This window comes from Hirundo rustica, chromosome 23, assembly GCF_015227805.2.
Source record: "Hirundo rustica isolate bHirRus1 chromosome 23, bHirRus1.pri.v3, whole genome shotgun sequence".
NCBI lineage: Eukaryota > Metazoa > Chordata > Aves > Passeriformes > Hirundinidae > Hirundo > Hirundo rustica.
In genome coordinates this window covers 4023786-4095537 of record NC_053472.1, presented here as the reverse complement: position 1 = coordinate 4095537, position 71752 = coordinate 4023786, and the positions used below count along the sequence as shown (strand labels likewise).

General features: G+C 47.2%; 1 long non-coding RNA gene across 2 annotated transcripts; it reads right to left on the bottom strand.

Annotated features, from left to right (window-relative positions):
- Nucleotides 1-18374: 18374 nt before the first annotated feature.
- Nucleotides 18375-57444, bottom strand: LOC120762645 (uncharacterized). Of its 2 annotated transcripts, XR_009208480.1 has the most exons (4): nucleotides 57352-57444; nucleotides 56808-56857; nucleotides 25652-25843; nucleotides 18375-20024 (listed from the first exon to the last, which is right to left on the bottom strand). It is a non-coding gene; the product is annotated as an uncharacterized LOC120762645 (long non-coding RNA). The 2 variants fall into 2 exon arrangements; XR_005703947.2 differs by lacking the exons at nucleotides 18375-20024; nucleotides 25652-25843 and adding an exon at nucleotides 41138-45319.
- Between the last annotated feature and the right edge of the window lie 14308 nt (nucleotides 57445-71752).

Here is a 71752-nt window from a genome sequence, read left to right as displayed (position 1 = left end):
AATCTGCCACCAGCACTCGGCTACATGGGAGAAAAGATTGAAATTAAATTAAATTAAATATTCTGTCTAGTTCGTTATTGACACATCATGAACTGTGCTGAACCTCTCACTTTGTGCCATAAGCCAGATTTTAGGGAGCCTAAAGAACTGGCAGCAGGCTCAGACCTGGGCCGAGCTCTGAATTAAACCCTAAGCCATAAAAACAGCGACCAAAAAAAAAAAAAAACCCCAAACCGTGTAAAAGTCACCCCAGCCCCAAACGCTCGTTGCAGGCTTTAAACGTGAGCGATGTGACAGATGGCTGCTCCTGCAGCACGAGCGATGCAGCACCTCTGTACAAATATTGTACTGTGCAAATACTCATCAGTTCCTTCCTGCCACAACCGTGTCAGGTAAGATCATTAACACCACCCCTAATTTCCCTGATGAGTAGGCTGAGACAGGAGGGTGGAGAGCATTGTCTGAACTCCAGCAGTGAGTAACAAAGGGAACTCTGAGCCATCCTCCCCTCTCAGGGTCCGTGCGGGGCTTTTTTTTTTTGGTGGTTGCTGTTGTTTTGTTTAATTCAAAAAATGAAATCTTTGGGGCAGTTTGACCCCGTGCCAGCTGAAGTTTGACGGCACAAGAAAAAGCAAACAAACAATGGATTTCAGCTCACACCAGAACTAATGAGGCATTGATGTTACACTGAAATGGGGCTTAGCTTAAGCATCCATTTTTAACTCTCAGCTGAAGTGAAAACATTAATTCATGCAAATCAATGTTCCCTAAACAATAATTTTCCTCTAGAACATTTCTTCTTTTTTAACGTAAACTCTTATCTAACAGAACCCATTTAAAGGATTATATCTGCAGAGTTCAGCAATTAGCTCAGTAAATTGTTTTCCTTGAGTGTGGGGAAGGTTCCATTACGCAGTGAAATATAAAGTGTACGCTACAGTCCATGAAAACCTCTCTTGGAACGATGACTATCCTTCAAAAAGCCTGGGATGAGGGCCAGATCACCAGAAATAACTCAAGTTCTATTTGTGCACCCAAAGTCCCCCTTTAGTTCATGCAAGTATCCACTTTCAGCCCATCTTCAGGGGTTTTGAAAGGCAGTTGTTTCTGTGGAACACCCACAGGCCGAGTTTTCCCTGAAACACAGCCCTAAAATTCCACTCTGAGGGATAAACAAGCAAATAGGAAAGGGATGCGCAGAAACAGGGGAAGGGATGTGCATCAAACAGCCAAAAAAAGGTGGGGGATGGCACTGAGGGCACTTCAGAAGCTGCTGGAAGTGAGGATGGAGAGGCTCATGCTCATCTGACTGTAAATCAAAAAAAAAATCCTCATCTAACTGTAAATCCAAAAAAAAAAAGGAGAGTCACAGAGGTTTGTAGAACAAAAGAGCAGAGGGTGTAAAAGATGGCTGGAAGTGACCTGAGCCATCACTCAGATCGTGGCTTAACTAAAAATGGAATCTGACAGTGTCCACACGAGCTCTGAAGATTCTTAGGATTAGAAATGCCACAGCCTCACTGAACTGCACCACTCTCCCAGCTCTGGGGTTCCTCCTCTCCTTAAATCCAAGCAGAATTTCTCCTGGAGTGACAGAAGGTTTTTTTTTTCCTGTGGTTTGAAGGCAGCTTCAGTTCAGTCAGGTCACTCGCAGGTGACACCACCACAAAACCCTGCTCTGCTCTGCTCCTGAGCCATGAGATCCTCCCTGGCACAAAACACCACCTCTGCTCCTTGTTTTCCATGGATGCCTTTGTCAAAGAGCTGTATCTGTCCATCCATCGATCCATCTGTGGATCCATCCATCCATCTCCATCCATCCTTCATCTATCACCACAGTCCAGACAAGTGAACATATTTCCAGCAAACCCTGATCAAAGTCCTTAATCCTGAAACACCAACGAAATCCAGCTCCTGGAACACACACAGGGTGCTGCCAGGCACACAAATTGCCCAGAAGAAAATACAGGAACCCCAAATTCCTCATCTTCTTTGTTACCTGTGAGACAAAACATCTTCTGGTGATGCCCCAGAGGACGAAGAGAGAAGCAATGCTCCTCATCCAGAGCAGTCCCACGGGGTCTCGGCTCAGCTGATCCAATTTGGTGACCCCCAGAGCTTCCACCATTTCCACCAGTGACTTTACATAGCGAAAACCAGCTCGGAGCAGCTACGAAATACAACCCTGGTTTATCCCCAAAACATTCTATTTAGCGCTGTCACTTCTCTTTTCCATGCCAACGTGCACACGCTCAGGAGACAGACACATTTCCACGCTCTCAGCTGGGAATCGTGTTCCTGCGAGGCTGGTGGATGATGCACAAACTGTCTCTATTTGTGTCCCCCCTTTCAGATGGCAGGGTGCCCACCAAACGAGCTGATTAGCACTTGCCCTGGGCTATCAAGGCAAGGCAATGGTATGTTTAGATCAGCAAACTGCATAACAATATAAATGTCATCTATTCCACGAGAAGCTTTGGCAGGATTTTGCATCTTGTTCCTCTTTGCGGGGATGTGCCAAAAAAGGAACGTGAAGACTTGCAGGAGGAAAGGAGGGCACGGGGTTTGCCACCCCTTCCTGGTTGCCAAAACATGTTGGGTGCCTCGTTATCATCCCCCAGGACCATCCCAAGGTGTCAGATTATCCATGAACAGCCCTGGTACGGATATAAATATACAGAGAGAGCTTTTTTTTGTTGTTCAGCCAGGCTCACATGCAGAAATGAGGCACAACCAGCGTGTCTGGCGCAGCTCAGGACATGATCTGTCCCCTTGCCCAGAAAGGATGGCACCAGCCCAAGGAGAACAGCCCCGGGTGGGCACTGCCTGGGCAACACCTCTGCTGCCAGGGCAAGGCTGCAGCAATGCCCAGGAGCTCCAGGGGGAATGGGCTCGGGACACTGGGATTGGGACACTGCATCCCAGATGGGCTCGGGACACTGGGATTGGGACTCTGCAGCCCAAATGGGCTCAGGACACTGGGATTGGGACTCTGCAGCCCAAATGGGCTCAGGACACTGGGATTGGGACTCGGCAGCCCAAATGGGCTCAGGACACTGGGATTGGGACTCGGCAGCCCAAATGGGCTCAGGACACTGGGATTGGGACACTGCAGCCCAGATGGGCTCGGGACACTGGGATTGGGACTCTGCAGCCCAAATGGGCTCGGGACACTGGGACTGGGACTCTGCAGCCCAGATGGGCTCGGGACACTGGGATTGGGACTCTGCAGCCCAAATGGGCTCGGGACACTGGGACTGGGACTCTGCAGCCCAGATGGGCTCGGGACACTGGGATTGGGACTCTGCAGCCCAAATGGGCTCAGGACACTGGGATTGGGACTCTGCAGCCCAAATGGGCTCGGGACACTGGGATTGGGACTCTGCAGCCCAAATGGGCTCGGGACACTGGGATTGGGACTCTGCAGCTGTCCTGGCACTTTTTAGGATCTGATTCCTACTGGAGCCCGGGGAATGAGGGGCTGGGGGCAGCCCCTGGTGAGGGAATGTCACCATTCTCACAGAGAACATCCAGCCCGGGGGGTTAGGGGAGGAGCTGAAGGGAAAAAAGGCTGATCCATGGCTCATTGCCAGCCAGGGGATTTCCAGGACATGGCTGGGGACAACCAGGAGGGTTCAGAAGTTTTGTGTGGACAAGTTGTACTCAATTCCTCAGCAGGAACCACAGAATGGCCTGGGTTGGAAGGGACCTTACCGGTGATCTTGTTCCACTCCCCTGCCAGGGACATCTCCCATAGCCCGGGGTGCTCAGAGCTCCACTCACCTGGCCTTGGACACTCCCAGGGATGGGGCAGAGAAAAAGCTCAGGAAAGATGCACCAAAGGAGAGAAAAAAGCAGGAGAGAGTAACCAGAAAACCATCCTGGCGTGGTGTGCTCAGGGGAGCAACAAACCCAGATCACAGACACAGAAAGAGCATTGAGTTCACACCTGAACAGGACGCTGTGACAAATTCCGGGAGTTTTTATGGATTTCACAGTTCTCTCCCTCCAGTTTATGTTTTGTTCCCACACCAGGAACCAAGAGCATGTTACAGGTAAACCCTCAAATTTCCTGTGCCAATTAACCCCAGAGGGTAAAGCAGAGCTCTCAGCATCTTCCATCACTTTCCTCCTAGAGCAAACCCAAGAGCTTTCAGCACAGTTTATAGAAATTCACAACAAAATCCTTTATCCTGGCTACATATTAATCACCATTATTTACTTGACTGGAGTTGGATTTTCACAGCAGACACTCAAACCCTTTGAATGAACTCTTCCAACCCATTTCTGAGCAAGGTTCCTTCTCTGAGACGCTCCCTCACTGCTCTGCACAACCCCACTGCATCTCAATTTCCAGATTCAAGTCTTGGGTCGATGCTGGAACCACATACAGAAAAACTCCAGAGGGCCTCTCCTAAGGAGATGATGAAAAATGTCACTTAGCATAAATTCCTATTTGAAATTGGATTTTTTTTTTTTTTTTTTTCATTCTTAGTTATGCTAATGGAAAATCAGAGAAGATATTTTGTATTTCTGATATTAAAAAGAAGCCCTGAACTTTTCCTTAGCCATGCCCTTCTGCTATTGCATATTCCTCATAAACTCATATTTACAATGCCTTCTGTTACCAATTTCTTTTATTTCTGAGAACAGAAATGGCCCTGAAATGCTTTTGTTTGCTAAGCAATATCCAGATGCATTAAACTTCTCTTACATAAGAGGATTTGTACTTTACATTGAAGTTTTCAGGGGAGAGATATTTAAAAGATTGTGAAATATGCTTGCAAAAAGAATAAAAAAAAAAAAAAAGAAAAGGAGACTGTTGGAACACATCCATCAATATTTCAGTATAAATTGTTCAAGCACCAGAATTACACGGTGCAATTATCTCGCAGAATGTATAGCTCCTAGCACTGATCTTTATGTTCAACAGAAAAAAAAAAAAAAAAGGAAAAAAAAAGTGGTTTAATAGATCACAAATGAATGTTCATTAAGTTGTTGGGGAGAATTCTGTCATAATTGAATAATGAAACGACTGCACCTCGAGCATCTGCTGAAAAACTCTGCTGCTCTGACTGGATCCAGCACAAGGGGTCTTTTATGGGACATTTCTGCCAACACCAAGCTTTGTATAAAGTCAGATCTTTTTTCTGATTTTTGACCACAGATCTGATTTGGACTCTCCCTGTGAGCAGTTCAGAATGTTGAACGAACCAGTGGCAATTTTGGTCCTTCCAACTCAGGATGTTCCAGGATACCTCAGGTGAGCTCGGACAACTGGCTCCAAGAAGATACCACGTAAAAAGACTTGGATTTCTCTCCAGTTTGGGGTTTTTTTAAAAGAAATTTCTGACAACTCTGTTAATATGCCACAGAGTCTATTTTCAGAGTATTATTGTTATTTTGATGATGATGATGATGAATATTATTATTATTTTCCCCTCCATTCTGCCTTTGCAGCGACAGCTCCTGTTGGATGGCAGAATGGAGGGGGAAATAATAGTAATATCATTATGATGAAGAATATTCTTTTATTATATTGATAATATTAATTGTTAATATTAATCATTCTATTAATAATATTATATTATTGTTTCATTGCTTTGCAGCAACAGCTCCCATCCGCTGTTGGATGGCAGAATATGAGGGAAAATAATAATATAGGGGAAAATACAGACTATAGAGGAAAATAATAATAATATTCATCATCATCATCATCATGCCCACTCCCCAAAGCCTTTGGTGGCTCAGCCTTGGCTGTGACCCCACCCCTGGGTCCGTTTTTGGGGGGTTTTTTTTGCCCCGTACATTTCAGCCGCCAAAGAGGGGCAGGTTTGGGGGTAACAAGGAGAGACCCCCTGGGCCGCTTTGGGCTCGGGGATGTGCGGCAGGGTCTGTTCCCCCGGCAGTAAATATGCAAAGTTCCCCCCCCGGCACACAAAGGGAGCAGTTTTCCGCTGCTGTAGATCCCGGGCCGTGGATAATCAGCCCGCTATTCACTTCCCCGGCGCTGCGGAAGCGCAATCAGGAAAGCATTATGAGCAAAAAACCTGCCCTGCAGGGATAGACTTGCTTTAATAATGTTTATGACTTGTCCATATTGTATTTATGTCTGGAAGTTGATTCCTTGGGTTTTCCCACCCTTCCCCCCCCGCCCTCAACTGCCAGCCCCCAAAAGATAATTTGCAAGCTGGATGCTCAACCAGGAGAAAAGGGGGAAGTGCTGGTGGACACTCTCCTCCCTCCAGGCTCAAGATCCCAGCCAGAAATAACACCTGATTTTATTTTTTTTTTAATTTTTTTCCCCTAACCTCGTCTTTTCCTGGAATGCCTGGTTCAAAACCAAGGCCACGTTTCACAAATTAGCAGGTTTGGCCTCAAAAAGTGCAACACTTTGGGCAGGTGCTGCCCTGCTGTCCTGAAAACCAACCAGGACTGACGCCACAAGCAGCAATAATGGGAGAAAATGATGGGAGATTTCCCCCAGAACCTCACAATTTTCACTGGGTTCTTTTAAAGCCATCCATCTCAAGTCACCCAAATCCATCCCAGGAAATAAATCCCAGAGAGGAGCCAATCTGCAGAGCAGCTGCAGGGACACAGGCTGGGAGAAAACCCAGGCAGAGATTTGCTTCATCTCCACGCTCCCAGACAGGTTCTGCAGCAGGAATCTGCTGGGTTTGCCCACCCTGGGTTATTCCACTTGGATTCCACCTCTCCCTCCTGTGAAATCTGCCCCAAACTTCCCAATCTTCCGCGGTTTTCAAGTCACCAAACGCCAAAGCTTTGGCTTGGTTGTGGCAGGTAAATGTGGGGGCAAAGGCACGCACAGAAATTGAATCTCCAGGGAGGAAGGTCCACAAGAATCGCTAAATTCCAGGGATTTCCTGGGTGTTTTGGTGCATTTCCCTGCTGTCCAAGTGCTCTCACACTGCTGGGAGGCAGGAGAATCCCCCAGGCACCTCTGACTTTGTGGGAGCCTGGATCCAGAGCTGGATCCAGGGATGGCTCAAATCTTTTGGCACAGAACATCCCCTGGCTGAGAGATCCCTGGCCTGGCCAACCATCCTCTCCTGAGAACAAAGCACAGCCCATTTGGGCACCAACAGCCCAAAATGAGGCAGGACCAGTGGGATGATTTTGGGAGCCCAGCAGAACGAGCTCCCCAAAGCCCAGCAGATCCCGCCCTGGAGCAGGGCTCGGTCCTACGGACGCACCGCAGAGAGCAGGCACAGCTGAGCCTGAGGGAGCTCTGGGGTCACCACCAAAAGGAGAAATACGGATTTTATCCCTGCCCTGGGGGCTCTCCATGGCTCCTGCAGGGAGCTGGAGCAGAGGAATCACTTCCAAAAGCTCTGCTGACCTCTCCCTGGCAGCCTGGGCACGGAGTGGGGGCAGGTGGAGGTGAGCATCTGTGGCTCCTGTGCCTCGCAGCTGCCCCGCACTCCGAGCTTTGTTCTGTTTTACAGCGCTAAAAGACAAAATAAACAAGCCAGTCATGATTTCACTCTCCTGTGAGCCCGTATTTGCCTACAAGAAAAGCCCCCGAAAGCCACAAGGTTCCCTTTTTATTTACCTCTTTTATCTTTGCTTATTTTCTCTGGTGAAAAGTAACCCAACCTTGGCTCGGTATAAACCCAGGCAGAAACAAAAAAAACCCTCTTGAATTCCTCTTCATTATAAATGGATTGTCAATGTGTTAAATAAATCAGTGAAAATGGAAATCCAAAAATAAATAGCCATCCTGCTGTTGCCATGACAACTCAAATTTTTTTTTTTACCTGGACAGAGATTTTTCTGTTTCACAGTTTGTAATCGCTGAAAAGGAGGGTCACTTTTTTTTTTTTTTTTTTTTTTAAATCTTGGCACTTTTCACCACCTACCCCCCAACATAAAAAAAAAAAAAAAAAAGAGGATTATTTTTGGTTACTTTTTAGTAAATGAGGGGAAGATCAAAGAGAGGAGCTATTTTTCACTGCAGACAGGAGAAAGGAGACACATTCCATTTACAACAACAGAGCTCAGAGCAGCGACTCAGCCCAGAAAGGACAGAGAGCACGAAAAATTTCAGGATTTCAAGGCAGGGCACATACAGAGCAAGATGAACATATCTTAAAAACATATTTCGGCTCGTTTATGAAGGCAGTTTCACCATGGGAATAAACAACATCACCTCAGAACATCGATGAGTATTTTGCAACTTGTGCCATTGTTGATGTCAGTGAAATGTGCGTTTAAATGACCCAGAATGCAAAACTAATGCACTTCCTGTTCCTTAAAATGGTGAAAATCAACCCAATTCCACCCAAATCCATGTGGGAAAGCTCAAAGCACTGACAAAAATCCCATTTTTCAGTGGAATTATCTCCAGATCTACCCCACGTGTGATGGCAAGGAACATTTTGGGGTGGGAAATTGAGGGGAATTCACCAAGAGCAACCTCAGGTGTCTCCTGGGACTCCCTGGCCAAGCTCAGCCAAGTCACATAAAGGTCTTTTATTCCATTTTACCTGCTTTAAATAATCTACTTGGTATCTGCCTGTCTGGAGCCTGGTGGGTGGATGATTCACAGATCAGAGAACACCTTCATCTCTTGGCTGGCAGACAGGCAAGAAGCTTTTCCTTCACCCCAAGAGGTAACAAAAAAGAAAAACCCAGCCAAAAAATACTTTTAAAGTTCAGGAATTCAAAAAGGCAGCTAAAAAAATTTAAAAAAAAAAAAATCACCTTGAAAACAGCGTCCCTTTGGTTTGTTTCCATTGGCCAATTTCTTTGTTAAATAAAATGAATTTAAAAAAATAATAATTAAAAAAAAAAGGAGTCTTGACCAAAATATTTTCTTCAGGTTGAAGGTTAGTGGCTTGGTAAAAAAAACAAACAAAATCCAAAAAAAAAAACCCCAAAACCCTCAAACAATCCCCAAAACATTCGGAGTTGGGGGTAGGTAGGAAGCAGCACAGAAGGAAAAGGCTCCCAGTGAAGAATCTCCACAAATCGACCTTCTCCACAAAAAAAACCCCTTTCGTCCCAAAATGTCTTGACTTGCATTCAATACAACGAATTAATCTTGGTCAAAATCCAACCTAATGGCAAGAAAATGCTAAATACACCCCAAAAAATCACACAGCCAAGGGAGAAACACCCATGGAACCGCAGCCAGGATAAAGAGCTTTTGCACTGAAACGTGGTTTTGTTATTAATGTACGTTCCTCCCGGTTGCTGGGATTTTTGGGGTTTTTTTTTAGGGCTCTCCACACACACATATGCACGCACACAGGGATTGGGAAAGTGCTCCAAACAAATCTGGGTGTTTGCATCCTGCCTTGCCCGAAAAGCAAAGCAAGGCTGTTCAAGCAGCAGCCGCTGAAAGCAAGCATTCAATTCTCCTCAGAGGCTCGTTTTCCTCTAAATGGGCCTCTCAGACTCGGTGACAACTCTTAGCTGCCTGAGAGGGGGGGGGAAAAAAAAAAAAAAGAGAGAGAGAGAGGGAAAAAAAAAAATGGAATAAGAAAAAAAAAAAAAAAAAAAGAACCTATTTTCCAGTGCAAAGTAATCCCTGCTCCATTGCCATGGCACCAGACATCCGTCTCTTTCTTTCATTGACCAGACGAGGTCCTCCTCAGCCTCTAGCTCCTTTTTTTTTTTTTTTTTTAAAAAAAAAAAGAAATAGATTTTTTTTTTTTTTTTCATGCGTGTTTGTGTGTGTGTGTGCGATCCTGAATTTGTTTCCTTGGTAGGAAAAGGAGACATTCAAAGCATCAGTTTGGGGCTGATCGATCCTTCGGGGAGAGGAGAGGGGTTCGTGGGGCTTGGTCACGGCCTCAAAACAGAGGTGCCAGGTGGAAATAAGGAAAGGAAGATGCAGCTCGGCCGTTTGGAAAGCCAAAGAGCCCCGTTTGCAGGCTGGGAGGTGAATCCTTTCCGAAAATACTCGGTGATTTCTTCAAGGTATTGTGAGCATCCGTGAAATGAAGGAGGAGGACAATGCGATCTCTTTTTTGCTTTTAACTCCAGAGCGGTTCACACGATTGTGCCGTGGCTGAGGAGCTGCCTGCAGACTGCAGCAAAATAGAAAAGGAGGAGAAAACCAAAACAGAAAAGCAGTAACTGTGACAGATGGAAATGAGGGAAAAAAAAGAGGGAAAAACAATTAAAAAATAGATATATACATACACATTCACCCAAAACCAAAGCAGAAAATCCTACACACGTTACCAAAACCACCTTAACTCTGCTCCTTTTTTTTTTTTTCTTTTTTTCCGTGCCCTCCTATCCTCTCCTGCTTCCCAGGTTAAGAAAATCCCACCCAATTCCAGTTTTGTTTGGGGTGAAGGCGGTGCTGCAGCAGTGCTGGGTGATGACTCAGCATCTGTTGCTCTCTTTTCTTTTTGCCTTGGGTGGGTTCTGAAGGCACCCCCGGCTCTGGGAAGCTGGAATTGTCCCCGGGTGGGATGAGGGATGCTGCAGGTGCCTGGGGGGGTTTTTTTGGGGAATGATTCAGCACCTCGGCAAGATGTGGCTCTTGGGTGGATGCAAAACCTGTGCACCTCTGATTTCTCCATCAGGGGAAGAGAACCTGATGGGTTTTGTAGGGAAAACAAAGGAAATGTTCCCTTCACGTAGAGGGAAACATCTTCAGTGTGTTTTCTGTGGGATTTTTTTTTTTTAAATAATGAACAACCCCAAACACCCACCCCATCCCTCCAACAGGAGCCCTGACAAGACAGATGGCTCCGAGCTGCCCAAAGCCACGCTCCACCTTTGGATTTCATCGAGAAAAATCAATTTCCAGTGGCATCCCCAGGCCGGGGCAGGAGGAGGGAGCAGGGACAGGGCACAGACGGACGCGCAGGGCACGGCCCGGGCAGCGCTGCCCACGGCGCACGCGCCTCCAGCCCCATTGATCCCCCTGGCTCCTGCAGTCTGATCAATTTGGCATTCAGAGCAGGGCCGGGGTGGATTTATTACTCCTCGGAAAGCTCCCGGCAGAAAGGGAGCTGGATCTACGGGGGCAGAGCCCAGGGCTGCGGCAGGTTCGGAGTCGCCCCTGCCCACGCTGCTTCCCCAGAAGGTGTCGGGCGCCTGATTCGGGAGCAGCGGCTCTGAGGGTGACACGAGTGCCCCTGCCATGCTGGCATCTCCCAGAGGCACCCTTTGGCCCAGATTTTGTTCTTTGGATTGCTGGGCACGGGAAGGGGAAGGGAGAGGGGGAAGCGGAGGGGAGAGGTGATTCCGAAGGCGCTCATGGCATCATCTCACCGCCCCGAGTCCAAACCATTTCTCAGCCTGGAGCTGATTCCTCCCAGCCGAGGCCAAGGCTTTTGCTGGGCACGAGGGACAAAGCTACCTCAGCTCTGGATGCTTTGGCACTCCCACAGCTCAAAACTCATCTCCTACTGCTTTAAGGAAAACGTGTCTCCCCCGGTTGGCACAAGTGTGACAGCAGCTCCTGTCTGCCGCCTCCCTGAGCGCCAGGAGCGCACACAGAGGCACAGGAGAAGCCTCTTTCCGTCCCCAGTTCAGGGTGAACAGGGGAGACTTTTCTATTCCAGCAGAATCTGGACTCCAGGGAGATCCCCTGGCTTTAGACTCCGCAGTGGGTCCGACAGCCACATCCAATCTCCAGCACCAGGAGCTGCAGTAACTTGAGCCCAAGGAGGACAAAAGGAGAGAGAAAACTCTTCAGCTCTCGGTTCTCCCTGGAAGGGATGGGTAGCAGGGAGGGAATGCTGCTTCCTTAAGCTGGGAAGGGAGGGAATGATGAGATCTCCTCCATCCAACCCCAGTCTGTAATTTAACACCTTCCCCGCAATATTTTCCTGCCTCCTCTAAAACATCTGGGTAGAGGTTATGAACTCCAGTGTGGTTCCTGCCACAAAAAGGGAAGGAATCCCATGGAGCAAGATGGCAAACGGTGGACAATTAGTCTGGAACACGTTTGTGCTTAATGACCTTTATGATCAGTCACCGTTTCTGGAAGATGGAGCTGGGACATGGATATAAATATGCCTTTAAAATCGCTTTGAAATAAAAGTCTCTGTTCCTACAGCCAGAAAAAATACTGCAATAATTCCAGCCCGGAGGTTCCAAACCTGTTGTCCCATCTCACTTCCTCGCCCCACATTCCATCATAGATTTGCTCTTTGCAACCAAGACCATCCACAGCACCTGAGGGGATTTTTTTTCTTGGCTTATTTTTCTACTCCTGCCTCACACAGCCCCTCCTGAGGGTATCCTGGGATTGGCACTAAACCCGTCTCCTTCCCACCAGGATTTTTATGCAGACAAATAAAATGTAAAGCACGACCAAACCACGCGGGCAGCACTTCACATTTCACACCTTGACCTCTCCCAGGCACAAACCAATCCCCCCACAAGCTGCAAGAGACACTGAAAATAAGAGTTCAGGTCAAATATAGCTGGGACCTTCACACAGAGCGCATCTCACGGCGGGCTGAATCCAAACCACAGCAAAATCCCATCCTGCTCCCTCATTCCAAGCAGCTCTTCCAACCGGCAAGATGGAAATGACCGGATTTGCCCGAATCCCATTGTCTGTGCTGGGCTCCACTTCCCTCCGTGTCCAATTCCGCAGACAACCAGAAGAGGGGGATCACATACAGGGCTGACCAAAAGGTGACTCCAGCTCCAGGAGCAGTTTTCCTTTCACAGACTTTCTTTTTTTTTTTTTTAATTCATTTAATTTTGCCCTTTCCCCACTCCGATTCCCTCTGGTGACATGGGGGAAAAAAAAAATTAAAAAAATTTTAAATCCCCTCCTCTCCAAGAGTCCCATGTGAACAAAGCTGCAGTCAGTGAGGCGAGGTGGTAACAGAGGAATTTATGGTGGTTTTAGGAGGAAAAGTGTGGGTTTAAGTGAAACCGCACTAAATTAAAAATAAAATCAAATCAAAAATATTTAGTTCCTGAGAAAAAGTCATACTGGAACAACAAGGAATAATAACGGGCCTCTGAGCAGCTCTTGTGGGCCTGATTCAGGTTCCACGAGTTCCAATAAAGCAGCAAAATGCTGACAAACAGCCTGGCTGGAGGGGGGCAGTGCAGAAATCACATCCGTTCTTCTTTTTCTGAATTTTGGAGAGAGAAACAACAGCGCAGCACTCCGAGGGAACGGGGCAGAAACTTCCCCAGCCTTTCCTCAATGGGGGAGAAGCCAACCCCTGGACCAGCCTGGATTTCACTTACCCCACAAGGAGCAAAATCTCGAATTATCCTGCCAAAATCTTGGGATTCAAGGGAAAACCTTGAACTCTGAAGTCATCAGGAGACAATTAAGAACTGATCGGCTTTCCCTGCCCCAGGCTGCAGCCTCCCAAGCCATCCTTCCCTCTCTGCTGCCCAGCACCTGCCCCTGCACCCCTTTTCCTCAGGCAGACATTCCAGGACACCCTGCAGCTGCCGCAGCCCTGCTCTTCCAGCATCCCCAAATTCTCACACCAGAGCGCCCCAAGGTCCCCCAGTGCCCTAAAGTCCACGGAAAAGTGCAATTCCTGGTTTACAGGGGTTTGTCTTCCTGGATTCGAATGCTGAATTCAGCAGATTCTGGCACCACAGAGGAGTGGATCAGGCACACAAATCCTGCAGGCTGCCACGCAAATCCTTGTCATTGTCCTCACATTTTTCTCCCATCCCTTCTGGTAGGTTGATGCAATGCATTGCCACACAGCAAATTAAAAAAAAAAATAAACAAACTACCCCCAAAATCTATTCAGGTGTTGTGGGGCAGATTTACGTCAAAACCGAGGAGGGATTGACGGTGATTTAGCCAAGGTGGAACCCAGGTGTTGCCCAAGAAACCCCTCCGAAAAATAAATCTATTTTCCCTGTCTTACTTTCGCAGAAGAAAGAAACCAGCTTCAGAAATAATCCAGCCAGACCCCTGGGGAGAAGGAGGAGGAGTAAAAAAAAAAATAAATAATAATTAAAAAAAAAAATTAAAAAGCCAAAGCAAGGCTCCTTCTGGTGTTCCCAGACCGGGGGAAGGAGGGGCAGAGTCTGGCTGGGAAGGGCCGGGCCCCGGGCCCCCGGGGCGGGATGGGGCACACCCGCTAACCCCGGACAATCGGATGAGCAATCTTTGTCGGGAACAAAGGACATCTGCCGAGGGAGACGGGGATTGACCGGGAGCAAGGACAAAGCCGGGCAGGGCCGGTCCGCTCCGGCAAGGTGCCAGGGTCAACGGCAAAGCCCCGAGCCCCGAGGGTCAGCGGGGATCGATAATGCTAAAAACCCCCGAGCCTGCCTTCCGCACCGAGAGGAGAGCGGCTCACATCGGGCTGCAGGGATGGAAACACCTGGTGAGACATCCCTGGTGGGACACCTCTGGTGAGACATCCCTGCCTTCTGCACTGAGAGGAGCGCTGCTCACAGCGGGCTGCAGGGATGGAAACACCTGGTGAGACATCCCTGGTGGGACACCCCAGCCTTCCCCACCCAGAGAAGAGCTGCTCACAGCGGGCTGCAGGGATGGAAACACCTGGTGAGACACCCCAGGTGAGACATCCCTGCCTTCCGCACCGAGAGGAGCGCTGCTCACATCGGGCTGCAGGGATGGAAACCCCTGCTGGGAAATCCCAGGTGGGACACCCCTGGTGGGACATCTCTGCCTTCCCCACCCAGAGAAGAGCTGCTCACACCGGGCTGCAGGGATGGAAACACCTGGTGAGACATCCCTGGTGGGACACCCCTGATGAGACATCTCTGGTGAGATATCCCAGCCTTCCCCACCCAGAGAAGAGCTGCTCACACCGGGCTGCAGGGATGGAAACACCTGGTGGGTCATCCCTGGTGAGACATCCCTGGTGGAACACCTCCGGTGGGACACCCCTGGTGAGAGATCCCTGCCTTCCGCACTGAGAGGAGCACTGCTCACATCGGGCTGCAGGGATGGAAACCCCTGCTGGGAAATCCCTGGTGGGACATCTCTGGTGGGACACCCCAGGTGGGACATTCCTGCCCTCCCCACCCAGAGAAGCGCTGCCCACACCAGGCTGCAAGGATGGAAACCCCTGGTGAACATCCCTGGTGGGACATCTCTGCCCTCCCCACCCAGAAAAGCGCTGCCCACACCAGGCTGCAAGGATGGAAACCCCTGCTGGGACATCCCCGCCTGGGCTGGGCTCCCCGCGGCTCCGCGTTTGCCAAAGCTGGACCGCGATCCCGGTTTTATTTGAGCTGAAAAACGGGAGGAGAGCGAGGAGGGTTTTGGGAAGTGCCCACGCAGAGGGGCTGTTTGGTAACAAACCCCAAAAACACCCCCTTGCCGTCACAGCCGGCTCCAGCTCTGAAATGAGCGTTTCTCCGCGTGCGCTCACCCCCACCCGAGTTATCCATCAACAGCCAGGGGCAGTCCAGATGTGTGAAGAGCAAATGGCTGTGCCACGAGGAATCTGAGCCTAGAATTTGGAATGCTGCTCCTTCAAGTCCCCAAAATGCCTCCTTTTCTCAGGCCACCTCACCCCTCCGTGCCTCAGTTTCCCCTCTGTGAGACAGGGTTTGTGCATCCTGTGAGAGGGATGCACCTGGAAAATAGGACAGCCCCTGGTACTCCAGTAAATAGGCCAGGCACGGACCTACATTTCCATGGGAAGAATTGGTTTAACCCAATTATTAATACACCACTTACTCAGAATTAACTACAAGCGAAAAGCAGCAAACTCCTAATGATAAGTGATATTTCAGGAGGTCCAGGGCAGACTCGGCCTGGGGGTGGTTTTACAAATCATCTTTGCCCAAAATGGTTCAGTTATTGCAGCCTCTCATTCCAAACTGGAGGGTGATGGCATTATCTTTTGGGATGGTATTTGGGATAAGAACAAATCTCCCCTCCTTATTTCAAATTCAGAGTCAGGTTATGCCCCTCAGCTCCTCCCTCTGGAACTTGTGTGACCACCAGCACATCAAAAAAAAAAACCCCAAGCCAACAATTCTTTTTTTTTCTTTTTTTTTTTTTTTTTTTTTTTTTTGTCTCCCCACAAAAGCTATGGAAACGTCCCCTGCCCCTTGGAAACATTCGAAAATTCATTGTGTTTCATACTTTAGGATATTTTTAACTAGATCTTCCTCCTAAAAACCACTGGCTCCACTTGAGAAAATTCACAAAATATATATTTTAGAGTTTCATTTCCTACTTTTTAACTCCACATCTTTCATTCCTGCAGACTCCTATGTGCATGTGCAACAGTTCAGTCTACCTTGACAATTCCTGGAATAATAATGTGGATTTCTCTGTTTGATGGCACAGCACTACAGGGAAAACAACAATTTCAAATCCATCAATGAGTCCCAACCAATTCAGCCCAAGAAATCCAGGAAGAGGGAGGCAATGCAGAGGGAGGCACTACTCAGCAATCCCCATCTCAGGAATTAAATGAATAAAAGCAATCTGAAGCAAAGAGGAACAAAATAGCAGAGCACACATTTCCACTTCCCCTGGCATCTCCCTCTCTCAATCATCCAAATGGTTCATTTAACCTGCTCCTAAGTGCCCCTGTGGAAAAAAAAATGCAAATTTTCATCCAAGTCAAAGTGACTCATCACTTAAACAGGAGCATCTTCACCCCAGTCAGCAAAGAAGTGAGAAGTGAAATTAGGGACGTAGATAAGCCACAAAGCCACGAGCAAAGCTGAGTCTACATCAAAGGGCAGCAGAAAAAAAAAAAACAACAAAACAAACAGCTTAAAATGGTTATAAGTGCCAGAAAATCATGTATTGGCCTGAAAGATTCCACACTCCAACACCAAAGCATCACCAAGCCCAGATTTCTGCCACCTGCAGCAAAATCCCTCCTGTGGGAGCAGGGATGTGCGGGGCGGATGAGGAAGGATAAATCCAATGTTGGGATTTCCCCAGCTTGATTTCCTGTTTCCCCATCCCAGAGTTGGAAGGGACTTTAAATCTCACCTCATCCCACCCCTGCCATGGGCAGGGACACCTCCCACCATCCCAGGTTGCTCCAGCCTGGACATTTCCAGCTTTGGGAAATACCACGGGCAGCCTCTTCCATCCATCCACATTTCTCTGCCCTACAAGCAGCTGAAACCCAAGGGGGTTTTTTTTTAGGCTAAAGAACAGCAGATGAAAGCTGCTCTCCACTCCAGACATAATAAAGCACAAAACACCGCACGAGAGGCTTTTAGAGAGCCGGGAGGAGAGAAGGAATTAGGAAATCCAACACCAAAGAGGCGCCAGCAGCGCTGGGAGCTGGGTGAAGCCTTTCGGGCCCGAGCGCAGATATTATTGTTATTATTTATTATATAACACCCGGGATCGCCGCGCTTTCCCTTCACCCACAGCCGCCTCCTGCGGCACTTCCAGTGTCACTGTCCCCGTGCTGGCCCAGTTCCCCAGCTCTCTTCTATCCAGGTAAATACAGAGGCCCCATCTCGGAGCAGCTGAGTACCTATTATACCCTGCTGTCTCTGCCTCGCTCTTATCCCATTATGCCATTACAGCTGCTCTAGGGTCGGGGGTTTTCCATTTTGTGACATAATATTGTGAGCCCAAGTCCCCCCCCTCCCCGTCCCCAGTGCACGAGTGCTGCTAAAGAGCCCTTCAGGTGACAGCAGGCAGGGCCACAAAAGTGTCACCGACAGGATCCAGGGACCTGCTCGTTCCCACAGATGCTGCAGTGCCTCGCGTTCATCCAGAGATTACCGCTGGGGAAATAGGAAAAGGCAGCAGCTACCCAGAATAACAGCCAGAGGCAAATGAAGGCGCTTCAGACGTGCGAATGGAGACAGCTGGGAGGCCTGGCAGGATGGGTAACCCCTCTCTCTGCCTTTAAAATATCATTTCAGGGGCTGTTTGCTCAGTTCTTTCCACCCCCTGCAGCTGAAGGCTCCCGAGCCCTGAGCAGCAAAGTGGGAAGTGAGCGGTGCCAGGGATGGAGAGGTCTTTCCCTTCCCCTGGGCTCTTTGTGCAGGGGAATTTTGGTGGCTTTTTGTCCTTAAAATCCCCACTGATAATTTTGCCGCTGGAGAAAAGTCAGGGTGGCTCACGAATGCTCTGCTGTGGCCACTGGGTCCAGCAGGACCTTCTTGTGCCACTTTGAGCTGCTCACCTTTAGAGTTCTGAGCCCTTTGGGCACCTGAGGCTGGGATAAATTCCAGTTTATGGCCAGCCCAGGACACTGGGGATGGAGAAGAGCTCATCAGGAGGAGCTCCTGACCAAATTAACACGGGACAACAGGGCAGGAGGGCTGGACAGACATCCAGGGCAGGGAAGGCTCCAGCCTTTCACCTCTGCCTGAGCAAAACAAAACATACCACAGGGGATGGAGGTGAATGATCACACAGTCCCTTTGCCCATCCCATAACTACTCAAGGCTTTTTATTTCTATTTTTACACATGTACAAGGCACCAAAAGTACAACCTAGGGGTGATTTACTCAACCAGGGGGGGATTTACTCAACCAGGGGGGGATTTACTCCACCAGGGGCTGTTTTACTCAACCAGGGGCTGTTTTACTAAGCTCAGCATCAACAAAGAGCAAAAAAAATCTTTGAAAGCCATGGGAATTAACTGCCTCCAATTAATGCCATCCTCTGAGCTGAAGCGTTGTGTTATTTTTGAGGACAGGTTCCTAAATCTCTTTTCTCAAATGGCTGTTTTCAGGAATTCACAAGCACCCTACTTTAAACCATAAAATAACTGCAAAACAGCTTAATTGTCAATTAGCTGGGGCTTTTTGCCTTATTTTTTCTTAATAAGAATATAAATTATATCCTAACTATTATGTTGTATCCATATCTGCTCTTCTGGTTATAGCTGAGCTGTTTATCAGAGCAAAGGAGGAGATATTCAAGTTGATGAAGAGCAAATTCTGCTTTTTCGGCCCCTTCTCCAACTTTCAAACCAGGCTGTGCTAGTCTATAAATAAATCAACAAGGCTAATTCTTAATTCTGAAGAACGTGGAAGATCCAGAGCCAGGGGGAACCAGAAGAGCATGAGAAGACATTGTTAAGGGGCAGGGAGGATATCTGTGGTACTCAGGAGCTTCTGCTCCGATCAGCCCCATCCCTGAGCTCACGGCACTCAGCAAACTCAATAAAATCACAAGAAATTCCTTCATCATTTCGGTTCAGTGCCGAGTGCATTACCCGAGCTCAGGGGATGGGCTGAGGCATTCCTGGAGCTGCTCCCGCAGCCCAGACCAGAATGGGACTCAGCTCTCCAGGAAAACTCGGTAGGAAATGAAAGCTGTTGACCTGCCAGTGCCTTTCCTGGCACAGCTCAGGCTGGGAGCAGCCGGGCAGAGCACGGGATCGCTCTGCTGACAGGAATTACCCGGAGCCTGGGGAAGTTTTACAATGCTCAGGTTGCCAAAGGGGGCTCAGTTTGTGCCCATTGAGGGGCTGAGTTCTGCCAGCAGCTTCTTGCTTAGAGAGGGGAAAACCCCGCTGTCAGTAAGTGGAGGTAGGATAATCCACGTGTTGGGAAGAGTTTGACCCAAAAATCCTTTGGAGCTCCCTGAAAAACTCCCAGCAGTTAAATCAGCTTCCAGTCCAGGATCCAGCCCAGCATTCTCATCGTGAGCTTTCTCCACAAACTATTTCCTTCTGTTTAAACATCCCAGCTTAAATTGTACCTGACAGAGATCCTGACAGGAATTTCCTCATCTGTGTTTCTGGTTTGCATGCGCTGCTGGTGTCTGTCAGTCTTTTCCTAAGGCCAGAATCGCTTCCCAAGATTAGGGCTTCACTGAAATCCGTGCAGAAATCACCAGGAACAGACTCACAACTTCCAGTAATTCCACAATTTTCCATAAAATCATACATTCCTTTGCAACCACAGTAATATCCCCGTTCTAGAGCCTGTGGTGGAGCATCCCACTGCACCGAACTGACGTTACAACAGGGGATGAAGCAGCAAGAGATGAGAATTTGGGTTATTGTTTCTATTCCTCTTGTAAAAAACCCAGTGAGCATCATAACCAATGCCCATCTTTTGGATGGATTAGTTCATGATGATGTCTGAAGTCACCTCCTCTTAAAGTCAGCCTGGAATGTCACAGAAATGAAATTATTTTAGTAGTTCATGAGGTTTTTATCTCCCAGTGTGCAGCCTGGGGCATTTTTTGGTTTTGGTTTGTCACAGCTGCTTTGTCCAGCTGTCCCAAGACCTCCAGAGTTAAACCAACAGTTCCTTCCAGGAACTGAGCTGCAGGCTCCAAGTCTCAGAGCCAAGACAGAGCCAGTTCTTCTGGGATTTGAGCACTCCAGTGATGCATGGAATCATTAAGATTGGGAAAAAACCCCTCCAAGATCCTCAAGTCCAACCTGTGACCCATCCCCACCAGAGCCCTTCCTTGGAGACCTCCAGAGATGGGGACTCCAAACCTTCCTGGGCAGCTCCTTCCAATATTTAACAACCTTTCCATGGGGAATTCCTCCTGCTGTCCAAGCTGAGCCTCCCCTGGCCCAGCCTGAGGCCGCTCCCTCTCCTCCCGTCCCTGTTCCCTGGGATAAGATCCCAATTTCCCCCCTCCTGTCAGGAGTTGTGCAGAGCCACAAGGTTCCCCCTGAGCCTCCTTTTCTCCAGGCTCAGCCCCTTCCCAGCTCCCTCAGCCCCTTCCCAGCTCCGTTCCCTGCCCTGGACACGCTCCAGCCCCTCCAGGTCCTGTTTGCAGTGAGGGTCACAGCACTCAAGGTGTGACCTCACAGAGGGACAGTGCCCTCCCTGCTCAGCCCTGCTCCATGGAGACAGCTAATTAACCTGGCATAATTAACCCCTGCACCCACACCAGCCCTGCTCCGAGCATCCCAAGCAGCCCATTTCACTCCCAGCTTGTTCTCCCCCCTCAGAGCCCCCCAGCCAGTGCAGCTGAGTTCAGGGGTCACACCCAGCTCAGCAGGCAGCAAAGGTGGTCCCTAGGGAGGCTGGGGGGGGAGACAGGCCACAAATCCCTGGTTTTGTGCAGGGAAGGGCAGGACACAGCCCAGCAGCACTGCCAGGAGAAGGGAACACACATCAGGCACGTCCCACAGGCTGCTGAACTCACACGGAGCTCCTGTGACTCCAGCTGGGCCCTCCACGCCAGCACAGACACGAGCATTGGTGAGGCTGTGGCTGAATCAGAGAGCAAATGTTTATTTGTATGGGTAGATAGGCATCGATTAGATAGATAAGTAGATGTATTGGAAGTAGATGTATTGGATAGATACATTTAAACAATTAAAATATATGGTATTATGTATAGTGAACGCATATTTTTTTTTTACAAATCAGCACAGCCAGCCCACATATGATCTGTACATCGAGGGAAAGCTCAGCCTGGGATTCTGTTTCGAATTAAAAGCGGCCCTGCTGCAATTAATCACAGCCTGGTTGATGAAGCACGCACTGAAAGGACAACACGAGTTCTGGGAAGCTCAGCCTGTCATCTGCAGCCACAACAAGTTTGGTTTAAACCTCAGGACAAGGAGGGCTTTTCACCCAGCCCCTGGTCTGAGCTGCTTTGAACACCGTCCCCAAACCAGATGGCCCAGAAGGTCCCAAAAAATCATTTACAAAAGTCCAGATTTCTCTATCACAAAATGAAACAACACCCATCCAACACTGGCTTGGAACACTAAACTCTCACTACTTTTATTTACCATGATTTTATTAATTACTGGATTCAGCTGTAAACTGGATTGCCTACTTCCTTCCCTCTAATTCCTTCCATTCTCTGTCTCCTCATTCCGTTTTCCCCTTTACACCCACGGCACCTACAAAAGTTGAGTCACCCCTGGAAAGTTCACAAAGCTCTGGGATCATCCTCAATCACGTGAGATGACACACAAGTATTCGTGCTTCTTCCAGCGATTTTGAAAACTTCAGCAGAACTGAACTCTTTCTCCATTTCTTTGCAAGGAAAAAACCTCTCCCAGGGTTTAACTGACTGAGCTGCTAGAGTTTTCAAGAGAAAAATGTCTTAGTGAAAAACTCCTCATCAGCTTTTACTTTAAATTAAGGGCTTAGATTTTATCTGAGACTGAATCCACTGCTAAACACTGGCAAATCTTTTTCTCCTTGCTCCCAGCTTCTACAGTTGTAAAATAAAAATTAAATATATATATATATAAAATAAAAACCTTATAAATATATTCTAAGGGCAGCTCTTACAATGGAGAAATGTTCCATGATCCTGACCTGTTTCCTAAAGCCTCACAGGGGTGATATTTGCACCGTGGAATTCTCCCAGAAAGCCAAATCTGAGGGTTTTTGCACCAAGGAGCAGAGGCTGAAGAGCCAAGATTGAGTTGTCTGATTTCTACGAGTCACAGATTAAGGACAAAAAGATGACAGGTGACAATGTCATCTCATTTTGGGATTCCTGCTTCCCCAACACTGTGTGTGGAAAGAGAGCAATAATCCCACCGGCTAAAAAATAAAAATGCGCAGAAGACACTTCCTGTAGCTCCAGAGGTGGGGATTTTAGTGGGAATGGCTAAAATAGATCAGCGAAGAGAAAGTTTGGGCAAGTTTCTTCCTGAAGGAGCCCCAAACCTACAGCTTGTCCTATAGGATCAGTACCAGAGATTTTTTGAGACATTTAGGGTTTGGTAGAACATTTCTGCCACCTGATATGCTTATATCCATATCACTATTATTATTATTACTACTATTACTATTATTATCATATGTTACCCAATAATTCAAAGAGGGGACTCAAGCAGGAACTAAAAAGAAAAAAAAAAATAATCCTACTAGAAGATAATTAATGCAAATAGAAAAATGCATATTTATCAAACAATCAGCAGTGTGACATTGGCAGATTTCAGGACCATTTAATAAAGTAATACTCTCCAAGGAGGAAAAAAGAGATTAATGTAATCAGTTCTGTGATTCCACCCAAGGTTCTGAGCCAAACTAAGTGAGAAAGAACCTCAGGAGGTCTCTGGTGCAACTTCCTGGGATCCAACCAAAGCATTTTGGGTTTTATCCTGTTCCTCATGCACCCTCTTGTCTTCCAGCAAGAAAGAATCCTCCACTGGTGTCCATGAAATCACTGAAAGGTGGGAAAGAACCTTCAAAACCATCTGATTCCAGGGTCACCTCCCTCCAGACCAGTTGCTCTGGGTAATCACCACTACCATTTGATTTTCCCCCCCATTCCTGAATTTTAAGACCAGCTGGGTGGGGGGGTTGTTTTGGGGGTTTTTTTGTTTTGTTTTTTGTTTTTGTTTTCCTGAGCTGCAGATTGCACCCCTGAATATTTTTTTTAAAAAAAATCTCCCATTATTTATATAGAATTCAAAAAGGCATCCCAAGAATAACTAAAATCCCTTGACATGATGCCTGAACTCAAGCTTATTTCACGACAAAACCAGAAATGAGGAGAAAGAACCACGGTTACAGTGAAAATACCACCCAGCCCCTTCAGAGGTGGCTCATCTCTCCACAGCCCTGACAAAAACACGGATATTTCGGAAGAATAAATCGTTTCATGGGGTCAGTACTGAAGGAGGGAGGTTTTAGGAGGGATTTGCACGTTGAGAAGGTGATGACTTGGCAGAAACCTGGCAGGATTTTCTGTGCACAGGCAGGAATATCAACCAGAGATGGAAATCAGGGGGGTTATCAACAGCAGAACAGAGGCTGGGGTAAACTCTGGAAGAAGAAGAACATGACTGGCAACTGGTTTACTGCTCTGAAATCCACACTGGCACATTCCTGAGGGGCCTGGGTCCCACCTGTGCTCAGAGTTACCTCAGCCAATCCTACCCAGAATTTTATTTGTAGCTTCTCCATCTCACTCCTGTGTGGTTTTGCCACATAGAACGGGATGAAGCTGGACAAGAAAACGAAAAGCTGTGAAGGGTGGGAAAACTGCCAAGAGTGCAGAGCTCGTTTTGACTTTGATAAAGACCTGGAAAGGGCTCTTAACCCTAGAGAAATCAGGGAATGGTTTGGGTGGGAAGGAACCTTAAAGCTCAACCCATGGGCAGGGACAGCTTCCACCATCCCAGGCTGCTCCAAGCCCCAGTGTCCAACCTGGCCTTGGGCACTGCCAGAGATCCAGGGGCAGCCACAGCTGCTCTGGGCACCCTGTGCCAGGGGCTGCCCACCCTCCCAGCCAGGAATTCCTTCCCAAAATCCCATCCAAAACTCTCTAAATGCCTCCGAGTCCCGCAGCAACCGAAAAGGCAACCAGGCTCTCAAAGGTGACACCAGATATGGGTGTCCCTTCTCAAATCATGGACAAAAAAAAAAAAAAAAAAAAAAAAAAAAAAAAAAAAAAGTTGGAAAACCAAAAGAATGGGTGGAAACACAATCTGTGAAATTCCCTTTGTAAACCTGTAGCTCACGCCCAGGCTGAGTCCTTCGTAGTCAAAGCAAGTGGAAAGAAAACAAAGCAATGCCCACAATGACAGTTTTCAGGACATGCCCAACATTTCCACACCGACCCCCCTGGCTCAGGAAAAGGCATTCCTGTCAACAAAAGTGAGGATTCCGTGCACAGCTTGCTGAAAGCAATAGAGTGCATTGCAGGTGTGTAAGTACAACTGAAGTTGTGCCACAAATCGTTTTCCCACCCAAATCACCTTGTGGCAAAGGGAAATCATGTTCTGAAATGTGAATTAAGACAGATTTGAGCCCATGAGGCACTTCTGACACAACACCAAACAGAGCAATTGACCCGAGCTGGAAAGAAACAACAACCATTAAAAAAACCTCCTGTTTCTCTTCCTTGCCAATATTGTCACAGGGAAGTTTTCTGCTGTGCTCACTTAGAGAGTTCTGGTTTGGTTGAGCTCTGGCACGTGTTCTGAGGAAGGAGGAGTGAAATCTGCCAGCACAAAGCTGTCTGAACTCAGAGAAGTCCAGCCCCAGCAGGACAGATCCCTGACATTGCCACGCAGGAGCTCCACCTGCCTCACCCCCTGTACCTGAAGCACCCAGCTGAAGCTGTGATGGTTTCCATCAGGCCAGAGGCTGTCCCTGCACACCCCCTGCGTTCAGAACCTTGCCAGCACTCAGAGTTAACCACAGAACTGCCCTGATCTCCAGAAAACCAACATCACCTCTCCCATGAGGAGAGTAATTGCCTGTCTTTCACTGCACACTTCTCCCACAGCTTCCCCTGCCTGAATGAGTCTCTCCAAGCAGGCTTTTCCCAGTGGAAGATAAAAAGTTCCCTCATGCCTTATTTCAGACTCCTGCACTTTTAAAGCACATCTCCTTTCTACCTGCCAAGCTCTGCTGCTATCAAGGGATAAACTCCATGAGCAAGAAGAAGGAAAGCAGCCACAATCCCCTGGGAAGATGCTGCCCATGGCATGCAGAGCCTGCTGGACACAAAATCCATGGCAGTGGTTCAGTTCTGGTTTGCAAATCCCCAAATCCTGAAAAGGCAGAGGGTTGCCCGATCAGTGATTGAAAGTGATAACACGAAATGGATTTGGGATTAGCAAGAGGCTTGTAATCCAAGGGTTCAGCTTTTCCCGACACAACTCTCTGGAGTAGCTCTTGTTGCATTTTTGGTCTCTATAAACCCTCCACAAGTGTGCAGTGGTCCACTGGCCACTGGCAGGGGACAAGAACCCCGATTAATGCACCAAATTCTCATCAGATATTAATGAAGCGATAATGAAGATATTAATGACACAATTTCTGCGTGTGAGAACTTGTAAGGACTCACCAGTGCAGCTCCAAGCAGGGGAAGTGCAGAAAGCCTGAAGTTCCAGGTGTGATGGAGCCTCTGGAGAGGTGAGATCTTCTCCTTGTGCCTTGGACAGGTCTTTCCTGGAGATTTCTGGCCCTGACTCCCAGCTCCAGAAGAATCCAGGTGATCCTTCCTCTTTTCCAAGAGCAATTCCCACTGAAGTTACTCCTATGAGGGGGGGAAAGAGATATATTTATTTCTTTGTAGAACAGAACTGTGTTTCTCACTGAAATCCCACAAGAAAGAGTGAAATAAGTGCCTGGGACTTGAGCTGACACCACACTGGGCACTTCAACCTCAGATTACAGAAGAGAATCTGGGGCAAAAAAGACATTTTTACATTCTCATATTAAACACAACGTGAACACGAGTTGTTTTGGTTAATGAGGAGATGAAATAAGTTTAAAAAATTAAACAAGGGGGTGTTTTCCCTTCTCCACCTGAAACAGATCAGACTGGAACATTTCTCCCCCTGAATCACCCTTTTTACAGCAAAATTCACCTGTGGGGTCAAATGTTTGTGCCTTTGCTCTGAAAAAAAACCCTTTTTTCCCTCCCTGGCAAACCTGACACCTCAGCCAGCACCACCACATTCCTCTGCCACTCTGGAGCGCCCAGACACACCAAATCCCACCTCAGCTCTAAGATTTCCCTACCCAGACCTACCTAAAGAGAACACCTCGAGTAATTGAAATATTTATTCCTAGATTTGGAAGGTCAGGACGGAGGAGGAGGAGGAGGAGGGAGGGGTGGGACTCGGGGTTGGCACCTGTGTGGTGGAGTCACTCGGTGGGCATCTCCCCCCCAGGAGTGCAGGACCAGAGCTGTGCATGCAGAAAGCTCTGCCAGATAAACCCCCAGCCTCGAAAGGCAAAGAAATGAGCCAGGCCTGATCCTGATTCATCAGTATTCAGCCGTGGATTCAGCGGGACGCGCGGAATTTACACTGGAATAAGGAAAAATCAGGATTAGGCACCATCTGTCTCAGAGAGTGAAGCGACCAGAGCTGCTCTGCACGTTTGAATCCTCTTCCCCCATTTCTTTAATCTCTTGCGCATTCCAGGTTTTCCATTCAGCTCCGGTGACAAAAGATTTTACAAAATGACAGTCCAGATTGAGAGAACAGAAATTACAACCTCTGACAAAAGAGATGCCAAACTTTTTTATCAACGATAAGTGCTCCTTCCACGCAGACCCTGGGCTGCAATGGTAAATATAAGGCAGATGTCGAATGGAAATTAAACATTGTGCTCCCAGGGTGGCCTCGGCTGCATTCAGAGCTTGATTTAAAACAAGGCCAGGGTTCTTTCATCATTTCTTGAAAAAAAAAAGAGAAACACCCCCCCCAAAAAAAAAAGTTTCAAACATAAAGATATTCCAAACAGGCGCATACTTGACCTAGAACTTGGCGGTGCGGGACAATAAATGAGTGTAAAAAGCACCAGCACGGGGGAGGAAAGGCAAAGCGAGTTGTCTGCAGGATGGGCTGGGAGAATTTTGGTCCCCAAGTCTCTTTTATTTCAGCATCCTGAGAGTTAAGAGGGAATCCAGGTGAAACATCTCGGGCCCCTTTCCAAATTCCCACCAAAACCTCCCGTTTGGGAGGCTCGGCCAACTCGATATTCTGCAGTAGAACCAAAACCCTGCCCAAGGAGCCAGCAGTTGGAGGAGCATTTCTCTGCGAGCTTCTCTAAGATTTAAACCATATTTACATCCCTGCAAGCACTCTGGTATCATTAGACAGGATAAAATAGCACGAGAGGTTTGCCACGGCTCAGATATTCGGCCTCGAGCAGCGCGGATTGGAACGGTCCGCGGCGTTTGCTTTCCATCATTTCTGGTCATACAACAGCTCAGCCAAAAGAACATAATAGCAGGCTTGTAAAAATTAAACCCCCGGACTGTCAAATATCCTGTACACTGAGGGCAGTGAGGATAAATTTAAGGACTGAAAGGATGATGCTCAAATTTACAGAAAGAGTTAAAAGCACAAACCAAATTGCATTTGCTTCTCTTTCACTTTGTTATTTCTTTTTTTTTTTAATAAGGCAAGTAAAAAAAAAAAAAAAAAAAAAAAAGAGAGTGAAATGAGTAAAATATTTACAGCTTGAACACATAAATATGTTTGCACTCTTCTGGGCAGCCCCCTTTTTAGAAATAATTTTCTCCTCTCAGCAATTCCATCTCAAACGCAGTAAAACAAACAAAAAAAACTTTCGAGGCCATGACTTTGTAACCTCCCTGAAGTTTTGAACGCAGGCAGAGCCGGCCTGTGCACACGAGACAATCAAACACATGTTTAAATGTCAAGTAAACTCCTGTCTATATTATTTTTTTCCCCTTCCACCAAAGGAAGAAATTGTGACAAGATTTTGCTTTGAATGCCCTGACAAAGCAGCACTTTCTGGCACGAGCAGGACACTCATCCCCCCTTCATCTCCCAGCACAAGATTCAATCAGCTGAAACACAAACCTCATCCTGCACTGAGAGATTTTTTTTCTTTCCCAAATAAAACCAACTTGCAAACAGCCTCCCTGGCCTTTTTAAAACCCGTTTTCAATTGCTTTAAAACATAAAATAGAGATGGATGGATGGATGGATGGATGGATGGATGGATGGATGGATGGATGGATGGATGGATGGACAGCTAGAGAAATGCTTTCAGTCATGCTTCCTCCCCCCCCACCACACACCTTTAAAATTGAAAAGCATCAGTATCCAAATAGCAACAGGAAATTTTTACCTTGTGGCTAAATAGCTCACTGTTCACTTTGCAGCTGCCTCTATTTTTTGCTGGGCAAAAAAAAAACCAAAACAAAAAAAAAAAAAACAAAAACCAAAAACCAAACAACACCAGAAAAAAAACCCAAAAAAAACCAAAACACCAATACAAAAGTCTTTCCTAAGAAAACCAAGCTTTTGACATAAGGGCAGCGCCAAACGCAAACCTACAAAGAAATTTCTTTTTTTTTTTTTTCTTTCCCCCCCCCCCCCCGTCCCGTCGTTATAATTCCTAATTTTGTGGGATGTATTGCTGGGGCTGTTTATCATAACAGTGTGCAATAAAAAGGACGACTAACTCTTGCAATTTTCTCCCTACTCCTCCCCTTGACAGGGGCCACTGATAGGGAAAGAGGCTCGGAAAAGCAGAGCAGTGAAAGGCTAAGAAACAATAGGCAACCATGGCTTTGACAATGCAGCCCTGAACCCTTTTTGCTCCCGCTGTGACACTTGCATTCAAGAGCAAGGGCGGCTGCCATCATAAGAATGGACAATGGCATGAGGAATACAAGGGAGAAAGGGGAGGGGTGGGGGGGGGATATTAAAAAAAAAAAAAAAAAAGGGGGAAATCAGATGAATTCAGAGCTAAGATGGCAGAGCTCTCACCTTTTCCGCTTTTTTTCGAGTAATCTGGATGGAGACGTCCCGCGGAGAAGAGATAAAAAAGGGTTGTGCTGAACTGTTGGATGGTTCTGAAGACTTCTGCATTTGCAAACGCATTTTAGAACTATTTGTAGGGGTATATATGCTGCATGCCATCTCTCTGTCTCTGTCTCTCTCTCCCTCCCTGTGTCTCTCTCTCTTCTGTTTTATGTCCTGCTATCTCCATCACACACCTCTAATAGTATGAAGACTTTCTGCCCGTGTAAGTAAGTGAGAGTGTGTGTGTTCCTTAATGTTTGAATCAAGACACACGTCTGCATGCATTTCTAATCTAAGGAGCCTATAGCAGTTACTACAACTATCAATTAGTCAGCAATAGCTCGAGATCCCCATGTGTCTGGGTGAACAAAGGTGAGAAACACATGCAAATAGTCCTCCAGCACCTGGGTCACGTACAGTAACTTAGCCAGCAACAAATAATTGCATCTGTTTCTGCCTTTTTTTTTTTTTTTTTTTTTCCCTCCTCCCGTGCTCCTCGCTCGTTGGGATGCAAAGTTCCAGGTTATTAATGTGGAATAGCAGCACAATTAGGCACGGCGCCGTATATTTTCAGCCCAACGACACAATAAAAGGGAATTAAGCTGAGCTGGGATGGGAATAAACGGGGGGGGACTTTGAAAGGGTTTAAAGTAAAGGATGCTCTGAGCTGTAGCAGTGCTTCCATTTATTTTTTTTTTAAATTTTTTTTTTTTTTTTTTTTTTTTTTTTTTTTGGAGCAATTGTTCCTGTGTTAAAGGATGCGAATGATGTAAGATGTATTTGGTCGTTTCATATCTGTTAGATAAGAAACTGAGTATTGCAGAGGAGACAGAGTGGATGCCTAATTTCCTGAAGTTAAGTCCATAAAGAGGGTAAGCTAAATCCGTTACTATTTTTTTTTTTTTTTATTACTAATTAAGCGACTGTTACTTCTAAGATCGTTTTAAGGGTGTTTTTTTCAGATGTTTTAGACTTTAGCCAAACAATTAAGAAGAAAGATACGGTACCTTTTACTCTCTCCTTCTTCTTAACCTCACAAAAAAATGAGCCTCACCTTTAAAAACTCTCTGAGAGAAAACGGACTAAAAAAGACCCAAAAAACCTCCTAAAGAAATATATATATATAATTTAAAAAAAAAAAAAAAGCCCTGAACAAAATCAAAAGCAATAAAATGCAAAAAAAAAAAAAGCTCCGAAATCCAGCACCACCCTGACTCCACCACAAGAAAAGACAGAGCTAGGCTGCAATCCAGAGAGCATTTCAGAGGTGACAACACAGGCTAGGGACAATGTTATTTACACAGATTTGATCAGAGCGGCCACGGGCTCCAAACTCTAATTGAATTTGCAGAAATTATCCAGCCCGCATTTCGGAGTGCGGGGAACTCCGAAAATGAAGCGGTTTCACAGAGTTTGGGGCTGAGAATAAGCATTTTTTTATTAATTTCCATCCCACCACCCCCCCCTTGCAGAATATGCTCAGAGTCCTCCAAGGCTGCACAAACTCTCTCGTTATCTCCCTTTCTCCTGATCTCAGCTTCCGTGGGAGGCTAATTAGTGACACCAAAGGCAAAATATCCTCGCTGCTTTTGGGCTCGGAGGATCTGAGTTTATTTAGCTTGAGACAGCATAAAGGAAAAAAAAAAAAAAAAAAAAATGAAATGAAATCATCTTCAATTTCAAATAACTAATGAAAGCAACCCCTCCCCAGCTCCCTCACCTTTTAGGAACAGCCAGTGGCTGGAAGGTTGGAGCTGCTAACGACACGGAAGGTGCTCAAAGATTAAAGGAGAGCTGCAGGAACAGCCCGGCTTTGCCCCGAGAAGCCCTGGGTGGGAGCATCCCAGAGCTGAGCCTGAAAATAAAGCAAAAAAAATACCCCGCTGCTCGGTGGGTGTTGTGCCTTGACCCGCCAGGCAGCTCCATTCCCAAACTTATCTGCTGGGAATTGCAGGAGAGCTGGAGATTCCCAGCGTGAGGAGCAGCACCTGCAGGCTCTGCATCCCCGGCAGGACCAGCCCCGCCGCTGGGGCAGAGGGAAAACCCTCCCCAAAATTAAAAAAAAAAAAAAACGTACAAAAAATAATCTCAACCCTCTCGCCGAACAAGGAGACCTTAAAAAAAAAAAAATCCACGTTCGGGAGGGTATTCCATGCAGATAGGCAGGGGGAGGGGGCGGGGGATGAGGACAACATTTCCCATCGATGCCGTTTATTCCTTAGTCTCAGGGAAAAAAAGAAAAAAAAAAGGCTCTTTCCCCACTTTAGTGGGAATTACTCATCTCCTTCATCGGGCCGGTCTCTGCCTGCAAATGTCCAGCTCAGGTGGGAAGGGGCATTGCTTTAGGGGGTCAGGCAGAGGGTGACCGCTCCATGCCTTTCTGGGGGTGAAAAGTGGTGAAATAACAGTAAAAAAAAATCATCATTTCTGCAGTGATCTGCCAGCTAAAGCACTCGGGCACGCAGATCCGGGGATGGGAAGGGAGCTGAGGGAGGAAGGTGGTTGAAACAGAGAGCTGCCTATTCCCAACGCTATTTTCCATCCAATTCTTCCAGCTTTTAGCTTTCTCAGCACAGCCCATCCCCATAAAATAAGCCAGCTTTCTTTAAGGATAAAAAAAAAAAAAAAGCCCCACACAGATGAATAGACAGCGCTAATCAGATGTAATGTAACGGAATACTCTTCTTCATCTAATCTGTCTGCTCTGTGTAATCTCGCTATTCTCCCAGCTCCAGCATTTGTAACAGGCATGACATTGATTCCCATCTCGGATAATGTTATTTCAGTGTTTTATTCTTAAATGAGCCTACGAGTTGGGTGGCTGCTTGGCATTCCAAACTCTTCATCAACTTCGCGCGGCGATCTGGGGGTGTAGAGAGGAGAGAGAGGAGCGGGGCTGCTCCTCTCTGCTGCTTTTGAGCGGTTGGCGCCTCCCAACCCTCAGAGGCCGGCACGAATTTTTATACAGACAAAAGGACCAGCAGAATTTAACCACGGGACTGCCCGAGATCAACAGCAAAAAGGATAAAGAAATAAAATTTAAAAAAAAACCCCACACAAATCCTAGCAAAGCTCATTTGATAAGATCTGCCTGCAGCCAGCAGCTGGGAAAAGCTGAAATCTTTACACACGGAGCTGGTGTTTTTTGGGCTTTTTTTGTTTTTCTTTTAATGTTTTCTAAAATGCAGAATTATTCCCTTAAACAAACATTTCGGCAGTGTCCACCTAGGTTTTCCCCAAAGAGAAAGGAAAGCCTGGTGCAATTTTCTGGGATGAGCAGGATTCCCAGCTAATCGGACAAATCGTTCTGCTGGGGAAATGACAGCAGTGGGGAGAACAAACAAACCCTCTCACACAAACAAATATATTTGAATGTAATAAAAATGTTGACAACTGTTATGTGATTATAGCAATTGTTTTATTCATTTAAGGCCTCACCATCAGAATAATTTAAAATTAAGTGAGAAACATCAGCCCCTTGGGTTTTGCAGAAGATATTTAATTTGGAGGAATAGTTGTGGGGTTGTCTTTTTTTTTTTTTTTTTTCCAAACATAGCTATATTCAACGTTGCAAGATAAAGCACTCTCTCTCTCTTTTTTTTTTTTTTTTTTTTCTAATTTTATTTTAAGAATAGACCCCATTTAGGATTTCACATTGTAAATCTCCCTATGTCTGAATGCTGTTACAAGGTTTGACAATGAAAGAATAATTCATGTCAGACAAAAAGAGCCCTTCAATCAGCTTCATGCAGCTTTTCTCCTGCAGGGCTATGCCAAAACGAATGTGGAATCCTGAACTGAACCATCCATCACATTTCCCGAGTCTTTCAATTAATGACACTGCAATCAGATCGATGGCGTGTAATAAGAAAAGAGCTTTGCATTTCTATACCTATTAATTCGCTGAGTAACTCCAGTGGTAAAACGTGACCAGAAAGGGAAGAGAAAAGAAAATTTCATCCTCCTGGCGAGATTTTGGGGGATGTCGAAGCCAAGCTGGACAAGGCTCGGCGTCACCCCAAGCCCTGCTCGGAGCAGAAATCACACAGGGGGTTTTTTGTTGTTTAAAGCAGCACAGTCTCTCCTACAGACAGGTCTTTTCTGCTGTTTAAGGGAGAGTTTTCCAGGGAGGCTCCTCTTTAGAGGGCCTGTTTTTCCTGCAGGCTGCTCAGGGGTGTCCCAGGGCAGGATGTGCAGCCTGGCTTTGCAGGGCCAAGGCAGTAATTAGCCACCCAATTCCCAGATCGCAACACGCGCCGAGGACGGAGCTGCCTCACGCGGCCACTGAACCTCCAACACCACGAGCTGGGGAGGGCTGAGGGCAGGCAGGACACACACACACCCCCCAAAAAAAAACAGGGATGGAATTAGGGTGACCTCACGTCGGCGAAGTGGCATAAGATATTTTGGATCAATGACAAAAGAAATGAGCGAGGCTTTGCAGAAGAGAGCTGCCAAGCACATTTCAATTCCCTTCCTGCAGGCGTTGGGGGGGATTGTTTGGAGAAGCAGAGAGCTACGGGCAAGGGAAAAGTGCAGCTCGCCAGAACACAGGCATGATTAAAAGGAGCTAATTTGCAAATTTTTCCTCTTAAAAGGTAGATTTTGAACCTTAAAATGCCCAGCTTACAAAATACCATCTCTGAGGAGTGAACCCAGACCAAGGGGCTTCACCACTGTGGAAGAAAGGAGCGATTTGGAGGAGACAGGAGTGGATCAGTGGTGGTGAGAGACAAATCTTGGCTCCAGAAAGATCCCCTTGTGTTACCCTGGACAGGAAACTGGAGGTGAAGCGTCCCCACCAACCCCAACCCTTCCTCTGGGTCGGATAATTCCTCAGCCTCCAGCACTGACAGGAATTTCAGCGGCTTTGGCTTCACCTCAAAGGAAAAGGAGCTGCAGCTGGGATAGGAGATGGGCCTGGGTCAAAACCTGCAGAAAGACCTTCTTTTGGGAGCAATAGGCTTTCAGGGAGGTTGTGTACTTTGGAAGTCTTTAGAAAAAAAGGGAAAATTAAAAAAACAAACTTTATGAGAGAAAACAAGGAATGGAACAACAGGAAACAAGGGAGGTTTTCAAGGTTCACTTCCCCAAATACCAAAGAGTGCCCTTAAAGGATCAGTTCTTTGCCTCTTGACATCTTTTTACGATCAAATTTCAGCAATTTCAAATTTCAGCTGCCTCTCCTGACAACAACAACAACAACAAAAAAAGGCAAGCAAGCTTTGTGAATGCTGCAGCTGAATGTGCCCATCCGTGCCACACACACAGGGAGCACCCAGGATGGGAACTGAAAACTCCAGGGCAACAACAGAGGAACGGGACGGTGCCCATGAGCTGACTTGCAAAATAACTGCAACTCAAGCACGGTCTGAGGTGCCCAGACAAAGAACAATAAATAAATAAATCATGTTGGAGCAGAGACAATCCCTCTGCAATAAAACAGGAGAGCTGAATGCATGCTAAAGAAAACTGAAAAAAAATGAAATGTGGGATGAGGAGGGGCAAGGCTGGAAGGGGCTTTGAATAGGAAACCAAATGCAAAATATTTATATTGCACATCACCACATCTTGTCCTCCCACTGCAGTGGGCACAAAGACACAACTGTAGGTGCGTCAGGACCCCACAATATTTTGGAGGAGCAGTTTTGGAGCTCAGGGGCAGTGTTCCCACCTCAGTGACCTCCAAGGAACGACCACACCGCCTCTCCTGGCCTACAGAAACACAACCCCAAGTGGTTTTAGCGTGTCAGCAGCCCCACACAGGGAGCTGTTTTTAATCCCAGGGGCTGGGGGGCTGTTCCTGCCATTGCACAGGATTCCCACAACTCATCCTCGCCTGGAGATCTCCAGCTCTGAGCAGTGCCCTGCCCACTGCAAGGCACAGTTTGTGCTCCACGGCTCAATGAAGTACTAATGCCCTGTCGGCAAGCAGCTCAGGCAGAGGGGACAAGAGGGTGCTGCTGCCTCCAGCCATGATTTCAGCCCTGGCTGCCTTCCAGGAGCTCACGGAGCTTCACAAGGCATGGGCAGCCCTGCTTGCATCTGCTTCCCTCTGCTGTACCTGCAGCCAGACTTGCACACTGCTATTTTCTTTTTTTTCTTTTTTTTCTCCTTTAAAATAGGTTTAGGCAAGCTTTGGGGAGGATTTTGCAGGCTCCTTCTCCTGCTCTCAAAGGAGATTGGGGAACGATCACTGCAAATGAATCTGATGAAGAGAAGGATTCTCTAACTGTTTGCCTTCTTCAGGGCTGGGGCAAAGGCGGCATTTGGGCTCGTGGTGAAGCATCTGTCTGCAAAAACTGTGGGGCCCCTGCCAGCAGAGCCAGGTACCTCCTCGTTTCAGGACAGAAAATGGGAAAAAAATCCCCATTTGGACTGCCCAAAGCCAAAAAAACCCCACCTGGACTGCCCAAAGCCAAAAAAATCCCCACCTGGACTGCCCAAAGCCAAAAAAATCCCTACCCGGACTGCCCAAAGCCAAAAAAATCCCTACCTGGACTGCCCAAAGCCAAAAAAAAATCCCTACCCGGACTGCCCAAAGCCAAAAAACTCCCCATTTGGACTGCCCAAAGCCAAAAACTCCCCACTTGGACTGCCCAAAGCCATGGCCAAAGCCAAGTTTTGGGAGCCAGCCCTTTGTCCCGTGCATTTCTGGGTATTCAGATGCCAAGGTGCAATTCCAGCATTGCAGCAGTCGTTATTCCTTTGCTTTCTTTACGCTAAAATGACACTTTCTCCATGCTCCTGGTGCTCCTGCCCGTGATTAATACAACAATTAGAGGTCAGCATTAAGGCAATCAATGCTACAAGGGCGCTGCTCCTCAGCCAGCACCTGTAAAACATCCCTCCCTGGTGTCTCCTTATCTGGGAATCCAGCCTCAGCTTTCTCCAGATCCAGAGTGCTGCAATCATCGCTTTCCATCCAAATAAAAGTATTTCAATGTCTGCCTTTTGCAAATAATTACCTGACTGCGCAATATTAGTGAAATGTAGATGAGAAAATGAGAGGGAAACCTGAAGGTGGGTGAGATCACAGAATTAAAGGATGGGTTGAAAGGGATCTTCAGGATCACCCAGGTGCTGAAATATTTGGAGGGTGTGCATGGAATTACAAGGCTGGAAGAGGCTGGCCATGGTTTAAGTTTTTAATAAAGGGAGGGACATAAATTAGGACAATTTTCTGGGCAGCTCAGTGAGGCAGGGGGACACGGGGCCCTTTGAAAAGGACGATGTGTTGTCACTGGAATGACAACAAGTTGAGGAGTCAAAGCCCAGGGTGGGGCAGGGGTGATCCCAGCTTCCCATTCCTCACCATGACATGAAATTAAAAAAAAAACACTGGAGTTTTGGTCTGGGCTCTCTCCAGAGCCTGCCCTCACCCTCTGATAAAACGATGGAATCACATCCACAGATTTTGGCAGCTCCCAGGTTTGTTTTTCCCAGCGGGCCTGAAGGGACTCTGCCTGCCAGAGCTCTGATCTCTGGGGGCCACTTCTGCTCTCAGCTTATCCCAAAATGCAGCTCCCAGCCTGGAACAGCCTCTCCCGAGGTGTTCCAGGACAAGCTCAGCTCCTCAGGCCCATCTGAAACGGGATAAGGACAGGCTTGAGGGGAGGGAGAGGCACAGAAAGGAATTTATTTATTAATTGCCCTCTCTCAATCTCCCTGCTGGGGTCTCTACTCAGAGCCACAGGGCTTGGGGTGGATGATAATCCAGTGGATTTGTTTCTCCTTCCAGAGGTGTGGAAAGCTGAACAGGATTCCCAATGAAATTTGGAGGCTGCTCCACAGCTGACAGCAAGAACCAGCACCCTGCACAGTCCAGCAGAAGTCAGACAGCAACAATTAACTCCTGTTTCCTCATCAGCACTGTGCCCTCAGTCATCTAATTAACAAAAATATTTCAGTGATGCCAACTTGGTTTAAAAAAAAAAAAAAATCTTTTTATATATATATATATATGTATTTTTTTTTTCCCCAAGGGTTGTGCCTAGAGATGCTATAAAGATTTTCAGAATTATGAGCTCTACTTAAAAACACACCAAAAAAATCCCCAATCAGCCTCCGGGTCTTTATCTGCATCTTCTAGCTACCAAACTTTTAAATTTTGGGCATTCTATGCTTAGGGCTGACACTGCACTCATGATTTCAGTTGCAAAATTCTTGAGGAAGCCTCCCTACACAAGTGGAAACACTTCCATTTCCATTTCGGATCATTCCATCCCTGCACTTGTCCCCTTCTCTTCACTGGTTAAAGAGATTCTGACTGACCAGCAGCATTCCTAATTTTTTAGATATTTACATCTAGACCTCTCCCAGTGTGCAGCCCTTGGATGAGGAACACGAGGATTTCCTACAGGGCTGTAGAAGCCAACAACTGATAAAATTTTTTAATTTCCTCTGATGTTAGAAAATGATAAATTTCCAAAGCCTTGGCCAGGGTTTTAACTGTCCCACACGACTCTGCGCCATTCAGACCGATTGGTTTTGTGCATTCCTTGAATTTCCCAGGAGTGTAAGCTTGGGACAGAGTGGTTATGGACAATGCCATTTGTGCTAGTTAAGCAAATATCTCATTAATTCAAGTGTCTAATGATTTCCTTGTGTTTGTTACCTTGGTTCTCACCCTCTCGTTGTTCTTCTCCCTCTCCTACACTTTTAAACATGACACACAAATAGATCTACTCTTGGCAGGTATGGCGATAACTCCCAGAAAAAAAAAAGCAGCTTAATCTTAAATAACGCCAGGATACAGGAATAAAACCAATCTATTCACGTTCCTGCGGGCCAGAAAATAAATTTTATTCACTCCAAAGCTGAGAAATGGCATAATTGGGCCCTATCAGATGCTTATCAGATTGATGCCAGCGGTTAGTGAGCCTTAACTGCAAACACAGACACATCAGTGCTCTCGTTGGAGGGGAGTCACCTTTCCTCCAAGGGTACATTAGTCACAGGGAAACTGTTGAACCTGGAGAAATAAAACTTTCCTGGTGGTCACAGTAGTCGCCTGGTGGAAGAGTTTATTACCCTGACATTCAGCTGTAAAATCACCATTATTACTGAACTCTGAAGGGAGCGCTGCGTTTCAGCAGGGGATTGCAACGGGCTGAGCGTGCTCTGAGTGGGATCCAGAGCTTCAGAGGCAGAAGATGAGGAATTTAAACAGTTTGGGCTCACTGGAGGCTGTGCAAGAGCTTCAACACCTCCGTGGGAGAGGTCAAGGTTTTTGGTTGCCTGTCAAAATATTTCCAAATCAACCCCATTTAGAGTTTTTTTTTAATCAAAACCTCCTATATAATAAAAATATAATGAAAACAATATCCTCTAAAGAGCTCCTGCAATCTAAAGACACAGAATGGATGATCCAAGAGAGGGTCTGAACTCTTGTGTTCACCTTGAGCCCTTCCACAGGGAGCAGAGACCAACTGCACTGGGCAAGCTGGATGCACCTCCCTCGTGTCCTGGACACTCCAGGTATTTATATAGCACCTCTGAGTTATTTTCCAAGTTTTTCAATCCAATTTCCTTCAGGAAATTTGCCTTCAGAAAGAGGTTTGGGAAGAAACAGCATTACCGCATCGTGACTCTCATTACCTATGGGCTTGCTAAAAATAAAAATGCCTGGAGAAGCCCTTGAGAGGGAAATTCAGCCTGGTCTGAGTAGGTGGGGTCAGCAGTGGGGGTTTAGCCCGTTTTTCCCACTTTTCCCATTTTTCCCATCGGAAATCTGGCCCAATGAAAGCAGCAGAACTGAGAAAACAGCCATCCACCAACCGTGATCAGGGGCTGAGGTTTCTAAACCGTATTGAGGTTGCAAAAACAAATTGACATCAACATATGGGGGAAGTCTGAAGTTGCAGCAAACATTCGCAAATGTGAGAAACTTTGGCATGCAAGAGTCCCCATTAAATTCAAATACACAATGCACAAGATTAAAGTTATTCAGAGGCATTAATGTTTGCGAGATCAGACCCCTGAGATGTCTCTGTGTAGTAACAGTTACTTTAGGTTTAATCTGTTATTGCATTAATATCTATAAAGAGCATATATAAATACAAATCAGATGGCAGCTGCAGTCTCGCTGAAGAAAAAGATTGAAGGGCCTGAGGGGAGCTAAAATTTCCACGGTGGGAATTTCCAGTGCCACGTATTTTGGGGATTTTCATCCTGCTCAAACTGCAGCTATTTTTTTTTTTATTATTATGATTATTTTACACAATGCACACACACAGAGATACGTGAGAACAAAAAGGAAGGAAATAATTAGGGAAAGGAGAGAAGGACAATAAAAATTGCTTTCAAGTGGACAGATTGCCCTTGCACAGGAGCAAGTGACGGCCTTGAGCATGGCAACCCCCCTCAGATTTCTGTGAAAAGCCTGATGTGCTCTACTTAACACTTAAGAAAATTCACTGGGGAATAACGACCTCTAATTTATTTTGGCTACAGCGATGTTCGTCTGTGCTTCGTTAATCTCACTCTGAAGATTTCAGGGGACTTTTGAACTGGGGCCTGGCTCATTCTCCAGTGCCCGGTAGTTAATCTGCTCGGATATTCCCCCAAACAACCATCTGCTCCACCTTGTATTTGTTTCACTCCCCGACTATCTCAGCTCTTGGTCCGTCCTGCTGACTTATTCAGCACCCTTTAAATTTCTCCTCTGGCCTTATGTCTGTGTTGCTTATGTTTTGGACAGACAATAGAGGTGATACAGGCCATTATTCATGAGAAGCCTCAAGTGTAACGTGAGAAACATCTCATCTCCTGACCCCTGTTAGCATAAGAATTGCTGATAAAATTCTGGAGTGAAAGAGAAGAATCTTCTGGGAAAAATATCGGCAAAAGTTTCACTTGAGATGGGTTTTGTAAGAATAATCCAGATTAATTCTCCGCCTAAGGACCAGACCTAACTCCTGTTGCAGTCTCCAGGACTCTGGAGAAGAGCTGTGGCAGAGACCTTAGAGGCCCGTGGAATTTTAAAGAGAAGAATGTTCTTTACCACTTCCACAGCCTGTCCTCGGCATTTTGTATTTTTTATCCAAGGATCACGAAGTGATTTCCACACTCGAGTGAATCTAGCCTCCAAACACTCCCAGAGAGAGTGTAAATGTTGATTCCTCAAATTAAAGACCGGAGAGATCTCCTTGGATCACCAAGTCACCAAGTTTTAACCAGTTTCTACTTATTTTAGCAGAGCCACGTCTGAAAGAAGGTTGGGTGAAGCAGCGGGAAAAATCCCAATCTCCCTCAAAAATCCTCACATGCTAAACTGAGAGCACACCTGATCATGGGAAGCAAATTTTGGCCACAGTTTCTTCTTTTTCCTCGTATCAGCCCCAAGCAAAGTATTGATGCTGTTTGTACCTCCAGTGGGATTTATTTCCCACCAAAATTGGCATCAGCAGGGTTGATTTAGCAGGAGCAGAGCCCTGAGTCTGCTAAGCACAAAATAACCCAATAGCCCTTTAAGGGAGAATGTTAAATAAATGGCAACCAAACCAATTAATGCCCTTGGATGGATTAATGGAAACAAAAATCTCCATGTGCACACTCAAAATATCCCAAACCCGAATCGAAACCTGCCAAGGAATGTTTATGGATGCTCCAACTGCTAATGGCACGCAGAGCTTTATCCTTCAAATATCACAGGTCAATGGAACAGGAATATGTGCATTTGCAAATGCTCCTTGCTTGGCTGATCCATCAATATGATAACTAATACAGACTTAAACTCCTCGATGGACTCCCTGAAATTAAAACAGCCAGAGAGCACAGGAAAAAAAAAAGCTTAAATAACCACTACCAATGGATTTCGGATAAAAGTCAAGGAATAATTCCACAAAGATCGCCCGACACAATCAAACGAAGCGGCTTTGGAGATGGGTGAGGGAAGTGGGAAATGGAACCAATCCCATTTCAGCTGCAGAGGCAGTTCAGCAGAAAGTCAGCCCAGATTAAAAGATTGACAAAGTTGGGCCAAGCTGCTCTCCCGCACTAATTGATGAAGGGGGAAAAAAAAAAAAAAAAAAAAAAAATCAGTAAATTAAGAATTTTCTCCTTCCAACAGTAACAGAGCAGATGTTTGCTCAAAGAAAGGGTTTGGGAACAGGCTGCACCATTTCTCTCCTTGTTTTGAGAAATCCAGAGCGGCTGCTCAGGTTTTTTTTATGTTGAGCATGGTCTGAGTTACCCCTGTGGTCACTCAGGGTCACTTGTCCTGGCTGTGCCCCCTCCCAGCTCCCTGTGCACCCTTATTAGTGCAAAAAAAGGGCTCTGTGCAAACCCTGCCCAGCTGGAACTAAAACATCCCTGTGCTATCAGCACTGTTGTCAGCACAGTTCCAAAACACAGCCCCGTGCTGGCTCCTAGGAGGAAAATTAACTCTATTGAAGCCAGAATTTCAATTTTAGCATCACACAGAGGTTTCAGCTGAAATTAGGGCACCTCAACGCTGCAGACACACTCCCCTCTCACTTCACAGTCCAGATCCTTGAGGAAAATATCAAATATTGCTCCATTCACCACAAAAAATCAGGCAACTGAGGAGCCCTGGAAAAGCAGTGAGTCCAAGGGAGAGCATTTCCAAAACAAAGCAAGAGAGACATGGCTCGGGGTTAACATTGAACTCTCACAAATCTGAGAGGAAAAACGCTCCTCTCTGGGTATCTCTTCCTGCAAATCCTGCTTTGGGGCTCTCCTCTCTCCTGGGTGGAACCCTGCAGCTCTTTGATTTCCCTGCATATTTGCAGCTGTCATTCCTGGCTGACCCTTCCTGAACCTCAGATGTTTTCCTCTCGGAGCTGTAGGAGCATTATCTGTGCTTATCAAGAGACCAGCCCAGAGCTGGGTCACTCTTAAGGATCTCAGGGTCTCCAGCAAGTTTTTGAGAGGCTGGGGAAACCAGGAGGAGAGATGGGAGTCATTTCCCCCTGAATTTCAGCCTTGATTTTGCTTTTCCCTCCATGTGCAGCCAGAAAAATAACATCATGTACATTTCTGGTTGTGGAGCCATTCCTTGGAGAATGGGATAGTGGGCAAATCATGTCCAAAACTGTCCAAATCTCCACTTCCTGCTCTCCTCTCCCCTCCACACCAATATTCTCTTCTAAAAAGAGAATAAAAGATGAAGTTTGTGGATTGTGAAGCTTGGATACTTAAAAAAAAAAAAAAATCAGACAGCCCCGATCAGCTGAGCCCAAATCAAACTCCAGGAGATGGTCAGAGGAACCCAACCCCACATTTACACCAAACCTTGGCACCTCCACATTTCATTTGGGGTTCTCTGACCTCCTTTAGCCTCTTCTCCCACACAAACTTTGACTCCTAGGTGGGTGCTGCATTTGGGGGTTTGTGGGAGCTCTTGGAGGTGTTGGTTTCTTTGAAGGGACTGGAGGAACATAAATTAGTCCTAAACATCTTGGATTTTCCAAGAAGAAATCTTTCCAGGAACAAACGAAGGAAACAGGCTCCCAGGGCCCCTCATAAATTCTGGCAAGGAGAGGCCTGTGCTTGCATGGAGGACATTTCAGAACATTTCCTGAGGCATTTCTGAATGCTGTGGGTGTGCAGGCAGAGATGATGTCTGCAAAAGGCCTGGCCAGCAAAGGTGGGAGAACAATGCAATGAAGCAAATGAAAACCTTTTTTTTTTTTTTCCCCTTCATTTAACTAAAATAAGCTAGGCCTGATTCCCTTTGTTTGACACCAGTAGGGCACCATGCAGTGCCCAGGGGTTAATCCTGATTTACTCCAGCACATCCCAGCCTAGGGGCCACTCCCAGTTCCCTCAGACAGGGAATCCAGCACAGCGCTCCCACATCTGCAGCAAACCCGAATTTTCCTAATCACCCACCTCCTCTCCAGGCATTCTGTTGACCATGAAGGCAAATCACATGAATTTGTAAGTCTGAGATGGGGGAGCAGCGTGAGCCTCCATGGTCGGGTTTCTATGGAAACAATTCCCCCGGCATCCTCAGTCCACATTCGGTATTCCTGTCTGCTGCCTCCTTCTCACACTCCAAATCCCTGTTCTCCAAACACTCATCTCAGGAGGGTGAGCTCCTTCCTCTCACCCTCTGAGCTGGGCAGTGCTGGGATGAGGAATGGGGCGCTCACTGCTCCCTCCTGTTCATCCACTGAGCTGGGATGAGCAGGAATGGGGCACTCGCTGCTCCCTCCTGTTCATCCACTGAGCTGGGATGAGCAGGAATGGGGCACTCACTGCTCCCTCCTGTTCATCCACTGAGCTGGGATGAGCAGGAATGGGGCACTCACTGCTCCCTCCTGTTCATCCACTGAGCTGGGATGAGCAGGAATGGGGCACTCACTGCTCCCTCCTGTTCATCCACTGAGCTGGGATGAGCAGGAATGGGGCACTCACTGCTCCCTCCTGTTCATCCACTGAGCTGGGATGAGCAGGAATGGGGCACTCACTGCTCCCTCCTGTTCATCCACTGAGCTGGGATGAGCAGGAATGGGGCACTCGCTGCTCCCTCCTGTTCATCCACTGAGCTGGGATGAGCAGGAATGGGGCACTCGCTGCTCCTCACCCCTGACCCAAAGAAAATCAGGATGGAGGCAATGGCAACACAATCTCCACTGGCCCTTTAGGCCTTTTGCTGTTTGGGTGCCACTGGTAAGGCTCAAAATTAGTTCCAATCTTGGTGGTTTGTCCCCTTTCCCCCCTCAGTGAAGACCATGACTTTCAAAGGAAACTCTATTTGGAGCAACTTCCACGCAGATGATGCCACCTTTCCATCTCCTCCCCTGTCCCTGGCAGCTTCACCCATCCCATAAAAGCAATCACTGATGGGAAAGGTGGCAGCTTCTCAGCTGCCCGTGCAGCCAAGCGCTCCAGCCCTGGGCTGGAATCACTCCGTGCCCAGCTGGAGCAGGGAGCAGGCGAGGGAGCCAGGAATTAACCTCTCGCTTCAAATTTGGCCACGGTGCCTCAATTAACGCTCCATCCCCAGGACAAGTCCCACTTCCCAAGCACCAGGGCCTCCATCACTTCTCTTCCAAGACTGTTCCGCAGTCCAACGGGCTTCACACTTCATTTTCCTCAGAGCCAGCCCACGTTTTTAATTGCTCAGCCTCACCGTAACTCGATCCCTGTGGACCACGAGGAACAATCCGTGCCTTGTGCCTGCAGAGCAGCCACCACCCCGATCCCCTCTGCGAGGACAGAACTTTTTGGGGCCGGACAGCTGAGCTGCTGTGCCCACCCCAGCCAGCTCCGCTCGGTACCCGGGGTACCCGTGAGCTGCTCCTCTGCATAAGAGCCACGCACACCCAGGGCTGGGTTACACCTGCAGCCCCTCAGAACCTCCCGTGGCAACATCCCGCATTTTCTGGGGCTGTTTCAGGCTGTTCTCTGCCGGTCCAAAAGCTGCCCTTATTCCTGCAAGAGCATGTGAAGAACAAGGTAACAGAGATGCCCCTCCCTGTCCATTATCTGCCACCATTCAGCTGAGGAATTCAACATTTTAAGTTTGCTGGCTCTTGCCAGCATTTTGCAGGGGTGCTGTAGAAGGGAGACGTACAAAAATCTTCCCCATTTAACCACTCTGAGTTCTGGCACCGCTGTGCCAGTTTTAAAAGAGTGCAAGGGCCACATGTTTAGACAGTGTAACGTGGCCCAGAACACCCGGCTCCATTGTTTTCACTGGCACTGGGGTAAGTTACACCAGATGAGGATATTGCTCGGAAAAGGTTTTCCTTTAAAACAAACACACAAACAAAACCATGTTCAGACAAGGCCAGGGATTTTTGAAGCCGCATTCCTGTCTCCAGAAACTTCCAATGACTCGCGGTAGTCTCTGCATCACCAAGCCACAAATTTGTAATGCTTTAATCTTTCCATGTAAGTCAGTTCCTCTCCTCCCTTAATTGTTTTTGTTGCTCTTCTCTGAATTCCGTCCAATTTACCACACAGTGCAGACTCCATTACATCCGAAAGGCCAGAAGGATGGTGTACAGAAGCTCATTTTCCAATTCTATGACCTCAATTCTTGGGAGGATTTCAGGGCCCAAACACCAGGCTATAAATGAAGAACGTGCACCCGTATAGCTGGGTAATTTAAATGCATTTTCTGTGAATAAATCTACTCGGTACTTTCTTGATCTGTACAATCTTCTGCCATAGGGGCCTAACATAAAAATACTTCAAAGGCTCCAACAAATTCCCTCAAGATGTGATCTTCAGCATTTCAAAAGCTGAAAGACATAGACAAGGTTTAAAGTGATCATGATATATTTTCAAGGTAACCCTCTTCAGCATCTCCTGTTCACCCATTTCTTGAAAGTGAAATTCTATCACCTCTCCGTATATAGATCTTTTTCACTTATTGACTTGCTTATGAGCAAGGCGAAGATGAAGTGAATTTGACTTTTGGTTAGGGTTTATTAGATCTCGTTATCTTTAAACGAAGCACAGCAACGCTTCCTTCCTTCAAATGCCTACTAGACAAGGCCAAGTGGAAATCCTGCAGCCGCAGACCCCTCACCACTTCCCTCGCCTCTTGCAGCACTAAGAAAGTTTAGATTTGGATTCAAGTTTCAGCCTCCATCTCCCTCCCCGTTTCAAGCTGAAACACGACCCTGCGTGGTAACACCCCAGTGAAAGATTATTTTTATATCACACCTCAGTCCCATCTCTGATATTAATTATACACTTCGAGCCTGAAGTCAAAAAACAGATTTTAAAACTGGTGCTCTGGGCTGAAACCGAGATTCCTCCTGCCTGCCTCCCGAGCAGTTCCGTAACAACCTCCCCGAGACTGCGGCATATTTAATGAGAATGCAGATGATCAATTGCAGCCCGCCTTGCACGGTTAACTCAATCAACAAACTACTAATGACTCCAGCATGTTACAGCTTTTTTGGCTAATGAGAACCGCATTGACCAGATTTTTCCCCTTCTCCCAGGATCAAACGCCAATATGGAACGAGTTCTGCTACAACTGTAACTTTAGCCTGCGAGCAAAAACGCTGCCCGGCCAGGGGACAAAGCCTGAGTGTCATTAGGGAGCAAAAAAAGCCCCCAGACCCTTCCCAAGGATGTGTCTGGCTGGTGAAACCGAACTCCTGAGAAAGGCAGAGCTCCCACCTTGGTGCATTTTGAGGCAGAAAAGCCTTTTGTTCCTGCACCATCCCACTCCTCCTCCCTGCTTTCTGCTGCAGGGTAATTTGTAGCAGGTGAGAAGTAAATACCTTCTGCTTCCTCTCTCTTTCACTTTTGTTGCTGCAATTTACCTCCTTTTTTTTTTTTTTCCCCCCTTTTCCTCGCCTCCTCCTCCAAACAGAAGTCAATTGGCCTGGTGAAAGAATTCTGGGATATCTAGAGATCACAGAGTTAAAAAATGGGAGTCTTACAGCTCTTCATCACCAACAGGGACTGTTTTCCATATGGGAATCCATCAGCTGGCCATGCTCTAAGTGAGGAGCATTCATTGCAGAGCTTGAGATGGGAAACAGTTCCTGGGGTGTTCTCCTGCCTGTCTCCAACCACAGTTAAACAAAGACTTGCTCCCATGGAAAGAATTCCAGTGACTCTGGTCACCTCTGGGCCAACACTTTGTTTCTTTACCAAATACCCTTCATTTTCTGATGTACAAAATGGCCAACTTCTGAGGCAGATTTTCCATCCTGCCCCCTGGAGAAAACACAATGCTCCAGCCTGACCAATTCCTCTCCATCCAGAGCAGACCTCACATTCATTTTGCCCCATCATTTTGCTGGGTGAATGCCTTTCCCCAGTCCTCCACTCCCCTCTGTCAGGGATAACACGGAAGATTTGGTCCGCTAGGAAATAAAACTGCTACAGGAAAACCCAAACCAGGCGTTATTTTGCTTCTGATCACTCTCTTCCATCCTTTACTACCACAAAACCCAACAAAAAGCAGAGAGAAGGAGCAATTAAGGCTTGAAAAGCATCAATCCAGATTTTTTTTATTTTTTCAGCCTGAGCTCATTTGCTGGGTTGACTCTGAACAGAAGTCATGGAAGATGCATAGAGTCCATCACTGGGGACTCCACTCATTCCTCTCTAGGAGGTGCTCCTGTGATGTTCTCTCCACTTTTAAAGGTTTAAATATTAAATATCAGCCAGGTTATGATGGGGGCCCATGCTTGACTTCGTTCCTCCCTTCACCCTGTCCTGGGGCTGGGACCTGAGACTCTGAACAACCTCCCTGGGCTGGGAACTCCTCACTGGGCTCGGGCTGCTCTGCTCCTCTCAGCAGAGGGAAATGTCCCAGTCCTGCCAGGCTCTGCTCTGCCCGCAGTTCCATGAGCTTTCTCCTGCCTTATCCTTGGGATTCCGCCCTTCCCAGCTGCACCTGCAGCTCCTCACACACCTTGTGGGAGCAGCTTCCTCCTCCCTCTGACTTCAGCATTCACCCTACAATGCCAAAACCCCTTTTCCTAACCCAATCTCCCTATCTTCTGCATCATGTTCATCTCCACCAAACACTAAAATTTTACACAGAAAAAGAATCAGAATTAGGGCAAAAAAGGTGAGATTAGAGCCCGTTCTTGCCCACTGCAATCAGATAAAAGAAGAGAATCATTGAGGCTGGGAAAGCCCATGGAGCCCAGTCATTAATCCAGGTAGGAGCCATTCCCTCCTAGCCTGGTTTAAGAGATGTCAGAGTCACTTTATTCTCCTGGGCCTCAAAAAGCCAGGCCTTGAAATACAGGTCTGGCAACTCCTGTGGAAAGTAAACTCAAGTTACAGTAAAAATAACTTTACCAATGCTCTTGGTTCTCATCTGTAAATGGACCAGGGCTTTAGCACAACCAGGTTTTTGTGCTACTTCCTCAGATTGCTTTTAGGTTCATTAAGCTCCAACTTCAGGAAGAAAATGGTAGCGTTTGATTTATGGTCACGGGGGAAGAAGGATGAAATGTGCAATAAATCTCCCAAGGATGGTGTTCCTCCAGCTCTCTGCAAGCCAGAGCAAGGAGCTCCCAGATTCCAGCCCAGGACTGACACCTGATGTCCAGGGGGAAAAAAAAATCCCCCTGCTCTGTGTGCCTCAGTTTCCCTGATCAGAATAAAGTGAGGGCTGAATTCTGTGACATTTAAATAGGAAAGTGCTGACTTCAAATGGGTTATTTGTGGCTTCTGAAGCAAATAGGAGAAAATGGATGAATGAATTTTCTGCCTGGTTTTTGCCTCTTTTTATTGCCTTCAAGGAGCGCAGAGGGACGACCAGGAGGTTTTCTGGACAGATCAATGAAAGTAACACCCACCAAATGACCTTTCCTCAGTGTCTCATAAGTACCTGTCAGCTTCAGGAGTGCCACCACCCTTGAATGGAGAGATTTAAAGCCAGACTATTCATTAGAGAGCAAACTATTATTCCAGAGGTTTAAATGAATTGGCCAGTGGCCAGCCTTCCTCACTGCTTAGGGACTACTGGGAAAAGGGAAAGTGGCTGCTGTTGGCTCTGCAAAAAAGAAAAAGAAAAAAAAAAATAGGATTTAAAGAGCAACAAGAACCAGGCTGTTGAAGTGGTGACGGCCTGACACTCTCAGAAGGTGGCACGAGGGGTAAGAAGATTTAAGCACCATCAGGGAAGCACGAAAACAAGTCTGTAAATACCAGAGATGGCTCCTGTTTTATGGCATCACTAAATCAAGCAGCTAAGCTGACTCTGAGGAATGGCATCAAAAGGTGAAGAGGTTTGGGGAGTGCCTCAAAACCCCTTTTTTTTTTTCCTGCAGCAGACACCACTCACTTGCCACGTGCTGTTCTGAATTAAAAGCTAAATATTCTTCCCTGGTATAACTCGGATTGGCATTAAAACTCAAAGCAAGAGTTACAAACCTCACCTGAAATTTGTTTATCCTGCTGAGGAACCCTAAGTTGTGTCTGGGTTACTCTATCCTGCAAATGCACCAGAATATTGTGATTTATTCTCCATGAAGGCAGCAATTAAAACTATGCAAGTGGGTTTTCCATCAAAAACTGCACTACATCAGCACCACAAGATTTTAGTTTGGGTTAAAGGTGGCTCCAGTGCCTGCTAACAGCCCTGGGGGAAATATTTTACCACAAACATTCTGCAGCTTCTGTCTCTCTGCTGTTGGTGAGGATGATCACCTTCATCAGGTCATGGAATGTTCCAGGGACACCTTCCACTCTCCCAGGGTGCTCCAACCCGGCCTTGGATGTTTTGGGTATCCAGAACTTCTCTGGGCATCCTGTGCCAGGGCCTCACCACCCTCACAGAGCAGAATTTCCTCCTGAATGCCCAACCTCAACCTATTCTCTGTCCGTTTGGAGCCGTTCGCCCTTTGTCCTGTCACCACCTGCCCTTACAGATCATCTCTCCTCTGAGTCCAACACATAGAAATGACACACAAAATCCTCAGGCACTTGGATGACTGTCCCACACCTCCCCAAAAGTGGGGTTTTTTTTAATAAAACAACCTCTTTTTGCAAGGTTTGAAAGATGAAGAAGCTGCCATTATTTCATCTCCACAGACTTCCCTGGGCACTCAGCCCCACCACAGCACAAACCTGGCGAAATACATCCAAGATGGCTTTGCTACTGCACATTTCACTTCAATTAGAACACAAATTAATTAAAACAGAGAGTCTCCTACCTTTCCATGCCCGCTGGATGCTCCTGCTGCAGGGATTGTGCAGCTCACAAAGCAAAGAGCTCTGCCCCTCGTGTGCTTCAGGTGTGGGCGCCTCAAATCTTGCCCTCCACATTCCCCGTGGTTGCTTCACCTGATTTTTGGGCTCTGTTACCTCAGCACAGGTGTCTCACCAGTTCAGCTGGCTGGGGAAACCTTCCCCTTTTGGCTCTTCCAAGAGGTTTCTACTCCATCCCACCACTCCTATGTATCCGGAGTCCGTTTCAAAGCTCACTTGGAGGAAACTGGTGGTGAGCGGCGGCTCCCCAAAAGGAAGGCTGCGCTTGGCGTGACACACAGCCAAACAGCCTCACCGTGTGCAAAAATAAGATTATGCCACACAAAGCTGCCCTCCAAGCTTTGCCACAGATAAGGCAGATGGAGGAGGCTCAGCACGCAAATCAAGCACTTTTTATTAAAAAAAAAAAAAAAAAAAAAAATTAAAAAAAAAAATAACCTCCCCAAATGTTGAAGGTGCAAAAGGCAGAATTTTAGGACAAGCTTTATGGTGCAATTAGTTTCCATCACACTCCGCTCATGACGATTTAGGTGAGTGGATCCAGGGTCTCTTACAGTAAAACGGGTCAGGGTGGGAATGGGAAAAGATATTTCCATTCTTCAAAGGCAGAAAAACAATTTTTCATCTTTTCTGACTGGATACAGTTAAAGAAGATTACAAGTGGTATGATTGCTTTTGGCAGCCGAGTGTTTGACCTATCATTCTGTAAAAATATAACTAACCCTCCATCTACTGACTGTCAGGAATTTTCCCCCATGTGCTTTTTGTTCTCCTCCGTCTACTTTATATGGAAAATTTACCGTATAGATCTGCATTTAAAGCTTCCTTGGCCTATTTCATGAGCAGACAGAAGAGATTAAAGTGAATAGAACATAAGCACAGCTCGGAACTCTGGCTGCTCACAGAATGCTGGGATGGTTTGGGGTGGAAAGGACTTTAAAGCTCATCCCATGCCTCGGGCAGGGACAGCTTCCACTGGGCCAGGTTGTCCAAGCGTGGCCTTGGACACTCAGATTAGCTCAAATTCAACGATTAAGTTCAGCTTAGCTGCTCCAGGTGCACCTGTGCTTTAGGAAGCCCCTAAAACCCAGTTTGCCAAGAGCTGGGAGGACATGAAAACCACATTTATAGAGAGTTTTTGCCTCTCACTCCTGCCAGCGAGCGGGCCCAGGTGTGACAACCCCTTCCTTTGCTGCCGCCACACGCAGCGTGCCACAAAAACCTGAGCATCTCGGCTCTGCCACATCCCTGCTTTCTCCATCACCAGGGAAAATCCCTCCAGATTCCCTCCACAGGCCTCTGCCCACATGCACGGCACCCCCAGCTCGTGCCCACACAGGGATTTCCTCGGGGTTTCTGTTGATGTCCGAGATCTCGGCTCAGGGCTGGAAAATCCAGATGGATGCAGCCGAGCGCAGGCCCCGTGCAGCTCCCTCCTTGCTGCTTTAAGTTTAACTTTCCCTGTTTACCTTTTAATTTAATGTATTCTTTTGATCTCTCTCCCTCTCCTTTCTCTTGTCTCCCCAAGTTTGCTGACACAGGAGAAGCATGACAAGCTCAGACAGGCCTAACCTACTTTTTTTCCCCTTTTTCTCTGGTACATGTGAACGCTCCCACTCGCCTTCCCAGCATATGAAAGCACATTCCAAGGATCATTATAATGATATTTCCCCTGTGAAGTAATTCCCCCACTGACAGGTGAGGGGACTGAGACACACAGAGCTCTTAAATCACTTGGCCCCCCCAAAATTACAGCAGCACATGGGGAAATAAAACCCAGCAGGCTCCTGCTTTTCTCGGTCCTGATCTCTACAAAAATATCATTATCACAGGTATGGGAAATGCCTCCAACTCCTAAACAGAGGGACAGCAAAATTGTAAGTGTCCATCACAGGGGTTTGCACATTTCTGGGGTTTAATTGCAGCTGAGGAACTCTCATCACCCTGCCCTGGGAAGCTCCAGGCTGTGCAGGGCTGGAGAGGGACTGGGGACAGGACACAGGGAATGGTTCCCACTGCCAGAGCGCAGGGCTGGATGGGATCTTGGGCAGGAATTGTTCCCTGGGAGGGTGTGAGACCCTGGCACAGGGTGCCCAGAGCAGCTGTGGCTGCCCCTGGATCCCTGGCGGTGCCCAAGGCCAGGCTGGAGCAGCCTGGGACAGTGGAAAGTGTCCCTAGCCATGGGACAGACTTCCCCGGGTCCCTCCAAACCCATCCTGTCATTCCATGGACTTTGTTCCATCCTAACCATGGATATCCCTCAGCCAAGCTCTTTCTCCTCCTTGTGATAATCCGGTGCCAAGCCACGAGCTCGACTTTACAGAAATCGGATTCCCTGTTATGACACCAACAAAAATTCCATCACTCCCTCCAGGGCACAGAATAAACCCCAGCATTAACAAACCCAAACTTTCAGAAGCAAGAACACTTTTAAAATTAGCCTAAAACTACCTGGATTCAGATATTGACACCTTTGGGGTTCATATTCTCAAAGATGTTCTCTTCAACACCTTTTTTTTTTCCCTTGTGAAAGCTGAAATTTGCACATTATCTTGGAGTCTGAGAGGCAAAAAAAAACCCCAAACACTTCAAGGAGTGAATGATAAAATCGTAAATGGACTTTGAGCATCTGCACCAGAGCACTCAGGATAATCAAACTGTATTCATTTTTGAGGTGAGTTTGTTGAGCCCTGCTTAAAACCCTGTTTAGACTTCATGCTTCACAACCAGAGTGGCTTGAACTTGGTTTCACTGAATTTAGTTTGGAACCAAATCAGCTTTACCCGAAATCACTCCCACCAAGAACAAGAGCGACCACAGAGGGGCTCGGTGCACTTTAATGCACTTTACCTGTGCATCACCCCTTCCACAAAAATTAACTTCTGCCCACCCCGGTGCAGAAAACCCCACAGTTCTTGAACACCTAGAGGTGCAATAATGCTCCTTTTCCAGCTCATTTCTGGTGTTTAATTATCTCCAACACAGCAACAGCCACTCCGCTCCAGAAAGAAATCAATGCTCCCTTTGCTGCCAGCTCCAAACGCTGTATTCCACAATCAGCCTCACAGAGCAGACACGTGGGACTGCACATCTGGGGAGCACGTGAGAGGCCACCTCAGCTATTAAATTATTTTGCAGCCATCCCTCTCACACCCAGATTTGGGTATTTTTATTTTTTTTATTATTATTATTTTCCCTTCTTTTGCTACCAGGAAAAAAAAAAAAAAAAAAAAAAAAAAAAAAAAGTGTTCTTTTCATTTATAAGATATTCATTACTAAAACCTCAGTCCTAAAAGATCCCCCACTGCGCCTTAGACATCTTGTCTAGAGGGTTGTGATGTGCTGGTGCTCTCAGTTCCTGCCATCAGCCCTGGGACTCGTTTCTCCCCTCACTGACTCTCAGCTGCCTTTGGGGTTAACCTGAGCACTCAAACACCTTTCTAGGACACCCAGGAAAGGAAGAAAAAAAAAAAAAAAAAATCCCAAAACCTCCAGAAAGCAAAGGAACATGGGCTGGATTCATGCCTTCAGTGCTGACAGCTCTGAAGGGTCTAAAGGAAGAGAATTCCAGGAGAATTCCCACTGGCCAGCAGCTCCTCGCAGGGCACTTGGACTCCACTGAATTTTAATTATTCTATTATTTTTTTTTTTCTTTTCTGAATTTCCAAAGCTGCCCAGTGGATGCAGGGAGAAAAATATCCATTCAATGAAAGGCCAGGATGACGTGGAGATGAAACTGAGTCTCAGAAGGAGCCAAAGTGGCCAGAGCAGAAACTTTCACCCTGCCCCACACCACCCTCCGCAGCAAGAGCTGAAACCTCTGCCAAAAGCTGGATTTCGGGGAGGGAAGCACAAAAACCACCAAGCTGCACACACCAATTCACAAGAGAAGCACAAAAGCATTTTGGTGGAGGTGGCACAAGAGAGGGGGAAGCACTGAGAACTTCAGGTTCCACTCCAGCTCATGAACTGCCTGCTTTTTTTTTTTCTCTCCCACTTCAACTAAAATTTTTTCTCCAGGGGAAAAATAAATAAATAAATAAATAAATAAATCAGAGAAATAACATTTTGGGCAACTTTTCTCCACTGAAATTCTCCCCCCCCCCAGAAATTCCTTCACAGAAGCACCCAGGGTATTTTCTGTGCCTGAATTTCCCTCCCTCCCTGTTTTAGGAGAGTGGCAATGCTCTGAAAGGGCCGGATCTTGGCTGATTTTATTGCTCTTGGGGGCCAAGTAAAAAGGGTGAGGCCCATAAACACAAAGATGCCAAGATACCAGGAGGCTGCAGCTGGAATGCCCAGCTCTGGCTGCCTTGGGAATTCCCTGGGAATAATCAATATATTGGCAGAGATCATGTGTATATGCCTGTGAGGAAAGTGGAGGTGCAAAAATATTAAATTTCTTATTATATCACTGTGCCCCTCCTATAAATCCTAAACCTTCTTTTTATTCACATTTCTACGCTGAATTGACACCTCCTGTTCTGCTTTTTCCCCTCTACAGGTGCTACCAAAATCTTCCTGCACAAAATCTTTGGGGTAAGAAAACCAAACATTTCTGGCTATAGGACACGGATCCACTCAAACCCAAATCCCACAAGAAGTAACCAGATTTAACTACAAACTTTGAATTCGGGCCAGAGCGGTCAAAGTTTGACTAAATTCCGCTATCCCTGGCTAATTTCTTGCTTTCTGTGGCAGCAGCTCCCAGAAAATCACCTGGAAATGAAATATACCCAGCTCCAGAGTGCTCTGCATTCCTCTGGATCCTGACCTTCCCCACTGCCCTGACCCACAGCAGAAACCCCAGGCCAGGCACTCCTGGCTCAGCCCTTCTGAAGGATGAGCCCCAAATTTCCAGGGAAGGCAGTAAATCGGAATTATAGGAGCTGGTGTTTTGACCGAGCCCCTCCTGTGCTGCACAACCCTGACCTGAGCAGTCTGAACTGCAGGAAATCCCCCTCCCAAACCATCCCCCTCCTCACCCTGGGGATCCAGGATTCCCTGATTGCATCCCAAGCCTCAAGCCAGGCGGGAGGAGGGAGGCTGGAAATGACCACAGCCACCCCAAGGATGTGGTGCCAGCCCAGCCAGGGCAGCACAGGGTGCTCAGCTTTCCTGCAAGGGAACTCGGGAGCAGCAAGTGATTCCCCGGAGAAATGCAGCTATTGATGAGCTGTGTGGGGCAGGAGGAAAGGCTGAGTGAGAGCAAACCCCACTGAGCCCCAGAGACTGATGAGAGGGGCCAGGTGCTTCAGCCCGGGGCTGGAAGAGTTCATACCTCATTTCAATATATATTTAAGTCTATAAAAAGCCGAATGGGAAAGTAAACGTGATGCAAGGCAAAGTAAAATGAAATAAAAAATAATAATCCATCACTCTGCCCACCAGAATGAGTTTTCAGCACCAAACCAAACCGCTTGCCCATCCACAACACAAAATTCCCAGCGCTCGGCTCCAAAAACACTCCTTAGGCCATCAAGGTGAGGCTTTTTCATTCAGGTTCACAAACTAAGATGTCATTGTAAGTGGTTTAGAAGCCCAGCAAATTTTAATATCCATGCCAGCGTGTGTGACCAAAGGGATTACCCACAATGGCTCACCTGATTAATTATACAAATGCCTGCCTTTTTTTTTTTTTTTTTTTTTCTTCTTCTTTTTCTTTTCCCCCTTTTTAATCCAAGACCGTGCAGAATGCCAGGCGGGAGAATGGGCTGTGTGCTGGAATGTCTGAGGGCTGCAGGCTCGGGATTTATATTCCACGTTGAATTCATTGTTCTCCCTCCTACCCCTGCTGCCCTCTAAAATATGCTGCAGCCATGACAGAAATAAATTAGCCTGAGGTACAGGTCACACCTTCAAGGGCAGGCAGAGCTCTGGGTAAAATCAATAGAGAAGATGGGAGTCTCTAACAGCTGAAGCAGAAAGAATGACGCATTGAGGGCTTTACACATCCCCAGACAAAGGCACTTTGGAGAAACCCCGGTCCCCGCTGCCTCGGGAACACAAAGCTCGTTTTTCTCGACCACCTGAACCCCGAGAGCAACTCAGAAAAGCCCCATTTCTATGGAGAATTTGCATCTCGATGCAGAAAGCTCGGCTGCTTTGCACCTCTGCCCGGGGAAGGGGATTCAGATGCTGAACTCCGGCTCAGGTTGCTACTCTAAAAAGTTGCTGGATTTTTGTTTGGGTGTTTTTTTTTTTTTTTTTTTTTTTTTTTTTTTTTTTTTTTTTTTCTGGGGAGAGCAGAATCTGCACTGAAACTCAGCTTAAGTCTTGCAGCACTCTCCAACCTGCCCATGGGGTGCCTCAAACAAAACAAGCTCCCCTGGACTTCAGTGAACTCCAAAACGAGGCACCAGCAGATGCTGAAATACGTGTTGCAGTCCTTACTTTAATTTGTGATTTGAAAGCAGAGTACATACAAAACCATTGCCAGCCTCAAACTCAGGCTTCAGAATTTCTGAATGCCAGTTGCTCTGAAATCAGGAGGTAGAAGATTTGCCAGGATTTGGCTATGGGAAGATTGATGCAGGAGTCAAGTGGGTTTTGCTAATGTCCCTGTGGTGAGTTAAGTATTAACTCTCAAAGTGAGGCTCAGAACCTGTGCAGACACTTCACAGATCCCACGGGCTTCCCACCTGCCTTTCCAGGTTCCTAAAAGCTTTGAAGCCTGATTTAAGCTCCCACCATACTCCTAAAAATAGGAGTTAAACTTCTCGGTCCCGCAGGAGTTTCTGAAATTGCTACCCAGGAGGTTTCTCAATAGACAGAGCTAAAAGCTTTTCTCCTCTCCTGTCCCTCCCAGACTTCTCCAGAGACAACTTTGGCCCAAGTGCAGCTGGCTCTAAATCCAAATGAACCCTGAGTTTCTGCAAAGCCAGCAGGAAAATGTCAAATGAGAACATTTCCCCTGACCTCCACGTGTGTTTGCTTTTTTTAAAAAAAACCCACGCAACATTAACACGTGTCTTGTGCTTTGATCGTCAGACTCACACTTCCACCCATGGCAGAATAAATTGTGTTTGTACTTACATTGGTGGAGCCTGCGTGGGAAATAGGATTGCTTTCATTTCCACTGCTACCTGCGAAAATAAAGGGAGGGATTCACCATTAACAGCAGGAATTGTCTTTTGCTCACAGCCACTGTCCCGTGGCTCAAATGATGCAGCAACACCTCTCTGCCTTTTAGGAAAAATTGGGGTGAATTCAACACCTTGAGGGTAAAGGTTTTATTATGAGCTTGTAAAGAGGTTTCCAACTCCTCCACGGCTTGTTCCCTGCAGCAACTTCCACATGTTCATCCTGGGGACAGGGAGAGTGGGGAAAAAGCACATTCTGGATGTTCCCAGGAGGGTTTTGAGGCACATGATCCTGGGCAAACATCGCACAAGAGCCTCCAGTAACCTGTCGTGCTGTTCCCTGGTTCTTCTCAAGGACAACAGGGTGAGATAATGCACATTTCTGCCTGAGACACCTCAAACACTGCCTGAGGCACCACTTCCCCCTCACACTTCTGCACTAGACACGAAAAAATACAGTTTTGAATACCTCCTCCAAAGAGATTCCATGTCCTCACCTAGTGCAGCTTCCTGGGAAATAAATCATCCCTTGTTTTCCACTTCCCTGTGCTCTCCCATACGGAGAGTTCTGGAGAACGTCCCAACCACCACAGGCTCCTTTTAGCAGTGTGATCCTTCCTAAATCACATATAGGATGCAGGTGAGGAATGCCCCATCAGAGATACCCCCAGGTGGGGGCAGTTTCCCTCATCCCAGCTGCTTCTCCTTTCCCAAAGGATTTACCCAGGTTGTTTCAGATGGATCTTGACATCCTGATCCTCAAAATGTTCTAAGAAATCCCCATCTTCACAAAAAAGAAATCAGGATGTGTGAGCACTGGGATGTGCCTGAAGTGCTCCAGGATTCCAGGAGCACCAGATTCCTGCTCTGCTCATCCCAAAACAGGAGCAGCCCCACAGCTCACAGGGATGGGATCCAGCTCATTCCTCTCCTGCTGCTTCCTCCATCCAAATTTCACCTCTGTCTCCTGATTGTGGCTGGGTTCAGATGGAGACATCTCCGTTTCAAAGAGCAAAACCATACATGAAACCTCGGAGAGGCACATTAAGGTTTTTTCCCCCCCTATTTTAATTGTTCAAAAAAACAGGATTCAGCACAAAAATGGAAGACAGAAAATGAGGTTAAGCACATTTGCAATGGTTTGCTCCGCTCTGGAGGTAAATGAAAGCTTAGAAATGGTAAATGAAACCTTAGAAAGACCTGGGCCTTTCCAGGAACTGTGGAATTCCCCTCCCTTGGTTTAGAAATAAAGAAGGATTTAAATGCAACCCACGAACAGGAGCAGACTTGCCTTGGGAGTACCTGGGTAGGTGGAGGAAGAAATATATCTGCATTTAAGGGTGGAAACAAAGAAAGACAGGAGACTAAATGGTTTATTGGCCAAAATCTGACTGATCCTCATTTAATGCACCTGAGCATTCCACATCACAGGGGAAAGTCTGGTCTCCATGACACAAGATTTGTTTTCCACTTCCAACTTTTACAAAGCAACAAATTGCAAAATTTCAACCCTAGGTACAGAAATCAAATAATCCCAAAATATTTCCCTTCCTGAATTATAATTTTACACGTGAAGTGGGTTTCTACAAAGCTGGATTTGAGCAACTTGGATACCTGCAAAGGAACAATGGGGGAGGCCACGCTGTTTGTGCCTGGATGAGGACAACGCTTTGCCTTTCCACGGCCACCGGATCCGGGATAAACCTCAGGCACCAAAAGCCCGTGTTCAAAACTCAGACGAGGAGGTGCAGCTCTGCAGCCTGCGTTTATTCATCTCTCAAAGAGCAAGGCAATTTTTTTTTTCCTCCCATAAATATGCAAAGTGCCTCACGAAAGACCCTCCCCATTTCCCAGGAAATGGAGGGCTGGAATGCACAAGGGGGGAGAGAGAGCCCCGTGGCCACACCGTGTCCATCTGCAGCACCACCATCCCTACCCAGCCCCCAAATCAAAAGGCAGAGACGTTTCCCCAGCTTTCCCCGATCAAAAACTCCCTCGGATCTCAGGGGGTGAACGTGGGGAAAGATCAGAGAGCTCCAGCTTTGGGAATTTGCGGATTCCTTCTGCCTGGCCTGGCTGCTCCGTGTCCCTCCCCGGGCACGAGGCAGGTAATCCCAGTGGGAACCCCCTGGGAGATCCAGCAAAACCCACTCCTCCTCTCCCCCCCTGCACACACAGTTATTTCAGCAAAACACATGGAGTCTGCAAAGATATTTTCCACTCCTAATCCTCCAGCTAGGAGTTATTCATCATACTTGCTATCCTTTTTCTTTTTTCCTACTGAGATCCTCTGCACGGGATAACTCCCAGTTTGGAGCAACCAAATAATAAATATCCAGCTTTTAAACACAAAGGTTTCACGTTTTGTCGGGTTTAAGTAATTTCTTCGGTTTCTGAAACTCAAACATCCAAGCCTGCGCCCACTCCTCAAACATACAAACTTCAATCCCAACTTTTGATAAAACACGTAACTGTTCCCAAGTATATCCGAGGACAAAAATTAACACCAGAAGCTGCCAAATGTCTCTGATCCACTTCAAGCAATCATTAACTACAGGCAGTTTCTAATTATTTAAGTCCATTTCACTTCTTATTCTGTGGTCATTTTGGTTTTTTGGCCGTTTGGCCTATGTTCAGAAAAATCTCCATTAGGCACCACAAAGTCTCACCAAAAGAAGAAGAAAAATCTCTTTTCCCATTTTAAGGCTGGGAATATTTTGAATCCTTGAGAGACAGGAGTTCTAAATGTGCTTTTAAAAGCAAAAAAGTAGTGAGCACTTAAAAATAGAAAAGCTTAAAAATTCAGCCACCGGGTAAAATTTAGTTATCAACTAAAATTGCTTTCTCTCACCTCTCTGCTAACAGATTTGCAATTTCTCTTCCAGAAAGAACTGGAAAATGTATTAAAAGGCAAAAAAAACCCCATCGATGCTGGGACTGGGAACAATCACATGAACAAGCCACAAGATTTGCTTGATAACACAGAGTTTATTATTCAAGAACGAGTCTCATTTTCAGCTGTAAGGCAGAGGGCGGGGAGAGAAAGGGGGGAACAGGCTCTTAAAGCACACGCTGCAAGCCCAGGATTGCATTTATAGGAAAAAGAAGAAAGGGAAGAAAAAGCAAAGGAAACAAATCTCTGTTCTATCAGCAAGTCGATTTGCAGAAGTTAAGCTCGGCTCCCAGCAAATTCACCCTGCTTCCACTTAAAACCAAGTTTACCTTCAGCAGAGAGAATGAACCAGCAGAGAGAACTGCTGAACTTTTTCTTTCCCCCCACCCCCAAAAAAAGAAAAGTTCAGCTCTGCAGAAGATGGGAAAGGATAGAGGAGAGCAGAAACAAGGGCAGTTCAAAAGTCACAAAAGCTGCTCGCAAAGTTCCTCTGCGCCCCCTCGTACTGACCTACGCAGTCTTCGCTTCTCACAGGTAGCAAAGTTTTGTCTCCTTCTCCGGGGCGAGATCCCCACTCGCAGGGAAGCATCAAAAGAACTTTGTTTGCACCCCTCCGAGGAGGAGGGAAGGGAAGAGCGCAGCGCAGGCAGGTAGGGTTTCTTCCTGAAAAGTAAATCCGGCATTCTGGAACGAGTTCAAACCTCGGGCTTGACAGGCACGGGAGCGAAGCTTTTTTTTTTTTTGCCACTGAGCATGCTTCGTCCTGCACTGCCTGCACACTTAATGAACATTACTTCCTTCCCAGTGGTTACTCCTAGCAGAAATCCACACCCCCTCTTTGAGAAGTGAGGAATGCAGCTGAAACCAAAGTCCAGAAAACATGCCCGGCACCCAGACAAGGCCCCACGGATCAATAAACTCAGGTTGTGACCCGCAGGTCAGTTTGTCAAACAGGACATCAGGGTGAGTTTTTTCTACACTTGGTGGAGTTTGCTTTATGCCTCAGCTAATGCTGCTCGCTCCCCAGAGAAAATAAAACTGTGCTGGCTTTTAGAGAATGATTAAATGCTCCAATAACAGATGGGAATTCTCTTTCAAATCTTGTCTTTCCAAACCTGCTTGAAAGTGAGGAAAGAAGTCGTGCTTTTTTTTTTCTTTTTTTTTTTTTCCCCCCCAGACTAAACTCAGTTCTTGGACTCCTGAACAAAAGCTGTTTGAATTTGTCGTAGGGAAGGAGTATCTGGTGACTTAAAAAAAAAAAAAAAAAAAGAAAAGAAAAGGAAAAAAAAAAAAGCTCCTTTTATTTAGTTAGGGTCTAATCCTGTTCCGTTTGCAATCACATGGAGTTTTGTCATTACCTCCAGTGGGAATAGCGCCGGGGTTTTAGATTACAAATGCTTCCAGGCAAGAGCTGTGTCTACTCCAGTGACCTGCACAGGTCAGACTGGTTTTGGCACTTCGATTTGCAATTTACACCATTGCTGTGCCTGAACCCTGCAAGCAGCAGCAGCAAACCCCCTCCTTCCCCAAATTCACAGGGCATTGCTGAAGAGGTGCGATTCTGCAAAATTGCTTGGGTTGTTTTTAAAGCTTTTCATTGTATTTCCAGCTTTTCCTGGAGGTTCCACTTGGCTCTCGCGTCTCAATCCTCTTCCACAAGAGGAGTAGAAATGGAGGCTTTTTGTCCTGGAGTCTCTGCTGGCCCTGACTGCACCGTCACAGCCCTCAGGAAAAAGCCAAGTGCAAGAATTAAAGTGAAATAACACAGGCCATAATATTGTCAGGGTAAGGAGCACTAATCCCAATCACAGCTGCATGGGACATTGCACTCTGAGGCCTCTACATTTTAAAATGGGTTAAAACTCATCATGACCTCAGTGTCTGAGCAAAGCCAGGCTCCACGGGGCTGCAGGTCCTGAAGTGAGCAGGAGAAATCAAATTTCTGGAGTCCAAATGGCCCAGACCCTGAGAGCATAAACCCGATTTATCCTGCAGATTGTGACAGTGCACAGTGGGAATATCTTCACACTAACACAGCTCAGAGCCACTCTGCTCCCCAGGGCAGCCAAGTGATGTCATGTCTTTGAAAATATTGTTTCCTTGCCCACACGTCCCTGGTCTCCCTTGTTTCCTTCAGGATCATAAATGGAAAAGTCCAAATCCCACATGACAAAACCAAGCTGTGCTGCATTTCCAGTGCACAGAGCTTGAAGAGGTTTTGGAAACCCCCAGAGAAAGTTTTTGGCTAATTAAACACAAATGCAGTAACCAAAAAGTTTTTTTTCTCTTTGTTGTTTCCATTTAACATCCCAAAGATTTCCTTTGGTCAGGAAAGTCCCTGGTTCCCCTCGGATGCATAAAGTCCCTAACAGGGGACTTTCCTAACAGGCAGCTAAACGGGAATTTTATCTCCCCTGGACCACCTCAGAGGCTTTTCTGGGATGTGCCAGGAGCTAAAACCATCAGGTGTTCATTGATGGAGAGCAGGGGGACAGGGCTGAAAGGATTTACCCTGAGCTCTGAACGTTTGGACCCAAGACTCAGACACACAGCAGTGGTTTGAGACATCCTCGTGTCCCTCAGTTGTTCAGAGAGTCCTAAAACGGTCTGGGTTGGAAGGGACCTTAAAGTTCATCTTGTTCCATGGGCAGGGACTCCCTCCACTGTCCCAGGCTGCTCCCAGCCCTGTCCAACCTGGCCTTGGGCGCTTCCAGGGATCCAGGGGCAGCCCCAGCTTCTCTGGGCACCCTCTGCCAGGGCCTCCCCACCCTCTGAGTAAGGAATTCCCCCTCCCCTCACCATTCCTGCAGCCCAGCTGCACGAACAGGGCACACCTCGAGCCTGAGGTGCAACCAGGAGCAGGACACAGCACTGAAGCACCTTTGGAGCACGGAGGTGTGACACTGGGGTGGCACCTGGCAGCGGGGACAGCACGGCACGACCCCAGAGGTGAAGTGTGCCATCCCTCATGTCACTCACACAGGGACTGTGTAAGACATCCCAGCTGCACCCACAAATCCCAAATGCTCACAAATCCCAGATCCCACCCTGCTGCTCTGCATCTCCCCAGCACCCCAGCACTGCCAGCTGCCTTTTCCTGGTGAATTCCCAAGCCTGGGAGCTGCAGGCACCATTTGATCTCCCCTGGACCATCTCTGAGGCTTTTCTGGGATGTGCCAAGAACTAAAACCATCCGTTGTTCACTGATGTTTGTGGAGAACGGGGGGACAGGGGCTCCCCAGCACCTCTGGCTGCCTTTTCCTGGTGGATGCCCGGGCCTGGGAGCTGCAGGCACATGGCAAATGTGCCGTGTGTGTCACACCGGGGGGAGCGGGCTGCTGATTCCCTTCATGCCTCATTACCCAGCAGCGCCTGGCACGATGATTTATTCAGCACAGCGCTGGCCCAGCTCTCAGACAGGTCCCGTGTCCAAGTGGAAAACACGCTCCCTCCCGTTTTCCTGCCGAAAGGAAAAGCAGCCAGGGCATCCGAGGCCACAGAACTCTTCTCTGCAGTGATGCAGGAGGAATTGTATGGAGCACTGGATGCCCAAAGTTAGGCTGGCTGTGCCTCGAAATGAGCTCAGAAATATACCATATATATACTATAGTATATAGTATATAGTGTATAGCGTATAGCGTATAGTGTATAGTATATAGTATATAGTGTATAATATATAATGTGTAATATGTAATATATATTATGTAATATGTAATATGTAACATGTAATATATAATCATGGACTATTTAAGATCTATAATTAAATGATCTATTATATATAATAGATTGTAAAATATATATAATATTATATATGTGTGTCTTTGTTATATACCATCTATATCACACACACACACATATATATATAAAATACCATAATAGAGCTCCACCTGAAAATAAATATATATTTTTATATATATTAAATATATGCATATTCTGTTCTGACACGCGAATTACAGGTTGGGTTGGGGTTTTTTTGAGTGTAATTTCATTTCGCACAGGGATCAGTCCTACCTGTGACTCCGCGGCTGGGACCGGGAGCCCCACTCAACTCCCGGGATGTTTAAACACCCTCCGGGCTCTGCCACAGACGGCGGGAAGCTGGGCAGGATGGAGAAGAGCAGGGAAAAAAGGGATATTCCTCACTTTCGGAAGCTGCTAGGTGGAGTGTCAGCAGTGAGAGGAGAGCACAGCCTCCTGCAGCATCCCCGGGCCGGGAGCGGGGCTGCGGGAATGAGAAGCCCCGGGGAGCGGCACAAGCTTTGTGCAGGGGGTGACTGCCCGGGGTTTGGGCTCTGCCCACAGGCCGTGTCTGAGCAGCAGAGCCGTGCCCTGCGGCACAGACCTGCGAGCGCACAGCCCACCGCATCCAGGGGGGGACCGCTGCTCCTCCGGTGCGCCGCTTTTGGGAAGCGCCAAACCCCCAGAGCCAGCAGCTCCAGCTGGGACAGCTTTGCCTCCCTCTTCTCCCCCTCAGGACGCATAAAACGAGTTCCTGCTCTCCTTCCTGACACCAGAAAAGCCTGGATTGCTTCCCATTGTGCTGCGAGAGCTTGAAACGCGGCCATGCTATTTACAGCATCTTCTTTGCCCGGAGGGCTTGGAGACGCATCCCGATTTTTCCAGCATGTGCAAGCAGCGGGCGCTGCCGCATGTGCCAGCACGGCGAGCCCGGCCCTACCTGTCCGTGCTGCCTTGTGGCCGCTGGAAGCACTACAGAGGGAAAAAAATTGGATTTCCCAATGAATTCTGTCTGCGTCCCCATTGTTCTCAGCGTTCCGCTGCATCCATCCTTCAATTCTTGGTGGGAAAGGGCAAATTAAAGCAAGGCTCTCGAGGGTGGGGCTCGGTTTCTGGTCCTCTGAACTGTCATGCTCGCTTTTGGCCTCTCCAGAGCTTTTCAAAAAGCTTCCAGTGCCTCAGAAACCTCAAATCTCTTGGTTTTCAGCGGGAGTTAGGCTCCTGCTGGAGCTGCAAAAAGCATGTTCTGCCTGTGAGCATCCTGGAGAAATATCCCGGCTTCTCCACAGACATTTACCAGCCCTGGGAAAGGCTCCGGGTGTTGGGATATAACTGGGGTGACTTTTGGAGCCTGTTGGGGTGGGAGGAGCTCCAGCAAAGCTCACTCCAGCCTTGCACTGAGAGGAGAAGGGAGCCAGGAGACTTTATTGCTACGGACAGGACGAGGAACTCAGCCAGGTTTTAGCTCATGGTGTGTCCCCAAATGTCCCCAAGGGATCAGATGGACCAGACAAGAGAGCCAGGGAGGGATTTCAGAGCTGGTACCAGAGGCAAAGCAAGCTCTGACTCAAAGGGACTTTGGGGCTGTTTCTGTTGGGAATTCAGTCAAGGAAATTAAGATTGCAAATCCCGCTAAAGAGTTTTTTGGTCAAACCCCCAGCAGGCGGAATCAGAGGGAAGAAACGGAGTGGAAGTGTGTGATGGGTACAAAAAATTTGTCAGACTCTAGGTCTCTTCCAACTCTGGGACCTACTCAAATAAAGAAGAATTTGCTGCATTAATTCGTTGGAAGACTAGATAAGAGGAGCTGGCACGTTTTCCAGTGTGCAGCAGGTAATCCAGAGATGTTTAACGTTAAATTGCAAAAAAGATGAACTCTGAAGGTGGTGCAAGGACAGAGCAGGAAGCGCAGCAGCTCCCAAGGCTGTACCAGCATCCCCCTGATCTCCCACACAACTTTGGGCCAGGCACTTCAGGTCCCTGATTAAAAGTAATCAAAGGCTGCTGTGATAAAGCTGAGGCAGCAAATGATGCAGGAAAGATGCAGCCACAGAATTCCAGGGGACTCAACTCAGCTTAACAAATTAGATTAACGATGATTTTTTTTTCAGTGTCTTGTTGTAGGGTAATAAATGACAGCAGGCATTTACCTGTGACAGCCTCTTGTTTTATATTCCAGGCAAAATAAAGTTGATGGAAGGAGGAGAAAAAGACAAACCGCACAAGCAGCAGCGTTGAGCTCAGGGAATTCAATTTTCTCCTCTCTCAGGAGAGTGCTGTCTCAAGGCTAAATGTTTTGTGTGCACAGGTACGTGTGATAAATACTCCTGGAGAGATGCTGAAGTGCAATTCTTCTGAAGGAGCGGAGCTGCATCATTTGTGCTGCGTTTCCAACCTGAAAACAGCTAGACTTCAATAAGACATGATACTTTAAAAGAGAAGGGAAGAGAAGAAAGGAAAGAAAAGGGGGGGAGAAATCAAGATGTGTTCGTAATTTCTGATATAAGGCAAAAAGGTTTAGGGTTTTTCTTCTGAGCAAGAAGAGCTAAAAGCCATTTTATTGCACTGAGAGGGTTGGATGTGTTTTTTTGCCAGCATAAAAGAACTTGCTGTGTATCAATCCCTACAGGATTAAAGAGTTTTTCTGGTGCCTAATCCCAGAGATGGCTCAGCTGAGAGCGCAGAGAATATCAGAGCTGAACATGAAGTTTAGAGCAGAACGCTACCACCAGGAGCATCAAAATGCAGGATTTTTCAACCATCACAGTGGCACAAGAATGAGGCTGGACCCTAAATCCAAGCAGCTCTACAAAACCCAGGCTGTGTCAGAATTTGATTTTCTGGCCTCCTTGATCCTACAACTTTAGCAAAGCTGGAAGATTTCTTTGAAAGGCAACTCCTCACTTCTTTGCTGGACATTTCCAAATTAATCGAGCGCCCTATGGCATGGCTGGCCAGAATTTGGACATCAACCTGGAATTCCCACACGCAAAACTCCAGACTCAGCACTCCCCAGGAGCCGGCAGCACGGGCAGGTGTGTGGGAGGAAAATGCCAGCTGTCCATGGGCACCACAACAGAGCTGAGGCATAAAAAAGGCAATAATTTCCATCTCCTTAATCACGCCCCCGGGCTGGGAGTCAGCAGCGGCTGCCTTAAATCCCAGCTCTCCGTGAAGAGAGCTCTTCACAGGGAGCTCATCATCCCCGTGGATCGAGTGGATCCATTTCAGTTTTTCCACTCCAAGTCGCTGCTGAGTTCAACTTTGGCTCTGCAACAAAAGGAGCCCTCGCTGCACAGGGCTGCGAGGTGAGAGGAGCACAGAGGTGCTTGGAGAGCAGCTCCTGCAGCCCTGGGAGAGCTGCTGAGCTCTCCCCCCGGATCTCCCATCGGATTTCTCCGTGTAAAAAGAAATTTGGTGTTTAACTCCCGGCAGTCTGAGGGAGGGGAAAGGTGGCAGTGGGATTTCCTCCCTTTGTTTTGGAGATCTACAGTAGCAGCGCTGGGTTTTTGAGGGAGGTTTTGGTGAAGTTCCCACACCTCCAGGGCTGTAGAGCCTCACCTTTTCTAAGGGTTCCTGAAGCACTTTGCAAAGACGTGGGACAGCGCGGGGCTCTGTGGTGGGCTGATGCTGGCCAAGCACCAGTGCCCCCACAAAAACCATGAGCAAAACCAGCGCGGAGCCAACAGCCTCGAACAGCCCCAAGGAGATTTGGGGGCTCCTCGAGCTCTGCAGGAGCCACCCAGCCCCTCCCTGGGCTCCCAGATGGAGCATTTTAAACGATCTCAGCAACCCTGATACGGTGTTACAATACTTCATGCCGCGAGAGGAAAAGAAAGCGGGGTTGTTTCTCATCCCACCTGAGGGAGCTCATGGAAAATGTCATTACAAGTGAGAGGAACGCTTCGATTTTGGACATATTGACGCTTCACTACGGAAATTTCTATATCCAGACTTTCCTAAACAGCTTTAGCTTGCACCAATCGATTTTTAACCCTCACCTGAATGCATCTGCTCCTTCTTGGGGATTTTTTTTCCATCGAATACACACCCCCTGCCTTTTCAAGCCACTGCCTGGTTGCTGATTTATTCCAAGAACTCTCCTTTCTTCTCAATATCTCCCTTATCCTTTCTTTGACTGTTGGTAACTTGGCTTATCCCATTTAAGTGGTTTGCAGGGTCACAGCGAGTGTCAGGGGATGTTTGTCTTATGTCCCATGAATTTAAAACTCCCTTGTCCTGCAAATGCTGTTGTTCCTGTGGCTGCATCACCCCCTTAACTGAGCACCACACACAATACTTTGGTTTTATCCAATTTTTCTATGAGCTCTTTTAGTGATTTTAAAGTGTTTAAGGTGTCTGGGTGAATTCCCAGAGCTCCAGATCACCACAGAGCTCGGAGTAACTGCCCTGGTGCCTACCAGATGAGGGAAAGCTTTTCATTTGTTGCAGAGGTAAATGCAATAAATGCCCACAACATCTCCATTAAGCAGAAGTTTGTCTGGTGTTTACTTGGAAACCACTCTCAGATGGGTTCCTGCCATAAAGCCCTAATTATGGAAGGGTCAGCAGAACTAAAACTCCTGGTGTTGAGTGCTACACCTCGTGGTAAAGTGTCTATAGGGTTTTTTTTCAAATGTTTAAACAAGCAAGGTTTAGAGAAACAAATAATAATACCCGGAGCAGGAGAGGAAAATCACTCCAGAATGCTTCACACCCTTCTGCTGGGGGCTTTTTGTCCTGCCAGCATGCGAGGAATGGATGCAATGAAATTAAAATCATTATTGGATATAACCCATGCGTCAGGAGAAAAAGCCCAGCTATTTCAGAGGCAATCTGAACCGAGCAGGAGCGATGGATGCTGCCCTGCCATTCCTGTTCCATGCACAAGGAGATGCTGCATTTGCCTCTCTGCTGAGCCACCAAAGCACCTCAGGTACCTCAGGCAGAGAAAATATTCCAAAGAAAGCAAAAATGAGTCGCAAAGTGGGATTTGAAACAGGTTTCTGCTATGAACTTCAGCAGAAATCCATAATAGAGAGCGAGTGCACATTCTGAATGCAGCGCCCACAGACAGGCATTTATCACTTACATATTTGGGAACACAACAGGTTCCTTTCGACAATTAACCTTTTTACTTTGCACTAAACAGCCAGGGGCTGATCCAAGAGGAAGTGCTTGGAGCAGGGGCTGGCACCTGCACTGCCCCTCACCAAGGGAGTGTCAGCCCCATCGCCTCTCCCTGCATCAGTGACCTCTCAGATCTCCTCCGCTGAGCACAGCACCTCCACAGACAGAGCACGGAGTCAGCTCCAACCAGAGCCTCTCACGGCAAATAATCCCTAAATAAAACACAGAAGAAATTCAGGGCTAGATCTCTGCTTTCCTTCTTTATTAGCAGCTTCCCTTCCTTCTGTTCGCGACTTCCAGGGGGAATAATTCCCAAAGGATCCTCCTTGCCTGTGAATGGCCCCGTCCCAGCAGTGTTTAATGCAGCCCAGAGGGATGCAGAGCTCTCAGCTCCAGCCCAAGTTTTGCCCCGAGGTTGAACCTGCGGTTTGCAGATCCCATCCTGCTCCGCCACCCCCAGCTCACTCAGCATTCCCTGTGCAATTCCCGGCCCTGGCTGCTTCCCTCAGGCACGTGGGGATGATGCTCCTGGCCCAGGGATGCTCAGCCTGGCTGCCTGCCCCTCCCCTGAGCTGCTGCACTGCCTGATCTCGCAGCCTGGCCTCGCTAAGCCGAGCCCAGCACCTCTGCTGGGATCTGCTCTGCTCCAGAGGGAACACACGGACGGGAGCCTTCAGTTTGTAACACCCCAAATCCCCCTGCTCCCACCGACGGAGGAGATTTGCAGTTCTGTGCTCGGGGTTATGGATTAAGGGAATTCACGGCAATGATGGGAACATCCACCAGGAATCCCGACTTCCAGCCCCAGGCAGGCTCCACGTCGCATCCCATGCAGCAGGACAGGGAGAGGCGGAGCTTTCCAAGCTTCTCCTCTCCTTTCTCCGCCACAAACTGTGGGACTGAGCAGGCAGGGCCAGCGCTCACACGGTTACTGCTGCTCTCCTGCCAGCTGGAGGGAGACACAGCTTTTCATGGGTCAGAACTCCTCAGCAACGCTCCAGTTTCCAGCTCACGTCTCCTGAGATGCACAAACCCCCTCCGACCCGCCGTGGACATCATTTCCTTTTCATCTTCCTCTGTTTTCAAATTGCTGAGCAATATAAATGCTTTTAACAGCCATTCCCACATGCTTGATTTACTCCACAGTTTCTGCAGAGATTTCCTAACAAGCCAAGCTTGCCTAAACCCTGTCTTGCTGGTGTTTTTAACTTGCAGGAGTTCAGCAATTGATTAAAGAGGGAACAAATGTCTGATATGGAAGGGGTTCCCACATCTCAGAGCCTGGAGTGGGTTCCATAGCAGGACAGAAGTGAGCTGCAGGATTTCTGTGGCTCCTGTCAGTTTGCTGGGACTCTGCCCCATCCCTTTCTGTCCTTCCATTGCTTTCTTGATTTCTCCATTTATAAAGCCACACCTTCACGTGTGACCGGTACATTTATACAGAAACACTTCTATATTAAACCATAAAATCGTTGGGATTGAAAACGATCCATTTTCAAGATCATCCAGTCCAACCCTCAACCCAGCACTGCTGAGCCCTCCGCTAAACTGTGTCCTCAAGGTGCCACATTCACAACTTTAAACATAAAAAGGCCAATTTATTGCTTATAACCATTTCTGCCACACCCTAAGTGCTGTAATTATTCCCCTTGCACAGTGTCTGCGGTCCTGCAAACACAGAATTAAAACCAGATTGGGAGGTTTTGGAGTGGCCTCAGATCCACTTTCTGTTCAGAGTTCCCTCTTCAGGTGTTCAGGGGAAGCTGTGACAAGAGAAAAGCAGGAAACTCCAGGATTTGGGTGCCTGGATGTGGCCTTTGGCCCAACCACAGGAAAGCAGGGAAGACCAAGATGATGACAACACATTTAAAGTGTCATTGGTACAGGAGCAGCCAGGAAAATGCTGCTTCTGACCCCTTTTTCCCCAGCCTCACCAGCCACCAAAGCCAAAACACTTCTCCACCATCCTTTTTTCATACTGATAGAGAGATTAGAGATTGAACCCAGCTTTTCCCCCTGAATCTCAGCCTCGTGTGTAGCTGGAGAGTTAGAGGGAGGCTTAGTGCCAGTATTATCCCACCAGATCTCAGCCTAACTTCCAGGACCCCATAAATGGAAGGAGCCAGGAATTTTTTGTGCTGCAGAGACATTCAGGCAGCTGACACTGGCACATCCTCGGGAATGTACAATCATCATCACTTCAGGCAGTGATGCTTTTCAGGCAATAAACCCTGATTGGCCTTGTTCTCCACCTGCAGCAGTAATTTAATCCACTTCACTCAATTTAGCAATGGGCTTCTCAAAAGAAGAGCTGGAGACCCAGGTAATTAATTCACAAAAGGGTTTGAATTTTGCTGGAGAAGGAAAGGAATCCTGAAGTCATTACATAAAATAACCCAAAAATTTAGAGCTCTTAAACTACAGCCAGTGCTGGGGGTGGAAAGGAATTCTGGTATAAAGAAATATTCCAGACCAGAGAATATTCAATGTACACACAAAACGTGGGCAAAGCTGGAAGCATCTGTGAGATTAAACACGCCAGAGACTCCACAGAGAGATGGTTACCCCCCATAACCATAAGAATAATAACAATAACTACTATTATGATAATATTAACTCAGCCACAGTTTTATTTCTTTCTGTCTGATGTCAATTTACTGACAATTAATGCACCAAGATCTGCCCGTCACAGGGCAGAGAGGAATGGGGAGCACTGGAGAAATGACTCAGGGCTGTTCCAAAGTTGCTGGAGCAGCGCTGAATCCCAGTGAAATCCCTTTTCCTTCACCAAAATCTGACATTCCCCTGAAATTTTAGGGGAACTCCAAGAACTTTGCTCAGTTGTGATGACAGAAGGGTGGAAATTGCAGGGCGAGCTGCAGGATCACCCCAAATAAAGGATATTTATACACCAAGCATGAGCTTCACAGGTGGTTTTGGGGATTGTCCAGCACCAACACATCCTGGAAAACCAGAATATGGTGGATAACACGTCCCTGCCACCTCAGGCTGAGCCCTGGCAGCTGAAGCAGCAGAGTTCTCATCTCCAGCAGGTCCAGCCCTGCTCCACCGTCACACATTCCCACCTCTCTGCCCTCAGCCCAAACTCTGGCCCTGCCTGGAGCCGGGCTCGGCAG